The following is a 72089-nucleotide window of genomic DNA, read 5'->3' as shown; positions in this document are numbered from 1 at the left end:
GCGCTGTGCCAATGGCTGCAATAGCGGGGTTGACGTGGCGGGGGAGGTTGGCCCAAAAACGAGTATGGTATTGATGTAACACGTCCCGGATAGGATATATGTTTAAGTCCTCTAGAAGTTGACAATTACGCGTATATCGGTCATGGCCTGTTATGATACGAGCTGCCCTGGTTTGCACACTCTCGACCGTGCGCAAGTGACTGAGTGCCGCATGTTGCCATGCTGGACATGCGTAGGTGATTGTGGACAAAATTACCATTTTAAAGACGTGGAGTCTTGTTTCATGACTTAAGGCACTGCAACGCAGAATAGTATAGAGGGCAGACAATTTTCGAAGGACTCGGTGTTTAATGTCCCTGATATGAAGACCAAAAGTAAGGCCTCGATCTAAGATAACTCCCAAGTATTTAGCATGCAGACGGTGTGGAACTTCAATGTTGTTATGATATAAACGATGGATGGTTCTGCTGCGTCTTTTGCTATAACAGACTCCAACGATTTATCCGCGTTGATTTTTAGGCCCCAGGTGGTAGCCCAACGTTGAAAGACATTGAGTTGCCGCTGCATGTAGTGGTAGGAAAGACGAAGATTGCTGCTGTTCGTGAAGAAAGCAGTGTCATCGGCGTATGTTGCAGGAAAACAGTGTGGCACAATGGGTAAGTCTGCGGTGTATAAGGTGTAAAGCAGAGGCGAAAGAACCGCGCCTTGAGGCACACCAGCTTGAATTGGTTTGGGAGCAGACTTGGTCTGTCCCACATAGACATGGAAAAAGCGATGAAAGAGGTATGAAGTGAGGAGTTTGAGATAAGGTAAAGAGAAACCTTGTAAGTGAAGTTTATAAATGAGGCCTGGTAACCACACTTTATCAAACGCCTTCGAGATATCAAGGTATACGCCTACAACATATTGTCTTCGATTAAAAGAGGTAGTCAGATGGTCGACTACCCTCACTAATTGGCTTGTTGTGCTGTGGTTAGCACGAAAACCAAATTGATGGTGGGGGAGTATATCTAGAGTGGTGACGTGCTCGTGAAGTCGGGCGAGAAGCACTCGTTCGAAGAGTTTGCTCACATGAGATAATAGGCTAATTGGTCTATAGTTGTCTGGGAGAGTCGGATTTTTACCTGGTTTAGGGAGAAGAATGACTTTCGCTTCTTTCCAAGCACGGGGAAAGTAGCAAACCTGAAGGATGCCTGTAAATAAAGCAGCAAGATACAGAAGTAGCTTCCGTGTCCCATGTTTCAGTAGTTCTGGGCGGATCTGATCAACTCCAGGCGCTTTTTTGTTGGGCAAGTGACAAATTTGACGCTCAACTTCCGTTGGTGTTACGACCTCAGGCAGGGGAAGTATTGGTTGAAAATGGAGCATGCGCATAGTGGCCCGAACGTCCTGCCGAATGTGAGGAACGACAGGAGTCGCATTAGGTGTAAACTGGCGCTCTAGAGATGCAGCAAATAGGTCTGCTTGCCCTTGGTCGTCATGTATGACCCCATGCGGACCTTGCAGTATTTGAGTTTGACGAGAAGTCTCTCGGCGCTGGAATAGGCGGGAATACTGCGAGTTTTTAGTGTCATTAAGTGTGACCCCACGAAAAAGTGTCTCCCAGTACTGCTCGGTTTCTCTTCTAGTGATTGTCTTGATTTTGCGGCTTAAGGTGTTCCATAGTGTTTTGTAGAGTGGATGTCTAGTGCGCTGCCAAGTACTTCGAACCCAGCGTTTCAGACGGATATAAAGACGAAGTAATGGAGAGTCACAGTGTGGATCGGACTGCGAGTCAGGAATTATTGATGTGCTGAGGGAGTCAGCCGTACGTAGAGCAAGTGTGAGATGGGCGACCGCCTGATCAATTTCCGCAGGAGAATTTGGGCGAGCGGCTATGTCGAGCAAAGAGTTTAATTCCTGCTTATAGACATCCCAGTTCGTAGTTCGGGAGATATGAGCGGGTTCAGGACGGGAGATATGACGATGCGAAATTTTGAAATGGACTGGATCATGATCTGAGTCCAGTGCTGAGATCACGTAAGGACGTGTAGCTAAGATGGTATCTTTGCTTAGAACTATGTCCAGCACATCCGGTTCTCCACCTGCTTTAGGATGGTGAGTTGGATCAGGTGGCCCATAGGCGATGAATGGAGATGTGTGCAGATACCGGTGTAATATTCGTCCGTTTTCGTTGGAACGTCTGGAGTGCCATTCCCCATGTTTTGCATTGAAGTCCCCTGCCAAGATGATCTTGGGGCCCAAGGTCGAGATGGCGTCGAAATCATTGGGATCTAAGTCATGTGCTGGAGAACGGTAGCCCGTGACCAATATGAGAGGAATCCCAGGGAGGAAGACTTCTATAGCAAGAACTTCTAGTGTGTGTAACGGGTGTAAAAGAGTTGTCTAGCCTTGAAACTTCGTTTCAGGGCAATCAGTAATCCTCCTTGGCGTCCTTGAACTCGATCGAGGCGAAATAATTGGTAGTTGGGCAGTCTCCAGTGTGTAACCTTGGCAGTGAAGTGAGTTTCCTGTATAAGTATGATATCGACCTGATGTTCTGCTAGAAAACGAATTAGGAGACGCTTCTGGTCCGTAAGACCATCCGCATTCCAGGTTACAACAGTTATAGTGTGATGAATGAGTGGTTGGTTAGAAGCAGCCATCAGCAATCATGTCAGCAAATGTCTCTATGACGACAGCAGCCTTGGACGCAAGATCCGTGGCTTCCCGAAGTCTAGTAAATCCTTTCTTGATATGAGAGATAATGCGGCCAAAGTTGAAGGTTTTGATGTAAGTGAGGAGTGAATGGAGATTAAAGTCATTAACGGATGGTGTAGATGCACTATCTGGTGTGCTGGAAGTAGAGGGAGCATCCTGATTTGCTGGTGGATTTCGGTCGATGCGAGGTGCCTTATTGTCCAGTGAAGTTGATACAGTAGGACCGGAGCTGCGGCCAGAAGGAGTTGATTTCTTGAGAGCATCTGAGTATGAGCGAAAGACGGGACAACCGCGATAATTGGCTGGGTGGTCCCCTCCGCAGTTTGCACAGGTTGCTGGCGTAGATGCATCTGGTTTGGCACAGGCTTTAGTAAAATGACTTTGCCCACACTTGACACACTTAGGTTGAGCTTTGCAAGTGTCTTGTTAATGACCAAGACGTTGGCAGCGGTAACACTGCAGAACACTCGGCGGCCGATAAGACTCAAATGAAACTTTATAATGAAGCAATCCTGATATGTTGTAGATCTCCTGTATATTTGGAGTTTTCTCGAGGGAGATGAGAAAAAGTGGCATGAGGACTCTCTTTCCACCAGTGGGGCCCCGACGAGACATTTGATGAATCGTGAGCGGCTTAAAACCTAAAGTGAATAGTGCAGACTGAAGATCAGCGACGTCGGTATCGATGGGTAATTTGCGAACGACAACCTTTACGGGTCGGTCACTTTTGGCGATGCCAGTAGCGTATTCAGTTTTCGTCTGTTCGCAGTAGTTTTTTATAGTTGTGAAATCGTCCCTAGAAGATACCTGAATCACATTACGTTCTTTGTTATGCCGAACCTGAGGTGATTCTCTGAGGGTCTTGGAAAGGCTTTTGGTAAAGTTGTGTTTTTGATGCCGTAAATGTAAATCGGAGGTGGTTTAATCTCTTTGGTGCTTTTGGGACGTGGCTCTATTACAGGAGACTCGTCAGCTGTGAGAGTAGAGAGAGGCTCAAATCGGTTGCTCATCGGTAAAACAGGAAAGTCTGATAAATGTTGTTGGCTCAGTGTGGACTCCAAGGACGAGCGACTTCGCTTGGGTGTAGTAACCAGGGTAAAGTCCATGGCATTGTCGTCCTGCGGTGGAGCAAGGAATGGAAGTTCAGTGTTCGACCGGTTAGTCGAGGATGATCGTGGCTTGACATTAGCGCCGGAGGTGGAAGGCCGCCCCAGCGGAAGGAAGTCCTCAGGCCGGTATTGAGATCGGCTGTCTATCTTCGTTGGGATTTTGGTCTTCTTCTTCGAGATGACTGGCTTGGACGTAGCCATCGTAGAAGCTCAGATGATGAGTGAAGCTGAGATGTCAAATGTATAAGCTACCCTCCGAAGAGGAGAGTAACTTAAGAAATCGTTTAGCCAATAGAAATAGCAAGGTCGTCAACAGATAATATCAATTTGGTGCCTTAACCTCCGTGGAGGTATTAAATATAACTCGACGGTTGTTTCCTCAGCCTCAAAGAGGCAAGTAATCCAACCGTATGTACGAAGTTCGCGACTAAATAAACCAATGGGGATGGAATACCTAAGTGACTTGGTTATTTTTCTCCGCCAGCTACGGATACCCTATTTTTTTTACCTGGTTAGAGATTCCAGGTGGCCAGTTCTTTGTAGTTTTTATTTATTTATTTTTTTTTGCTAGTCGCGGTCGACTAGCTCCCGCCCAAAGGGTACCGCCCTTTATATCGGGAAGTGGAGTAATGGGATCGTGAGGATTTTGAGAGTGTGGATGGGTATTATTATTTTTATTAAACTTTATTCAACATCAGTTTATACACAATCATAAATACAGTAGAGATACATTAATTCATTTGATTAAATAAGCATAGATTAAATAAGCATGGATGTGGGTGCACATTATGGCCTTTAACCATAATCATAAATTAAGGTGGATGGAATGAATGGAAATGAGGTGCACCAAACGTCACAACATCGGGTATAGTTAGCAAAACAGATGCGTGTTATCTTCTGATCCGGGAGCGACTCCGGATCTGATGGAGACAGGGGAAGCCCCGTTAGACAATAGGACTACTGTGCATAAGATGGAATGATGCAAGGTGATGCCGTGGCGGTGATGTAGTCTGTGATGAATAGATGGTCTGGACTGTCGGGGGGAAGGGAGAAGTGGTAGAGGGTAAAGAGGAGGGAAAGCGGGGTATGGCGTAGAAGGATATTGGAAGGATGTAAAGCGAAATGATGCATTGTGGCTAGAAGCATGGGGTGATGAGTTTCAAACCGAGAAGAAATGTAGCGGTGTCGCAATGTTTCGAGATGGTAAAGAATGTGGGGAAATGGAGTGCGGTCATAGAGTTCGTTGGTTGGGCTGGGAAGGCGGATTCGGAAAACTAGTCGGAGGGCATGCCGTTCAAGAATTTGTAGTCGAGTATAAAACGAGGGAGCAGCGGCAATCCAGGCAGTAAAACCGAAGGTAAGAACGGGACGAAGGAAAACTTTGTAAGTGGTTAAAAGTGTTCGGGTGTTTAGGCCCCAAGTTGTACCAGTGATGCGGCGTAAAAGATTGAGACGATTGTAGGCTTTGGCACATATGGATTTCAGATGGGCTGTCCAGAGAAGTTAGCCGGATTGCGATAGACGCGAGTGCGCTTGTTCGGAGGAAGAAATATGATTGTTTGTGTTTGGCCAGCGTTTAATTTCAATCTCCAGCGTCTGCTCCAAGCGAGAAAGGTGTCAATTGCAATCTGCAGTGTATATTGATCTCTTGGACAGTGTTTGCGGTTGCGAGGAAGGCTGTGTCATCGGCAAACTGATATTGCCAGGTAATGGAGGAAAATCGGCTACATATAACAGATATAATAACGGAGATAATGATGAACCTTGAGGAACTCCAGAATGCAGGAAAATGGGGTGTGAGAGGTGGTTGTTGATAGATATATAACTAAGGCGGCAAGAGAGAAAGTGGAAGATGAAACGGATGTAACACAGAGGAAGACGGAAAGAGAGGAGTTTATATATAAGACCAAGATGCCACACCTTATCAAAAGCTTTTTCCAGATCGAATAAGACAAGACAGGAAGGTTTGGATGTATTGAACTGCAGTGTAATATGGGTTGTAAGGCGCATAAGCTGATCATTAATACTATAGGAAGGGCGAAAGCCTGCTTGCGAAAGAGGAAGTAAATTATGAGCGGATAGATGACGGTGCAGACGCGTAACAAGGATACGTTCTAGAATTTTGCTAAACACTAGCGTGAGCTGAATGGGCCGATACGAAGAGACAGCATGTGTAGGCTTGTTTGGTTTGGGAAACATGAGAGTGATCGAGGATTTCCAAGAAGTCGGAATGAAGCCTGTGCGTAAAATAAATGTATAGATAGCAGCCAGTAAATGAAGAAGAATATATGGAGCTTCTTTGACATGTCGGTAAGAAATACGATCAGCGCCTGGAGCCGACTAACGTTTTCTGGCGACTGTGATGCGGATATCTTCAACCGTAATAGGAGCAGTAAAATCACTATTTGCAGGGAGATGGTGGCTGGAATTGGGTTGAAGATCTGGTGTTGAAAGATTGAGATTATCGGCTGGATGGCGGCGTAGAGACGGATCAGGTGAAAGAGGAGTGAAAATTCCTTGAAGGTAATCGGCAAAGGCGTTAGCTTTCGCTGTATCGTCAGCAAGGGGTTGGTCTTCGTCTAAGAGTGGGTAAGGTGTGCGAGATGAACGGACAGTGAGTTGGTGAAAACGCTTCCAGTATTTTGTGAGATGAGTGGTGGTGGAAAGATCATTCCAGGTAGTGATCCAGCGGCGGCGTTTATAAGCAACTATGTAGTTATGGAGAGTGCGTTGATATTGACGGTGGAGGCGGAGAGACTCAAGATTGCCTGTGTGAGTGTAGTCTCTATATTGTGCCCGGGAACGCTCGATAAGCGTTAGATAATGAGGAGGGAGAGCTGGTTTGAAACTATGAGCGGTGCGCATTGGAATGTTTTGGGCAGAGGCTGTGTTGATGGCAGCAGTAATAGTATCGAGCGCATCATAAATATCGTCTTCTGTAGTGGGTGCTTGTACAGTTTCTAGTTGATGTTCGAGTATGGTGCGATAACCATTCCAGTTGGCTTTATCAAACATTGGATAAGAGCGAGGAGGTTCAGAAGTAATACTAGAAGCAGGACGTGGCGTTGTGATGGTAAGAAGTATCGGTACGTGATCACTGCCAAGAGGATCTAGTACATCAAGTCTACAACGAGTTTGGAGATTAATAGAAGTAATAACATCATCTGGCGTTGTGTTACTACTAGGTCGAGTAGGTTTAGGTAACGGATGAAAGTGTCGAGAAGTACGTGTTAGAAGGTAATTGTGAAAATCTTGCTGTTGACGGGGGGTGCGACTGTGAAAATTGAGGTCCGCTAGAATGATGTAAGTGCGATAATTGTCTGAGATATATTAAAGAAACTGATATGGGAGAGGATGTCCAGGGTGAATGTAGATTGTTGCAACCGTGATGTTGAGTTGGTTAAAATACAAGGTAATAACTAAATGTTCAGGTAATGGCTGAAGGGTAAGAGTAGCACGGCGGAAAGGAAGAGTTGGCGAAAATCCAATAGCTACTCCACCACAAGCCCTTCTTGCTGGAGACTGGTTATCGTGTCGCAGCATGGTATAACTTGGTAAGTGTACTTGCTTGCGGGCCGTAAGATGAGTTTCGTTTAAGAGGAAACATGAAATATGTTTTTCAAACAGGAGTTGTTCAAATAAGATCTTATGTTGCGGTAAAGAACTAATGTTCATAAAAAGAAAATTAATATCCATAATAATTAAAAGCAGGATGATGTGTGAGAGAGTGTTAAACATCGGTTTGCAATGGATCTGAGTGGAAGTAAACAGTTTGTCCAGAATAAGTAGCGGTAAAATTGATGTTGAGGATGGTTTTGGCAGCTTGTTGAACTTGACAGAGGATATGGTTGCGCAATAAAGGATGAATATTTTGAAGTGTAACAGTGATAAACGATAAGAACTGTGTAATTGTGATTGGCTCACAGACATCGTGGGGAGCGGAAGCTGTTTGAGTAGCATGTGGTTTCAGTGGTACGGTTAATTCAGGCTTGAATGGATCCGCAGTAGGTTTAGCCTTGCATTTGTAGCTGTAAGTGGCATGTCCAGTTTCGTTACAAGTGGAACATTTAGGAGTTTCTTTGAGATTAGTACAATTGCGGGTGCTATGAGGGCCAGTGCAGAAACCACATTTGAGTTGATTAGGACATGAAGCGGTCGGATGGTCATTATATACCTGGCACTTTTCACAGCGCACAGGAAGAGGTGCAGGAGATCGAGACGGCTCGACACGATGACGTTTGCGATAGATGAAGGCCCCATTTGAAAGAAGAGAATCGATGGTGTCGTGTGAGTTGGTTAGTATACGAACCATGTATGTGTTTCCCTGAGCGTTTTTAATACGAAGACATTTGATGATAGAATGACCATCAAGTTTGAGTTCCTGAGCGATTTCTTCGTCTGTAAACGAGGGGTCAACACCTCGGATGACGACAGACAGAGCAGGTTGTTTGCGTGGTGGCGGCGGTTGTTTGGCTGATGGAGTATTGAGCTTAGAAATAGATGCATTTTTCCCAAAGATTTCGTACGAATAAGTATTACGGATTGTTGAAGCGAATTTATCGTCTGGAGTTTTAATGATGATGCCTTTCTGTGTATAGATGATTTGAGCGATACTTGTCCGTGGGATGTATTTGGTGATACAATGATAAAGCTTCTTCAGATCGAGGTATTGAGGATCGTAGTTGGTGAGCAAAAATGAATAAACAGTAGGTTTGAGAGATGTAACAGCAGAAGTTTCAGCGTCCATGAGATGAGATGAATTTGAGTCAGTTGATGATTCACTGAGAGTGTGATGGCGCTTTGCTTGTGGTGACTGAGGCTGATTATGATGAACTTCGCTACGTGAGGTGCGTTTAGAGCTCTCCCTTCGCTTGTCGGCAGATGCTGACGGAGCGGAGGGGCCCAAGGAAAGATGAGTAGAAGCGTGAGGTCCAGTAGCCATGATGCTGGTGATGATTTCAAAAAACACAAAACAGCTAATAAGGTTTGGTAATCAGGTAGAAGCCACTCATTCGGATAGTGGCTTAGGTGAGGAAATGTCCCAGTCTAAACGTGTCGCAACGAGCTACCCTTGGCTGAGATAAGTCTGATAGCTGTTGCTCAGCGAATATCTGACGAGGAAGTCCGAGGATCGAGGAAAGGATTTTCAAAAAAACAGCTGATTGACGTATGGTACGTCACAGCTTTTAAGTTCGCTTTTTCTAGTTTTTTTAATTGCTAGCCGAAGGCTAGCTCCCTTGCGAGGGTTACGCCCTCTATCCGGGTTGAGAGGTGAAATTATTGGGGCAAAGAGGATATTGGAGCTGGTCTAAGGGATATGTAGGAAGACTGGAGCATCATTTAATATATAACACTTTATTATATTTCATCTTTATTTCATTATATTATACAAGTATGGTATCCACTTGGTCATTATGATCTTGTGATCATAATCATTAGGGGAAAGATGATGATGAGGTGCACTTGACAGGACAAACACAAACAAGTTGTTAAAAACACGAATGCTGGTTATCTTCTTGTCCAGGGGCTACTCTGGACAGTGATGAAGACGAGTGAAGCCCTGTTAGTATGATGAGTTCACAGTGCAACATATGTGGGCGAGACGTGATGGGGAAGATGGTCGGAAGCATAGGCAGAAGTGACAAAATGATCGGGGTGGTCAGGTGGAAGTGAAATTGTTTTCAGATAAAGGGAGAAGAGCAAAGATAGAGGGCAAGTGACTAAATTATATCCCAGATCGTAGTGGCGGTCGATGTCCCTGGTGTCCAGAAGTAAAGGATGTCTTTGCTGAATGGATGTCTTTGCTTTAAGGTAATGAATTTGAGCCTTAACTTTTCTATGTGATGAAGTATGGTAGGAAAAGTTATGCGGTCATACAACTCCTGCGTTGAACTCGGGAGCTTGATTCGATAAGCTAAACGGAAAGCATGGCGTTCGAGTACTTTCAATTTGGCATAGAAAAAAGGCAAAGCACTAACCCAGGCAGGGTGGCCGTACGTCAAGATGGGACGTAAAAATACCTTGTAGGTATTCAGGACTGTATTAGGCTGTAATCCCCAGGTGGTTCCAATAAGACGTTTAAGTAGATTTAGTCGATTGTAGGCCTTGCGAATGATTTCTTTCAAATATGGCCGCCAAGTTAAGTGATGATCTATAGTGAGACCTAGGTAAGTAACCTGTTTGGCGGTTTGAATTCGTGTGCCATCGACTCTGATGTTAAGAAGGGTCGGATTTTTTGTATTCGAGAGCGCTTGCGAGGTGGAATAAAGACAATTGCCTGCGTCTTAGTGGAGTTGATGTGAAGTCGCCACGTATTGCACCATCGAAGGAAGGAGTCAATCGCTATGCTGAGAGAAGAATTAATCTGTTGAATGGTCCGGGCTGTGCAGAGAAAAGCAGTGTCATCAGCATATTGAAAAGTGTGCACATTGAGAGGAAGTGCCGGCATGTCAGCTACAAACAAAAGGTATAGAAGGGGTGAAAGAGCGGAGCCTTGAGGTACACCAGAGTGAATAAAAATAGGATGAGATAGAGAGCTATTGATGGTTACGTAAGAGAGGCGGTTAGAAAGAAAATGAAAGATGAAGCGGAGATAAGAGAGTGGAAGCCGGAAGCGGTGAAGTTTAAACATGAGAGCTAAGTGCCAGACTTTATCAAAAGCTTTTTCGAGATCGAAAAGAATGAGGCAAGACGGACGTGCAGTATTATAATGATTCGTAATGAGATTTACGAGTCTGAGTAATTGGTCGTTGATGCTAAAATTAGGACGGAAACCAGCCTGATTCACAGGTAACAGATTATGGGTAGTGAGATGAAGATGAAGTCTGATGACAATGATGCGTTCTAGGATTTTACTAAATACGGAGGTTAGTTGAATCGGTCGGTAGGATGCAACAGAAGCTGGAGGTTTGTTAGGCTTTAGAAACATGAGGGTAGATGAGGTTTTCCAGTCTGGGGGAAAGTAGCCGGTACGGAGAATGAACGTATATATATAAGAAAGAAGGAGGAGAAGACAGTAAGGTGCTTCTTTGATGTGGCGGTACGTTATCCGATCCAGACCAGGAGCTGTATTCTTTTTGCGAGTTACAACAGATGAGATGTCAGCAGTAGAGATAGGAGCGGTAAGAGGATTATTACCGGGGAGGATAAGCGTTTCACTTGGTTGTAGATATGGTGCTGATAACTTTAAGATGTCAGTAGGATGCCTCCGGGGAAAGTCTGGTGAAAAGGGTGTGAATGTAGTTTGGAGGTGGTCGGCAAAAGCGTTGGCTTTTTCTTCGTCAGTATGTAGCGGACAGTCGGTAATTAGCAATGGATAAGGCGTCCGGGTAAGCTTGCCCGTTAACATATTAAAACGCTTCCAGTACTTAGTTGGGTGGGAAGTTTCTGCTAAGGTGTTGCAAGTCTTTACCCAGTTACGGAGTTTATATGCCTTCACATAATTTCGGACTGTGCGCTGGAGCTTGCGATGATGTCGAAGAGCTTCTAAGTTCCCAGTGCGCTGGAACTCACGGAAGAATTCACGGGAACGGTGTATTAGAGATAAGTAGCTTGGTGGTAAGCGAGGTTGATACCTGGTTAGTGCAGTGGTTGGTATGTGGAGGTCAGAAGCATGACGGATAGAGCTGGTGATGTCGGAGAAACGATTATATAGATCCTCTTCTGTTGTAGGCGGCTCAATATGGGGTAAGTCGGCGGTAATGGTTGAACGATAATCTTCCCAGTTTGCTTGGTCGAAGCGTGGAATACGACGAGGTTCTGCTAATTCTCGAGGAGTAGGAGCCTGTGGTTGATCTATGTGAAGCTTGATGGGAAGATGATCACTACCAATGGAATCTAGTACCTCAAGAGTGCACCGTTGTGAAAGGTTGATAGAGGAAATTACTACGTCTGGTGTGGTTTCAGTGATAGGTCTAGTGGGCTTGGGGATATGAAAAATATTGCCTGTGGTATGAGTAGTGATATAATCAAAGAAACGTTGTTTTTGATTATCCGGACGGCTATGAATGTTGATGTCGGCCATGATGATATAGCATTTAAAGGTATTGGATATATATTGAAAGAATGAATAGGGGATTGGATGTACAGGGCGTACATAGATGGTGGATATGGTAAGGTAAAGAGAGCGAAAGTACAGAGTAATAATGAGATACTCTGGCAGATTAGGCAAGGATGGATGATACTGGCGATGACTGATTGAAGGATAGAAGCCGATGGCCACACCCCCGTTTGCTCGGCGTGCTGCTATCGCAGAGTCGCAACGAAGAAATGTATAGCGAGGTACTTTGAACGACATGGATGGGGTAAGATGAGTTTCGTTGATGAGAAAGGCTTGGATGGTTTCTTCTAAGAGAAGCTGCTCAAAAAGGGTATAGTGAGAGGCTAGTGACCGGATATTAACAAATAATAGAGAAATACCCATAATTACGATGCCGCAGAAGGGTTGGAAGTTTCGGGTGATGCATGTTCTTCAAGTGGGGTAACATGAAAATAAACGTGTGGGCCAGAGTAGGTGGCTTGAAAGGAACACTTAAAGATGAGGCGAGCAGAGTGGATGACCACGCCGAGAATGTGTTGGCGAAGAAAAGGATGGCGATATTTTGCATAGCGATAGTGAAAAATGAAAGTAGTTGTTGGATAGTAATAGCTTCGTCGGCAGTTGGTGGTGGCAGAGCTTGGTGAGTTGGTGGTAAAACAGGTCTTAACGGTACAGTTAGCTCCGGATTTAGAGGCTCAGCTGTAGGCCGTGCTTTGTAGCGATAACTATAAGTCGGGTGCTGCTCCGGACATGTAGAACATTGAGGGGGCTAAGCTAAGTTAGTGCAAGCCTTGGTGTCGTGGGCACCACTACAGTATCCACATTTGCTAGGTTGTGTGCATTTCGAAGTCGGATGAGAATTTTACGCCTGACAGCGTTCACATCTCAGTGGTAAAGGTGGCGGTGATTTGGACGGCTCGACTCTATGCTTCTTTTTATAGATAAGAGCGCCATAAGTTAACAGGTCATCAATGGTGGTTTGTGAGTTAGTTAAAACTCGTACCATGTACGTGGCTCCATGATCGCTTTTAATGCGGATACACTTAAGTATGGAGTGACCCTCGAGAGTGATTTCTTCCTGAATCTCGTCGTCTGTGAGGGAGAGATCAACCCCCCTAATAACAACTGACAGAGCGGGTGGTTTTCGTGGTGGTGGCGTCTGTTTAAATTCCTTGGAGTCGAGTCGCTTCATTTGAGCATTCTTGCCAAAAATTTCAAAGCTGCATTTGTTACGTACAGTGGTTAAGAATGTTGACTCATACGATTTGAAGATTATCCCGTTTCGTGTACGAACAATTTGAGCGACTGAAGCGCGGGATAGATATTTGATGAGCTGTTGGAAAGGCAGCTTGGTGTTTTCAAATTTGGCATCAAAATTAGTTAGTAAGAATGAATGGAGACGAGGTTTGGAGGAATCTTGCTGAGATGGAAATTCATTACCGTCGTCAAGGTTCATGGAAGAGACAGACTGTTCTGATTCACTCACGGTGTGATGACGCTTAGACGGTGGCTGAATTGAGGAAGTGTTATGTTTATCCGGTGTGCGTGATCGGGATCTACCAGTATTTTTGCTGTGAGAAGCAGATGTATGCCTTCGGTCAGTCCCCTGTCCCACTAACGTGGGATTCAGAGACGGTCCTGGAGGTTGCTGTGGTAGTCCCGGATGGCCACCTGACGCCATACAGATGGGCGCAAAAGATTGCGGCGAAGAGGATGAAAGTGACTATGAAATGAGGTTCTAAAGCGTCCTCGATCGAGAGGAAGCCAACTGTGGCTCTCACTTGAGGCAACAATACGTCCTCGCGGAGATGTCGGTCAGTGCAAGCACTGGCCCTCCACAAAAGATATGAGAAAACGAATATGATGATGGTCACGGGCTCCCACTTGAGTCAGCAATACGGACTGCAAGGGGATGTCGGTTGTCTGTAACAGTACAATCCTCCCTAAATGAACAAAAAATGCTAGACAATGCTCGTAGAGCGTTAGCAATCGACCTCAGACCTGTGAATCGATAATTCTGAATTCTGAGTGAGTATGACCTTGTAGTTTTTTTTTGCTAGCCCTTGGGCTAGCTACCCTGTAGAGGGCTACACCCTCTTTAAGGAAAAGGATGGAATCGAAATGAAGGAATTTAGGTTATAATCGGTGGGCTAAGAGATGTTACTTTATTTATTACTTTATATACTGGGTCATTATAGTCTTTGCGACTATAATCATTATATAGGTGAGGTAATTAACAAAATATAGTTACAAATACAATAATGATGATTACAACGATACAAAACATTATTGGGCAAATAATGCAAAATGTATATATATGAATATGAGGTATGAAATGAGGTGCGATGCACGCCACAACACATAGGTCCTGTTAATAAAACAAATGCGGGTTATCTTCTGCGTAGGGGCGACGCTAGGCCAATGGAGACAGAGGAGGCCCTGTTAGATGACAGAGGAATTACTGTGCGTGATATGACAGGTAGATATGCGGTAGATGGACATGAAGGCGGTGATCTTGCACAAGTGGGAAGTCTGGATGATTAGGCGGTAAGGTATAGCAATAGAGTGTGAATAGTAAATTTAGAGGGAGATGGTAATATCGTGGCCGAACAGATGAAAGGGCTAGGTAATGCATGGTTTCAAAAAGTAATGGTTGCTCTTGCTGGAAGCGAATAGTGATGAATTTTCGGCGGAGAGATTCAATGTGATAAAGCAATGTGGGGAAAGTTATGAGAGAATACAAGTATCGAGTCGGACTAGGGAGGGAAATACGATGAGCGATACGAAATGCATGTCGTTCGAAAGTAGCCAGTTTGTAGTAGTATGAAGGTGGAGCTGAGATCCAGGCAGTGAACCCATACGTAAGTACGGGACGAAGAAAAACCTTGTAAGTGTTGAGAACGATGTGTGATGTAAGTCCCCATGTCGTGCCAGACAGACGCTTTAGAAGATTGAGACGGTTATATACTTTAGCCTTAACGTGGTTCAGATGAGGAGTCCAAGTAAGGTGTTGATCAAATATAATGCCGAGATAAGTTACTGTTTTGCTTAGACGAATTGGCGAATTTTGAATGGAGAGAGAGAGAAGTGATGGATTTCTGTGAATTCTGGAGCGTTTGCGTGGTGGTAGAAATACGATGGCCTGTGTTTTTGAAGCATTGATAGTGAGCTTCCATTTTCGACACCACTGAGAGAAACGATCAATTGATTCTTGTAATATTAGGTTGATGTGTCTGATGGTACGACCGAGAGCGAGGAAAGCGGTATCATCGGCGTACTGAAATGTATGGACGTCTGCGGGCAGAATCGGGAAGTCTGAAACAAACAACAAGTAGAGTAAGGGAGATAAAGCTGATCCTTGAGGGACGCCAGAATGGAGAAATATTGGATGAGACAAATTATTGTTAATATGAACATAGGTAATGCGACAGGCCAAAAAGTGATAAATAAAACGGATGTATGGTGTTGGTAATTTAAGTTTGATGAGTTTGAAGATGAGAGCGAGATGCCATACTTTGTCAAATGCTTTCTCTAAGTCAAAAAGCACAAGACAGGATGGGCGCACAGAGTTATAATGATTTGTAATAAGGGTGCTTAGCCGGTGGAGCTGGCCGTTTATAGAGTATGACGGTCGGAAACCGGCTTGGTAAGATGGAATGAGATTGCGTGCACTGACATAAGGATGAAGCCTATTGACGAGAATGCGTTCAAGTATTTTGCTTAAAGTTGAAGTTAGTTGGATAGGGCGATAGGAAGATACAGCGCTGGGTGGTTTATTCGGTTTCAGGAACATGAGCGTTTTAGACATCTTCCATTCAGCGGGAAAAAAGCCTGTTCGAAAAATGAAAGTGAATATCGAGGCTAATAGAAGGAGGAGTGATGGTGGGCTTTCCTTGATATGGCGATAGGTGATTGAATCAAAACCTGGAGCAGAGTTTCGTTTAGTCTGAACAGCAGAAGTTATGTCGACAACAGTGATAGGAGAAGTGAGTTCATTCGGCGGCAGTATATGATTGGCACTAGGTTGGAAGAGAGGAGTTGCTGTGTTGACTTTATCTACTGGGTGAGAAAAAATATGATCGGAGGGCTGAGGGGTAAAGATGTCTTGGAGGTAGTCGGCAAAAGCGTTGGCCTTGTCCTGATCAGTAGCAGCGTGACTGTTGTTGATAATGAGTGGATAAGAGGTTTTAGTATATTTACCACAAAGCGCATTGAATCGTTTCCAGAAACGTGAAGGATGTGCCGTGTCGGCAAAACTATTACAAGTTTTAATCCACTGGCGCTTTTTATACGCTTCAATATAGTTTTTTACAGAACGTTGGAGCTGTTTGTGAGGACGGAGTGCTTCGGGATTTCGTGTCCGGACGTAGTCACGATATGCTTGACGAGAGCGTTTGATCTGAGCTAGGTAGTGCGCAGGTAATTTTGGTTGGTATGGAGTTGAACTTTAAGTTGGGATGAACAATTCAGATGCACGGTTGATTTTAGAAGTGATAGTAGAAACGTGGGCATAGAGCTCGTCGGATGATGTAGGAGGGTGAAGATCTGCGACAGCATGGGTAAGATATGTGCGATATTGATTCCAGTTTGCTTTATCAAAGCGAGGCGTTCGAAGTGGTGGAAGTGCAGTATGTGAATGAGCGGTGCCAAAATGATATGAAAGTTTGACCGGGGCGGGGTCACTACCAAGAAGATAAAGGACTGTAAATGTACTATTAGCAGCGAGTGTATTTGAGGTGATGGCGATGTCGGGAGTGGTATTGGACACAGGTCTAGTAGCAGATGGGAGAGTATGTATTATGCCGGTAGTGTGAGTGGTGATATGGTCTGTAAAGCGTGTGCGTTCATTCGGAGTGCGACTATGAAAGTTTATATCGGCGAGAATGATGAAATGTTTATAGGTATTAGAAATATGACTGAAAAATACAAGTGGGATAGGGTGACCGGGTCGAACATAGATAGTAGCGAAAGTGATGATGATTGACTTGAAGTACAATGTAATGATGATATGCTCAGGGAGATGTGGAACAGGACAAAGGTGATGGCGAGATGGTATGTGATTGCGAAAGCCAATTGCTACTCCCCCATTGGCCCGTAATGCAGGAGCTGTATTGTCATGACGTGTGAGTGTGTAGCGAGGAATATGACAAAATGTAGACTTTGTGAGAAAGGTCTCATTCAGCAAGAATACAGATACGTGTTCTTCGAGTAACAGTGCTTTGAAAAGGGTTTTATTGGTAGGTAAGGAGCGAATATTCATGAAGAGAAAGACTAAATCCATTATGACGGGTAGGTTAAACAGCTGTTTCTTGACGGGATGTGTGAAAATGAAAGTAATTGTTTGTATAGGTGGCGTAGAAATTGACATTGAAGACTGATTTAGCAGCTTTGGTAAGTTGTTGCAGAATATGATTGCGTTGAAAAGGATGAATATTTTGTAGGGTGAGCGTGAGAAATTGAAGAAGCTGCTGGATGGTAACTGGATCAGTGGTTTGGAGATCGGTTTTAGGTGGAGAGTCTGGCATCCGGAGCGGTACGACTAAAGCAGGATGTTGTTGATCAGGTTGAGGTTTATTCTTGCACTTATAACTATAGGCCGGATGTTGTTCGTGGCATGTGGGGCATTCAGGTGGCTGTTGAAGGTTGGTGCAGAGGCGCATAGGATGTGGTCCTGTGCAATGTCCATAGACTGGCTGATTTTTGCAATTTATAGTGTTGTGATCATTGTAGATTTGACAGTTTTCACATCTCACTGGAAGAGGAGCTGGAGAGCGTGAAGGTTCAACCCTGTGGCGACGTTTATAGATGTATGCGCCGGTAGTGAGTAAAGTATCTATTGTATCTTGGGAAGAGGTGAGAATGCGCACCATAAAAGTTGCACCTTGATTGTTCCGTATGCGGATGACCTTATGAATGTTATGTCCCTCATGTTGAAGCTCTTCATGAATTTCTGCGTCGGAATATGTTGGGTCAACCCCCCGGATGACAACTGATAGATATGGTGGACGTTTTGGCGGCGGTGCTTGTTTCTGACGTGTAGAGGAAAGAGATGTAAGAGTGGCATTTTTCCCGAAGATCTCAAACGAGGCCTTGTTTCTGATGGTGATTGCGAACTGCGGATCTATGGACTTTAAGATGTAACCATTACGTGTCTTAATTATTTCTGCTAGTGGAATGCTTGGAAGATATTTCCTCAGTTGTAACATGATGAACTTTTCATTGCTGTATTTCGTGTCATAATTTTGAAGAAGGATGGAATGTAGAATCGGGCGATGAGGAGGCTGATTAGTGGTGTGAGATGATTGAGAATTTGGAATGGTTGTATTGCTATTGTCATCGGCTGCATCCATATCAGAGTTGTCTGAAATATTGTCTCTGTGTTGCTTCTTCGACTGATGTCGAGGCTGCTTAATAGAATCAGAATACAACTGTGTGTTTCGTGGAGACCTAGACCTGGTGGAGACATTCGAAGCTGTTGATACGTTAGAACTGCCGGATATGGTTCGCTGCCGGTTGCCAGTATCCTTCCGCTTGACCACCTTCATGTTCGAAGCGGACGGAGTGACAAATACCAGAGGAAGACCACCGTGCCGTCCATCCACCTTTGGTCCAGAAGCAGCTTGATCTGCCATAACAGAGACCGATAGATTTCTAGAGAGCCGTGAGACCTGAAGATGATGTGTAGTGAGTGATGAATATGATGAAAGTAGGACAACCCGTTTGGATAGTTGCCCAGGAGGAGCGGCTCCTCTGGCTCGATCCCTAGATCCGGACGCCCTTGGCTTGATGAGTCTGACGGACGTTCTCTAGAAAGAAACAGAGAAAGAGGCTCAGGATATGGAAAAGGAAGGTTAATTCAAAAATCGTCACCATATACTAGGTAACGCTTCAGAGCAAGCTCTGGGGAAGTATGCCTTGTAGTTTTTTGTTTTTTGTTTTTTTTTTTTTGCTAGCCGAGGCTAGCGCCCGCCCAAAGGGTTACGCCCTTTATTCGGGATGAGGGAGTGAAGGTACTTGGGGACGTTACATTACAGGTGGTTGGTTAACAGAGGGTCTTATTTATTTATTAATATTTATTTCCATAAATCCAAATCAATAATGGTCATTATGGCCTTTTGGCCATAATCATTAGGAGCGGAAAGTGAGTCAGGATACAATACAAAGTTATATATAATAGATACAAAACAAAATAATATATACAAAACAAAATAATATATACAATAGAAGTTAATAAATTTATGAGCGATATGATAGAAAATGACGATCCTGTGATGAGATGAGAGTGAGGTGCTATTGACGACACAACACGTGGGAAATGTTAATCGGACGAATGCAGGTTATCTTCTTATCCAGGGGCTGCTCTGGATATAATGGAGACATGGGGAGCCCTGTTAGGACGGAAGGATCACTGTGCGACATATGATGGAAGAATGTAAGGTGAGTGCAAGTCTGTGATGTAATCTTCGATGAGAGGTAGAAATGGACTGTTGGGCGGGAGAGTGTAATGGTAAAGAGTGAATAATATAGATAACGGTGTATGGCGGAAGAGAGCAGAGGTCTTGCGGAAAGTAGCATCACGATGCATGGTGTCGAATAGCATAGGATGGTGTGTCTGGAATCGCTTCGTTATATAGCGAAGTCGCAAGTCTTCAAGGTGGTATAGAAGGTTGGCGAAGGGAGTCCGAGCATATAGGTCACGTGTAGGACTGGGAAGCCTTATACGGTAAGCAAGACGTAGGGCATGGCGTTCTAAAATGTGTAAGCGTTTGTAAAAGGAAATTGGTGCATCTACCCAAGCTGTATACCCATACGTCAAGACGGGACGCATGAAGACTTTATATGTGTTTAAGACGGTTGTTGCTTGGAGACCCCAAGTGGTACCTATGAGGCGGCGGAGGAGGTTAAGGCGGTTTGTGGCTTTGGTTGTAATGCGCTTAAGATGAGCATTCCATGTCAGGTGTGAATCGAAGGTTAGGCCGAGATATGTAACTGTTTTACTTGCAGATATAGGTGAATTATCGACTTGGATGTGGAGCCTGGTGGGGTTGCGATGGATACGGGTGCGAGTACGTGGAGGAAGAAAAACAAGTGCCTGAGTTTTAGCTGCATTGATTTTGAGACGCCAGTGTTCACACCAGGAGTAGAAAGAATTTATATCCTGTTGAAGAGTATGATTGATCTGAGAAATGGTGGTACCAGTGGCTAGGAATGCTGTGTCATCAGCGTATTGGAAGAGACTAACATTTGAGGGAAGGCGAGGGAAGTCCGCCACGTATAAGAGATAGAGTAAAGGTGAAAGGGCGGAACCTTGTGGAACACCGGAATTGATGAAGATAGGATGCGAGAGATGATTGTTAATGGAGACATATGTCAAGCGGCAAAACAGGAAGTGAAAGATGAAGCGAATATAGCAATAGGGAAGGCGAAAGAAAGAAAGTTTATGTAGGAGGCCTAGGTGCCAAACTTTGTCGAATGCTTTTTCTAAATCAAAGAGCACAAGACAAGAAGGTTTCGAGAGATTGTAATGATTAGTGATATGTGTAGTGAGACGAAGAAGTTGATCATTAATACTAAAGGATGGTCTAAAGCCTGCTTGATGAATGGGGATGGAGTCATGAGTAGTGAGATGAATATGAAGGCGGGAGACTAGTATCCGTTCAAGGATTTTGCTGAACACTAGAGTAAGTTGTATAGGGCGATAGGATGAAACAGATGATGCAGTCTTACCGGGTTTAAGAAACATTAAGGTTTTAGAAGTCTTCCAGTCGGCAGGAATAAATCCTGTGCGGAGAACAAAAGTGAAAATGAGGGAGAGTAAATAAAGAAGAACATAAGGACCCTCTTTAATATGGCGATAGGTGATAGTATCGATTCCGGGAGCTGTATTGCGTTTACGAGCAATGGTATTCTGAATTTCAACAACTGTGATGGGAACGGTAAGAGGTGAATTGCGTGGGAGAGTGTGATTGAGATTAGGTTGCAAGGCAGGGGCGTGAAGATTAAGATGATCAGCAGGATGGAGACGATTCGGTGCGGCAGGTGGGAGTGGGGTGAAAACATCCTGAAGATAATGTGCAAATGCATCGGCTTTCTCGGTATCAGTATGGATAGGAGTGTTATCCTCAAGTAGCGGATAAGTAGTGCTAGAAGATTTACCAGTTAGTCGGTTAAATCTCTTCCAGAATTTTGTGGGATGCGTGTTTTCTGCTAAGTTATTACAGGTTTTGATCCAGGTTCGTTTCTTGTATGCGACAATGTAATTATGAACAGTTCGTTGGTATTGACGAGATAATCGAAGCGATTCCAGATTACCGGTACGTTTATAGTCCCTATAGAATTGTCGCGAGCGACGAATCAGAGGCAAATATTGAGGCGGTAATGTCGGTTTGTATGGATGAAGAGACGTCTGCGGTATATATTTAGAGGAGGCTTGATGGATGCTTTGGGTGATCGTGTGAAGAGTGTCGTATAGATCTTGTTCAGTGGTGGGAGCAGGGATGTTTTCTAAGTGAGTGGTGAGATAGGATCGATAGTTCGGCCAATCCGCCCTGTCGTAACGAGGTATGAGTCTGGGAGGTATGGCGGAAGGAACTAGATTATGCTGGCCGTGTGGAGTTATGGTAAGTGTTACGGGCACGTGGTCGCTGCCCATGGGATCAAGGACAGCCACTTGTATCTGGGAGAGTAAGCTGGATGAAGTAATAACGATATCAGGTGTAGTGTTACTGGTAGGTCGGGTAGGTTTTGGAAGGTGATGGATAAAGCCAGTAGTATGGGTTTGGATATATGTGCGAAAGTCAGATTTTTGTCTGTCAGAGGGACTGTGGAAATTGATGTCAGCCATGATAACATAGTTGCGAATGGAGTCGGAAATAAACTGGAAGAACTGCAAAGGAATGGGACGTCCAGGTCGGATGTATATGGTGGCCACTGTTACATAACATTGTGGAAAATATAAAGTAGTAATCAGATGTTCAGGCAAAGATTGTATCCCAGAGCTATGGAGTCTATGGGGAATTGAAGGAGGAAATCCGATAGCTACCCCACCGTTGGCGCGACGTGAGGGCAGGAGGCAGTCGTGACGGAGTAGATGGTATGAGGGAATTTTGCAGAGCGAGGCAGTAGTAAGATAGGTTTCATTTAGTAAGAAGCAGTGAATGTGTTCCTCCAAAAGTAGTTGTTCAAACAAGGGTTTATGTTTAGATAATGAGCGAATATTTAGAAATAAGAAATTAATGGCCATAATCAGTGATAAGCAGTGGGTGTAGCAAGATGTTAAACGGCAGTCTCATAAGGAGTTGAATGAAAATGAACATAGTTGCCAGAGTATGTGCCAGTGAAGTTAATGTGGAAGATGCTTTTGGCAGCGAGATGAATTTGTTGAAGGATATGTTGTCTGAGAAACGGATGGATGTTTTGTAAAGATACTGTGAGGAATGTGAGGAATTGATTAATCGTGAGAGGTTGAGAAGCTGAAGCTGGAGCAGGGGTATTGTCTGGTGATTCATGCGGACGAATAGGTACGATGAGTTCGGGTTTAAGAGGTTCTGCTCCCGGTTTCGCCTTACACTTATAGCTGTAAGTGGGATGCTGCGCGTTACAAGTCGAGCATTTAGGAGGGCTTTGGAGATTCGTAGAGGCCTTTGTTGCGTGAGGTCCTGAACAGAAGCCGCACTTCAATTGATTTTTACACTCAGCCGTAGAATGTGAATTATACGACTGACAGCGCTCGCATCGAACAGGCAGAGGTGGCGAGGAGCGAGAAGGTTCAACTCTATGGCGTTTTAAATAGATATAAGCACCGTCGCTAAGAAGATTGTCTATCGTGTCTTGGGAATTTGTAAGAACCCGTACCATATAGGTAGAACCATTTGCGTTCTTAATACGAATGCACTTTATGATTGAATGTACTTCCAGCTGTAATTATTTGGCGATTTCCTCATCGCTGAATTGAGGGTCCACGCCTCGTATAACAACAGAAAGTGCCGGCGGTTTACGAGGAGGTGGAGGTTGCTTTACTTGTTTAGGAGTTAGTTTCTTGAGATCAGCTGTTGGTCCGAAAATTTCATACGAGTAGGTATTACGAATGGTAGAAGCTAGGTTCGGATCTGGTGAGCGGATAATGATACCATTCTTGGTATGGATGAGTTGTTTGATGTTAGATCGAGGTATATATTTCATAATTCGTAGATAAAGTTGACGAAGATCCTGGTATGTAGCGGCATAGTTTGTTAGAAGGAAGTCATAAATAGGCGGTTTAGAAGATGCCTTGAGTGGCGGAAAGTCTGCGTCCATGCGTTCATTAGAAGAACATGATGATTCACTCAATGTATGAGGTCGTTTTGAAGCATGCGTGACGTGGTTCGAATTGATAGGAGCGGATGCATTGGATGGCAAATGTGAAGTTCCTATAGTATTTGAATGGACTTCTTGCCGATCCTTCCGCTTATCCCCTTTCACTGATGGAATTGAGGGGCCCTGAACAACTTGGTGTGGTAATCCGGGATGCCCTGGACCTGGTCCAGGAGCCATTACTCAAGCTTATTAAGCCGCCAGATGTAGTAGGTAAGGTAAGGTAAGGTTATATGAAGACCACCCGTTCGGATAGTGGTCTAGGTGGGCCTGAAGACGCTTGGCAACTGCGTAGGTATCAGCTGAGGTGGGCTTGATGAGTCTCTCAGCGGTTACACACAGTATGAAGCTTCTTCGACCAGGAAGTTGGAAAGGATTCTCAAAAGACAACTGTTCTGACGTTTGGTACGTCACAGTTGATAGGGTCGATATTGCTATCGACCAAGAAGATGCCTTGTAGTTTATACTCATGACACTTAAAATATGAGAGTATATATGAGAACGTATATGCGAAAAAATTTTGTAGACAGAACTTTTTTACTTATTTAAGACTGCTGTGTAGTTACAATAGAGAATTTTGAACCCGATTTTAATTTATTTAGGAATGATCCAATACAATATTATAATTATTTGTGGTGAACATGGTAGCAACACATGATTGCATGAAAATCTGTGGAGCCATCTATTGCATAATATGGAAAACACGATTATGGGTGTACTTGATAGAACTATGCGGTGAAGAATTACATAATTGCAGCATTTGTGACAATAACATAAAATCTTATGAGAACGAGAGATACCATGCAAATGTGAGACTTGCATTATATATTGAGTAGATTTATGTTTTATTAGGATATAGGTGTACATACTACGCGTTAATACAGACACAGAATGAATTATTTTTATTTTGTGCATGAAAGAGAAAACCCCCATATATGTTTTAGCTGTGGAAAAAACAGAAATATGCGTACATCACAACTTTCGCATTAGAATATTAAAGATACATAGTATATAAACCTTAATGGAACTTATACATTTGTTTGTTCGTTTGTTTGTTTATAGCTAGTCATAATGACTTGTACACTTTTAGAGGGTTACGCACTTTTTTAGGGAAGAGTGTTGTATAATTGGAGGATTTAAGGATTGTGTGATGGTTTCATAGAAGTTTTTATTACATTATAATAATTGCTAAGGTCTTAAGGATCTTTCCGAACTTAACATTTGCTAGGAAATTAACGAGGAAATTGCAGTTAGTGTAGTATTGTATAGTACTGGAAGAGTAGAAATATGGAAAGAATAATGAATATGTACTGATAAAGTATATTATACTTGTATATTGTGAATGATGAGCATGAGGGATGAGGCGAGGTGTGCTAGCACATCACAGCACAGAAGTGTTAGGCAGATGAAGTTATTTTTTTGCCTAGGGGCTGCTTAAGGCTTTAATGTAGACAATGGGAACCCTGGTAGTGGTAGATGGATTTAGTGTACAAATAATGGAAATATGAGTGGAAGATGATCATGAACTTGATAATTTGTGAGGCCCTACTGGTCTAAGGGGTCAGGAGGTAGATTGTAGCAATAGAGAGTATAGACTAATGATAGCGCTGGAGGATAATATCGACATGGAGAAGGATGGAGAGTTAAAAGGTGCGTAGAATTTTAACCCATTAGTGCCCAGAATTTCCCACTTATATTTTGAAAAGTTTTTTTCGCCTATTTGGTCTTACTAGTACTCTAAAATATATATTAAAATATTTTTGAAAAATATTTTGTTTTTTCTTGTTTTTTTAGCCCGGCAACTTAAGTTTCCAACAGGCAACATATTCAAGAAAAAGGGAACATTTTGAAAAGTTACAATTTTCAAGGAGAAAATACACTGGAAAATCATAACTATTAAAATCAAATCAATCCTTCCTTTACAGACCCTCAATCTTTCCTTCTGGAGTCTTTCAAATCAATCCAGTTGAGTCTTTCTCTTTAAAACACATTGTACCCAAAAAAACAGTGCTAATCCCGCATCAATATATTATACAAAGAAAATGTAACAATTCTATAACGAAACAGACCCCAAAGTTACTTTACGATTACAACTAGCAATGTCAATCCATGAGTTTTTTGCGCTATGACGAAAAATTGCCATGGCAACTTAAGTTGCCAAGGGGCAGCAATGGGTTAAAGTAATGGGCCATGGGTTATAACGAGAGCATATGTATGCGAGACGTAAAGTTTGAAGATGAAACAGAAGTGTAGGAAACTGAATTTGGTTGTACAAGTTTGCTGTAGGACTACTCAGTTTGACTCGATATGGAATGCGGAAAGCACATTGTTCCAACATTAATAAGATTTTTTTGTAAATTGTGTGGGTGGTCTTAATTCGTGCAGCATTTCCACAAGTTAGCACAGGCCGTAAAAGAGGCCTTATATGTATTTAGAATTGTGTTCGCTTTCAGTACCCAGGACGTTTTGCTGACCCTTTTTTAATAAGTTAACTCTATTGTATGCTTTTTGCGATTGTTCGAAGATGTTTTCAACTGAGATATTTAGCGAATGTGAGCATTAACTAAGTTACACTTGAATGTGCTTGGATGAGAGTTAGGTTTAGTTTTAGTGAAAGGCAGTTAGGATTTTTAGGGATTTTTGATGTTCTTTACGGAGGGTTGAAGATGATAATTTGTGTTTTTGTGGCGTTGATTGTTAGTTCCCATTTGCTGCACCAGTGAAGATAACTGTTAATTACTATCTGTAGGGCAGTGTTGATGGATTTGATACAAGATTCTAACGCAAGAAATGCAGTGTTGGCGGCATATTGAAAGAGGTGTAGTTTATCAGGAAGTGGAGGCATATTGGGAACATAGAGAAGATAGAGATCTGGTGACAGAGCAGATTTTTTGAGGTACTGAACAGTGAAGGAAAATAAGATGGGAGAGGTAGTTATTTATTGAAACATATGACAGGCGGTTGATTTAAAAAAAACTTGTGCGCTGTGTCTTACTCTCTTAAATACTTTTTGAGGTCAATTAATACAAGACATGATGGTTGACCGATTTATAGTGTGTAACCATGGTTGTTAAGAGTAGTAGTTATTGATTATTGATATTATTGATTGAATATCCTGGGCGAAATTTTGCTTGATGTATGGGAAGTATTTAGCGTCTTTTATATATGCATTCAGACGTTTTACTATAATACGTTGTAGGGTTTTACTAAAAGTAAATGTTAATTGAATTGTGAGGTAGGATGATAAGATGGTACGAGGATTCTTTGGTTTTGGAATCATTAACGTCTTAGATGTTTTTCAGGTGACAGGAAAATAGACTGTGTGCAGAATGAAAGTAAAAATTGTGGCTAACAAAGTAAGTAATATAAGAAAGCATAGTTTCATATGATGACAGTTTATTGAATTAAAGACAGATACACTATGCTTTTTGTTACGAACAACTGTACTGATATTTTGAACTGTGATTGGTTCTGTTTGAGGGTCATTTTTGCAGAAGAATATGAAGAATATGAGGTTGTAATGAAGGAGAAGATGAAATGACTGTGTCGGATGGATGTCTATATGAATATGTGCGACTGACTGGTGTGAAGAAGTCTTGAAGGAAATCAGCAAAAGCATCAGCTTTGGAGAAGTCTGTCTATATAGATAAGGCATCATTTATTAATGGATATGGTGTTTTACTGTTTCCTGCAAAGAGCATTGAAATGTTTTCAATACTTGATAGGATGAGTGAGGTCAGAGAGAGTATTATATATTTTAACCCGGCACCGTAGCTTGTAAGCACATGTAATTTTGACCATTGTCTGAAGTTGTTGGTGATGATGAAGTGATTTTGGACTTTTTTTTAATACGTTGATATTTATGATAAAACTGTCGCGAGCGAGTGATAAATGTGAGATATTCTGGTGGCAATGTAGGTGGATAAGTGGTTAATGTAGTTACTGAAATGTAAAGTGAACTAGCTTCTTGGATTGAAGTTGTGATGGTATGAATATTATGATACAGTTTGTTCTTTGATGTATGAGGTTGCAAAGGCTCTATTGCTGCCGATATATATGTTTTGTATTGTTCCCAGGTGAATTTGTCAAAATGGACTTTAATTCTTTGAAATTCTATAGACTGAGACGTATGATGAGTACTAAGCTGTAATTTGATTGGAACATGGTTACGTCACTTCCTAATGGATTGAGAACATTAATATGGATTTGTGAAACGTGATTAGTAGAAGTAATGACAATATCTGGTATGCTTTGTGATACAAACCTATTGGGCTTTGGAAGATTATGAATGATAACAGTCATGTAACTTGTGACAAAGGATTGAAAATTAGATCTGCTTTTTTGATCTAATGTGCATATTGATCTGGCCGTAATTATGAATTTCTTTGATAATTATTGGAAATGTGTTGCACAATTACAGTAGGTACCGGTTTTACATGTTTGATTTAAACTCTAGGAACGGTTATAGCTATATAACGGAAGTATAAAGTAATGATGAGATATTTAGGAAGACCTAGCAGCCTACAAAAATGTCGACGTGATGGATTACGCGGAGAAAAATTTACGAATGTTTGTTTATTTGAGTGTCTTCTAGGAACGGGCTATTTTGCCGAGTTAATGTATATCAAGAAAAAATGACAAATGATGTAGAGAGTGAGAAAAGGTTTTTGTTAAGGATAAACATTGCAAACTCTTTCTTTTACTAACAGCGCTTCCAATAGAACTTCATTTGATGAACGAATTTAATATTGAGAAATATAAAGATTATATCCATGATCAGTAGGTTAGATAGTAGTTTCCAAAGGTGATGTATGAAAATAGACATTTTGACCAGAATAAGTAGTATGAAATGTATCATGGAATATTTCTTTTGTTGCGGGGTGATTTGTTTAAGACATATGAACGATGATTTGGTTGAATATTTTGAAGAGTAAGCGTTAGAAAAACAGCCATATTACGCACTGTTATAGAAGAGTCCACTGATTGTAGAATATTTGCAGAATAGTTGTATATACGTATTGGTGCCACCTACTACGGGTGAACTTTGGTAGGGACAGGTGTTTCCTTATATTTGTAACTATACGTTGGATGATGTTTGTGGCAAGTGTAACAATTTGGGGATTGTTGTAGATGAGGATATGAATGGCTGGAGTGATCACCAGAACAATAGCTGCAGACAGAGGTATTTGGGCATATTGCGGTAGAGTGTTGATTATATGTCCGGCATTTTTCCCCAGTAAAGTGCTAGGGGGGATGTTGATGACTGTGTAGGTTCAACTATGTCTTTTGGTATAAATGTATCCCCCCACTAATCAGAAGAGAATTATTGCTGGTTTGAGAAAGTGTTACTACTTGAACAATGTACGTGGGATATGTAACATTTTAATTCGTATAACCTTCAGGAGTATGTGTTTGCCGTAGGTAAGTTTTTCCTGAATTTCTTCATTGGTATAAGGATCAACATTATGAATCATCACAGAAAGGAGAGGAGGACGGCGAGGTAATGGTATTTGCTTGCGTTGAGACACATTGTATTTAGTAAGTTTACCTTTTTTTGTCGAAGATATTTATAGGTACTTTGTTCCTTATAGTGCTGATCAAGTATGTATTTTCTGATTTGAAAATAAATCCATTCCTAGTTTTGATTATTTCTTTAAGTGAGGCATGAGGAAAGGTGCTTGAGCAGTTGTAGCAACGTGTTTCTCAGTTAAGAAACGCGAACTGAATTGAAATTGATCAAAGAATCGGGTAAATTGATTGAGATAAAGTTTGAGTTAAGTTGTAGCCATAGTAGAATTTTTTTATGTTTATACCGTTGTCCACTTTATTTGGTGTGGTGTGTGCTTTCTTTGCAGTTGGTGAGAATTGCAAGCGGCTAGAATAAGTTTGCATGATTGAAGAGTGGGAAGCCACAGACGTAACAGTGCTTTGAGATGAGCTTCTGATACGATCAGATGTGGTTTGTGACTACATCCTGCGTTTTTTACATCTTAGTGAAGCAACCAGGAAGTTTACGCTAATTATTGCTAGCTTGTAAGGTTACGATTGGTACTTTGATAAATTTTAACAGTTTATAATTAGGAGATAACATCAAGAAACATATGGTAGAGAATTTTTTTATTATCGATAGATGCACCATATTATAGTTATCAATATACATTGATATGTTATGAAATATGGAGAGTTTAATTGACATGCTATGTGTTTTTAGGTTCTGATAAAAATTATTTGACTTATAATAAAGCAGAACAATATTTGATTGATATATTAGTGTTATGCATATGCAATAGATACATCATATCGTATCTAGTATCAATAATTATATTATTTGAAATATGACAAGTCATTCGTAAATTTGTCAATCATCATTTGTCATTCGTAAATTTTTCTCTATGTAATCCATCACGTCGATATTTTTGTAGGCTGCCAGGTCTTTCTAAATATCTCATTACTTTATACTTCCGTTATATAGCTATAACCGTTGCTAGAGTTTAAATCAAACATGTAAAACTGTGTAATTGTACCATAATTTTGCTTAAAATATTTTTCGTATAAACGCAAACTCTGCGTTAGTGCATTATGTGACGTTTATCTGAATTTGTACACTTTGTGTGGTATATGTTTCTCATTGATCGTGCTGCCGCCTGGTGGTGCTAAAAGACAGCGTAAAAGAAGAGGAAAAACAAAGAAATGAGAGGCAATAGTTAGTTTTTCGATTAAGTGTGTGTGTGCAAAGAATGACTCGACAGAAATTCTAGAACAATGTCGAGCCTAGACCCCAATATACTTTTAAAATATATAGATATTAATATACTTTTTAAGAAACATCTATATTCGCAAAACCGCGTAAACAATCAGTAAAAATAGTGTTGTTGATGTGGATGTTTTGGTGATTTTTACGTAAGTCGTTGTCAAAGTAAATCAGCCCCAAGTAATATTTTATAACGACAAGGGGGCGTGATCGAGATTACGAGTGAAACAAAGGACTTCGCAAGTTGCACTTGAAGGTAATGGACTCATGATTACCGACTAAAGTGAAAATGTCGGTATAACATATTTTCTCCAACAGTAGTTGCAACATAATGCTGTTATTACGTCAGCCAGGAAAGACTGTTACGTAAACTATTAATATTGGAAGAAAGGACAATTTCTAAAAGAAGATTATTTCGTATTTGTATTGTGTCTACTAAAATGTGATTACAGTAACAGGCGCCACGACGAACTAAAACTGTTTTTGTGAACGATTTCGAAACCTTTCTACGAACTTGCTACGTAATTGGGGCAATATATCCAAAATAATCAATGTGTTACAGGTATGTTTAACTATTGAATAAATGGCACTCTAATGTTTAGATTTGTTTGTTTTCTCTTTTTCTAGATCGCATGACGAAGTAAGATTATGGTTGTTATGTCACTTGTAATTAATTTATGAAAGTGGGTGATGTTCTCATCTAATTTTCATAACACACCTCAAGTCTTCGCCCGGGTGATTCCGTCCGAATCTGGACCATTACGGTGAGGTGTATCACGCCTTTCTTGAACGATTGTCGTGGGGACAAACTTTCTGAACCCACAAATAAAATAGTGCAAAGCTATATTATTTGAGGGCGAAGAGTAGAGAGTTCTTCACGGTGGCCGGTTAAGGATGGTGTGTACCGGGCAGCGCTATGCTGTACCGTAATAGAATAGCGTTCCCTCTCAGGGACGGATCAATTAATAATAATTCACGTTTTTATTGATTCGTAACGGATGTAACATCTGGGAGAGGACCTAGGTGTTGTAATATTTGACAGGTTCTCTTTCTCATGATATGCTATATGCGCTAACTTGAAGATATTATTAATGTTTATTGTTTTTGTGTATTTGTAACTTGTAGTCATGGCAGAAAGTGAAAATTTAAGTCTGCAAACTTTGCTTGAATCTATTAATAAAATTGACGATGTTGTCAATGACACTAAAGAACAAATGCAATCGCTTAATAGTGCTGTTAACGATACTAAAGAACAAATGCAATCACGTAATGGTAGTGTAAATTATACTAAGCGACAGCTCAATGATGTCATTAACGAGTCGAAAACTGAAACCCAAGCTCAGAAAAATTTTCTAACAACCTTACAGGTAAATTAGAAACGTGAGAACATAGGATTGATGGGCAAATTCAGACGTTGTCGACTGAGTTAGTACAAATAAGAAGTGAAATAGACAGGGTTAGTCGTACTTGTGCGGATAACTTTGAAAAACTGTCAGCAAAGTTTCAGGAGAAATTAAATGTACAAGAAACAAAAGTTGATGAGGTTAAGCTTGCCGTGAAAAATAACGAAGACAAAATACGTTTAGTCAATGCTAAAGCTAATCAGCTAGGAGATCAAGTTAGGGACACCGAGGAACGTATTATAATGATTGGAAATAAAGTTAAGGATTTAAGTTCCGATGTCAATTTAGTAAATGATAAAGTTGAGCAAGCGCAGGAAAAAGTGGGAGAACACGAAAGTAGAATCTTGAAGTTAGATCAAAATGTTCGCGATATTTATGATGTTAGTATTGCAACCCGTGAAATAGCTCATGATGCCCAAACCATGATAGACGATGTTAAGGGTGAAGTAGAAAGTAAGTTCGAGATAGTGAATCAAGAGGTCAGAAACTTGCGCGTAAGTATGATTGAAAGTCAAATTAGATCATCAACTATTGCGGGAAATGTAAAATCCGAGGTGGAAATTAAAGAAGAAAAAGTTGACACCAGTGTACGTAAAAACACCAACCCTTTTCTTGATTACGATGTTAGTTCTCTGTTGAGTGAAAATCATTCTTCGGATTCTAACAGTGATAATAGCAGTAGTAGGCCCCCGCGTACGACCGAATGACTCATCCTCACTCTCTTTTATGACCGGGGTCAAAGTTCAATGACCTTGGCCCAGGGTCAATGACCTAGGGGTACATAGGACAACCCGCTCTAGATTTTGGCTGCGGTACTATGGCCCACCCCCTAAATTTTGGCAGGGGTACATAGGACCACCCCCCTTAAATTTTGGAAATTGCCAAATCTAAAAATTTGGTATGGTAGCGTAGGACCATAGTATGTACCTCTATCAGTATTGGGGGTCTATGTCGTTCCCTTTCAGGGGTAAAAAAATTGCCAAAAATTCAAATTTCGGGGGTTTTGACCTAATTTATCCCCTTTGATGAGGTGTTATACCCTATATAGTTATATGGGTGTATACAGGGGTCTATTGCCTTTCATAAGACATGGGTATATTAATGCACCCCTTGAAAAATTTGGAAGAGGTACCTTGGCCCACCACTTAAGTTTTGGAAATTGACCAATTTAAACATTGGGTATTATAGTATAGGACCCTAATATGTATTATGATAAATTTAGATGGTCCACCTTGTTCCCTTTTAGGGGTACCAAATTGCCAAAATATAAACGTAAGCTATACGTAGTACCACGTGTTTGGTTTTTGGTCGATTTTATCCCCTTTCATGAGGTGTTATTACCTTATATGTTTATATGAGCGTATACAGGAGTCTATTACCTTTCATAAGATATGCGTATATTGGTGCATCCCTTTAAAAATTTGGGAGGGGTACCTTGGCCCACCCCTTCAGTTTTAGAAATTGCCCAATTTCAACATTTGGTATTATAGTATAGAACCCTAGTATGTATCACTATAAATTTTTGTGGTCCACCTCGTTCCCTTTCATGGGTACAAAATTGCCAAAATTTTAGTACAACCACGTGTTTGGTCTTTTGACCTAATTTATCACCTTTGATGAGGTGTTATTATCCTATATCGTTATATGGGCGTATACAGGGGTCCATTATCTATCATAAGACATGGGTATATTAATGCACCCCGGGAGGGGTACTTTGGCCCCACCCTTTAATTTTGGAAAATGCCCAATTTAAACATTTGGTATTATAGTACAGGACCCTAATATATATTATTATAACCTCGTTCCCTTTTAAGGGTACAAAATTGCTAAAATATAAACGTAAGCAATACGTTGTACCACGTGTTTGGTTTTTGGTCCATTTTATCCCCTTTGATGAGATTCTATTACCTTATATGATTACAGGGGTCCATTTCCTATCATAAGACATGGGTACATTTGAGCACCCGGGAGGGGTACTTTGACCCACCCCTTTAATTTTGGAAATTGTCCCTTTTATATGTTTGGTATTATAGTATAGGACCCTAATATAAATTACTATAAATTTTGATGGTTCCCCTCGTTTCCTTTCATGGGTACGAAATTGCCAAATTTTAGTACAACCACGTGTTTGCTTTGGCTCAATTTATCCCCTTGGATAAGGTTCTATTACCTTATATGGTTATATGGTCATGTATATATTGGTCGATTTCCTATTATAAGACATGGGTATCTTGATGCACCCTTTAAATTTTTGGAAGGGGTACCATGGCCAACCCCCTTAAATTTTGGAAATTTTCCAATTTGAGCATTTGGTATCATAGTACATGCCTCAACATGTATCATGATAAATTTGGGTGGTCCATCTTGTTCCCTTTCATGAGTAAAAATTGCTAAAATATAAACATAAGCAATATGTTGTACCATGTGTTTGGTTTTTGGCACAATTTCTCCCCTTTGATGAGGTTCTATTACCTTATATGGTTATATGATCATGTATATGGGTTCATTTCCTATCAAGACATGGGTACATTGACGCACCCTTTAAAAATTTCGGAGGGGTATCTTGGCTCATCCACTCGGTTTTAGAAATTGTTTAATATAAGCATTTGGTATCATAGTACAGGACTTCAATATGTACCACTATAAATTTGGATGGTCCACATCGTTCCCTTTCGTGGGTAAAGAACTACCAAAAATCAAATTTCGGAGGTTATTGACCCCTATTTAGCACGTTATATGGGCATATACAGAGGTTTATTACCTTTATATGTTTATGTTCCCTTTTAAATTTGGGAATTATCAAATCACAAAATTCGGTAAACGTTTTCTAGGACCATTGGTGTTCCTCTTATGACCAAATATTCAAAATTTAAAGGTTATTGACCGGCTTTATTATTTAATAAGTACAGGATTTATTACTTTTTCATAAGACACAGGTGTATTTGTGTACCAATCTTAAATTTTGGGAGGGGGTACATTTATTATTGTCATATCAATAATTGGTAATTGTTCTTAAAATTGGATAGTATCTCATTCATTGGGTAAATCATTGTCAAATATCAGTATGATCACGTGATCAGTTATTAACCTATGATGGGATTAGGAGCCCAGAACATTGGTACATTGAAACTTTGTAGGATAATTTGAGAATTGTCAAATGAAATTGCTTCATTGGTTTTGATTATTTCCGCCAAATATAAACGTAAGCAAGACGTTGTACCACGTGATTGTCCTTGATGAGGTAGTGTACAGGGATTCATTTCCTTCGTTGTGGTACTTCTTAAGTTTGAGTACACACACTTTTAGAAAACAGTTGGTTCTACTCAGGTAAACAATTGACGGACATTATTGACCTTATTGAACATATAATGATATGATTAATTCTAAGACTTAGGTATATCAAGAGAAGTATTCTTTAAATTTGGGAATGGTGATAAACAGAATTTTAACATAAGGCGCGAAATTTGAAACAATACATTGAACTTTAGTCACAGCTCATAGTCTAAGATCATTGGTCTGATAGCTAACCTTATTGAATCTTATGACTCATAGACGAAAGGCAATACATGCTACAACAGTTTGAAATTTAATCATAAGGTGATGTAATCTGACACTAGGAAAGTTATTGTTAATGCAACTTGATTGGCTGATCACTATCTTTCCTGCAATCTGATTGGTTGATCACTATCTTTCGTGCAATCTGATTGGTTGATGATTTTCAAATCTTTGCTGCATTCAGTTTTAAGTTTTGTTTAACATTTAAAAATCTTGGTTTCGTTTAACATTTTACACTCACTGATAAATATGATCAAAACCGTTTATTTGTTAATCGAATAGTTAAAAACCGGATAAAGTTTGACGGTTAACCGTTAAACGTAAATTTTTTTGAAACTTTCTGTTTGAAAATTCTTACTTTCAAATTTTTGTTTGAATTTTTTGTTTCTGAATTTTGTTTGAAATTTTTTTGACAACTTTTGTTTCAAAATTTTCTGTTTAAAAAAATTTCGTTTGAAATTTAAAAAATTTTTTCGTTTCAAAATTTTGTTTAAAAATTTTTGTTTGAAATTTTTTCGTTTCCTAATATTTTGTTGGAATTTTTTTGTTTTAAAATTTTGTTTGAAATTTTTTCGTTTCAAAATTTTGTTTGAATTTTTTTCGTTTGAAATTTTTTTGTTTGAATTTTTTTCGTTTCCAAGTTTCTTTTTCGTTTCAAATTTTTTTTCAAACTTTTGTTTCAAAGATTTTTGTTCGAAATTTTTGTTTGTAAACTTTTTTGTTTGAAATTATTGTTTGGAAAATTTTGGTTTGACATTTTGTAAGTTTGTGCACTCATTAGTAAAGAACCAGAACAGTTTAGAGCAAAAACCTCTAATAAATCCTGTACTTATTCAGTAATAAAGCCGGTCAATAACCTTTAAATTTTGAATATTTGGTCATAAGAGGAACACCAATGGTCCTAGAAAACGTTTACCGAATTTTGTGATTTGATAATTCCCAAATTTAAAAGGGAACATAAACATATAAAGGTAATAAACCTCTGTATATACCCATATAACGTGCTAAATAGGGGTCAATAACCTCCGAAATTTGATTTTTGGTAGTTCTTTACCCATGAAAGGGAACGATGTGGACCATCCAAATTTATAGTGGTACATATTGAAGTCCTGTACTATGATACCAAATGCTTATATTAAACAATTTCTAAAACCGAGTGGATGAGCCAAGATACCCCTCCGAAAGTTTAAAGGGTGCGTCAATGTACCCATGTCTTGATAGGAAATGAACCCTTATATACATGACCATATAACCATATAAGGTAATAGAACCTCATCAAAGGGGAGAAATTGTGCCAAAAACCAAACACATGGTACAACATATTGCTTATGTTTATATTTTAGCAATTTTTACCCATGAAAGGGAACAAGATGGACCACCCAAATTTATCGTGATACATGTTGAGGCATGTACTATGATACCAAATGCTCAAATTGGAAAATTTCCAAAATTTAAGGGGGTTGGCCATGGTACCCCTTCCAAAAATTTAAAGGGTGCATTAATGTACCCATGTCTCATAATAGGAAATGGACCAATATATACATGACCATATAACCATATAAGGTAATATAACCTCATCCAAGGGGATAAATTGAGCCAAAACGAAGCTCGTGGTTGTACTAAAATTTGGCAATTTCGTACCCATGAAAGGAAGCGAGATGAACCACCAAAATTTATAGTAATTTATATTAGGGTCCTATACTATAATACCAAACATATAAAAGGGACAATTTCCAAAATTAAAGGGGTGGGTCAAAGTACCCCTCCCGGGTGCACAAATGTACCCATGTCTTATGATAGGAAATGGACCCCTGTAATCATATAAGGTAATAAAATCTCATCAAAGGGGATAAAATGGACCAAAAACCAAACACGTGGTACAACGTATTGCTTACGTTTATATTTTAGCAATTTTGTACCCTTAAAAGGGAACGAGGTTATAATAATATATATTAGGGTCCTGTACTATAATACCAAATGTTTAAATTGGGCATTTTCCAAAATTAAAGGGTGGGGCCAAAGTACCCCTCCCGGGGTGCATTAACATACCCATGTCTTATGATAGATAATGGACCCCTGTATACGCCCATATAACGATATAGGATAATAACACCTCATCAAAGGTGAAAAATTAGGTCAAAATTGGTTGTACTAAAATTTTGGCAATTTTGTACCCATGAAAGGGAACGAGGTGGACCACAAAAATTTATAGTGATACATACTAGGGTTCTATACTATAATACCAAATGTTGAAATTGGGCAATTTCTAAAATTGAAGGGGTGGGCCAACGTACCCCTCTCAAATTTTTAAAGGGATGCACCAATATACCCATACCTAATGAAAGGTAATAGACTCATGTATACGCTCATATAAACATATAAGGTAATAACACCTCATCAAAGGGGATAAAATCGACCAAAAACCAAACACGTGGTACTACGTATTGCTTACGTTTATATTTTGGCAATTTGGTACCCCTAAAAAGGAACGAGGTGGACCACCCAAATTTATCATAATACATATCAGGGTCCTATACTATAATACCCAATGTTTAAATTGGTCAATTTCCAAAACTTAAGTGGTGGGCCAAGGTACCCCTTCCAAATTTTTCAAGGAGTGCATTAATATACCCATGTCTTATGAAAGGTAATAGACCCCTGTATACACCCATATAACTATATAGGGTAATAACACCTCATCAAAGGGGATAAATTAGGTCAAAACCCTCTAAATTTGAATTTTTGGCAATTTTTTTACCCCTGAAAGGGAACGACATAGACCCCCAATACTGATAGAGGTACATACTATGGTCCTACGCTACCATACCAAATTTTTAGATTTGGCAATTTCCAAAATTTAAGGGGGGTGGTCCTATGTACCCTTGCCAAAATTTAGGGGGTGGGCCATAGTACCGCTGCCAAAATCTAGAGGGGGGGTCCTATGTACCCTTAGGTCATTGACCCTGGGCCAAGGTCATTGAACTTTGACCCCGGTCATAAAAGAGAGTGAGGATGAGTCATTCGGGCGAACGCGGGGGCCTACTGCTATAGCTTTGTTGGGGTAAAAACAATCAAACGGAGGAAAAAGCGAGAAAGAAAAGTAGCTATAAAGTTACGAGATTTAGAATCTCTCGAGAAATTCTCAGGTCACGAAAATGAATTGACTGCCACTGAAATCTTACGTAAGTTTGAAGATCAAGCTTCGCTTATGTCGATCTCTGTTAGTCAGTATTTAGACATTATTAAATTTTTGTTGACTGGTTCTGCGCAAAATTGGTACATAAACAATTGTGTTTTTTTTTCACTTCTTACGATCGTTTTGCCGAATTGTTCAAATTAGAGTTTGAGAATGAACAGGTTCGTGCTAACAAATTAATGGTACTTCAATTCAAACCATATGATGCAAAAGTCGACGGAAGTGTGTACAATTTTGTGTCATATAGATGAAATAAGATTCAAGAAATTAATTCCGACATAAAAGAATCGTTAGCTATCAGTATGATTCTCAATTTGATTCCACCTTACTACCGACGTCAGTTAACAACTTTGTCTACTATGAATTTGTCTTCTGTATTGTCCGTTATACAAAGATTAGAAGCAATCCCCAGGTCTGATAACCGTAACAACAGCAACAATCATAGGTTTTTGAAAGTCAACCAGATGTCTGTTAATAAGAACGGTAAGTGTAAAAGTAATCAGAATAACGTTAATGACTGTGATGAGTCAGATCAAGTAAAATCGAACGAAAATTCAAACAACAGAGGTAATCGGAAAAGAAAAAATTCCTGTCGTAGAAACAAAAAGAAAGTGTGGAATAATAATAGTAGTTCTGATAGGCGCTTATTAGCGTAAAAGTGTGGCAGACTTACTTCTATCTAGCCTCACTCTTGTTGTAACAGTACAAAACAGTGGTAATATATTTATTTCATGTAATTATTATGTTTAAGTGATGTGTAATCTTGTATTTTTGTATAACAATTTTGTTTTCGTAACTTCTTTGTCAGAATAGCGTGAGAAGTGCAAATGTGCTTCGTCATTTATGCAATTTAAGTATAATGTGTGTAGAATAAATTTGTTCATTTCCTTTTGTGGAATATTGAGATATATTATTCAAATAATGTTTGTTTTATCTATTTGTTGAAAAGTTGAGTAATTCGTAATGATTATTTGTTTATGTTCTATAGTTTTTGCTTAATATCGTAAAGTAAGTAATGTGAATATTTTACTTTTAAATAATGCCATGATTTCGTATAATGTTTGTGTTATTTTTAATAATAAGAGCGCATATAGCAATATTGTATATCAAATATTAAAGGTATATCATGAGATATATTTGTATATGAATTGTGATCATGCACATATAAATGTTTAATTTAGTGACAGTGCCGAATGTTAAAAGAATAAAAAAAAGACTTTACATATAAAAGCCCCATAAACTTTTATGTATGCGTATAAATGCCCCACGCGTTCGTCGTTTTTCTACGTTAAATGAAACTTTTTCGTCTGATGAAGTGTAACTCGACGAAAGTTTTTATAAAATTCCTTGTGAACTAGTGTTCATCTTGACTTTGGAACAGTGATGATTCTTGAAGTGAAACTACAGTCAGGGTTCTTGAACGTTTACCATTATTCAATGGTGCAGATACATTCCCTTCGACCGCCAATGTAACTGTACCATAATTTTGCTTAAAATATTTCTCGTATAAACGCAAATTCTGCGTTAGTGCATTATGTGACGTTTATCTGAATTTGTACACTTTGTGTGGTATATGTTTCTCATTGATCGTGCTGCCGCCTGGTGGTGCTAAAAGACAGGGTAGAAGAAGAGGAAAAACAAACAAATGAGAGGCAATAGTTAGTTTTTCGAAGTAAGTGTGTGTGTGCAAAGAATGACTCGACAGAAATTCTAGAACAATGTCGAGCCTAGACCCCAATATACTTTTAAAATATATAGATATTAATATACTTTTTAAGAAACATCTATATTCGCAAAACCGCGTAAACAATCAGTAAAAATAGTGTTGTTGATGTGGATGTTTTGGTGATTTTTACGTAAGTCGTTGTCAAAGTAAATCAGCCCCAAGTAATATTTTATAACGACAAGGGGGCGTGATCGAGATTACGAGTGAAACAAAGGACTTCGCAAGTTGCACTTGAAGGTAATGGACTCATGATTACCGACTAAAGTGAAAATGTCGGTATAACATATTTTCTCCAACAGTAATTGCAACATAATGCTGTTATTACGTCAGCCAGGAAAGACTGTTACGTAAACTCTTAATATTGGAAGAAAGGACAATTTCTAAAAGAAGATTATTTCGTATTTGTATTGTGTCTACTAAAATGTGATTACAGTAACAGGCGCCACGACGAACTAAAACTGTTTTTGTGAACGATTTCGAAACCTTTCTACGAACTTGCTACGTAATTGGGGCAATATATCCAAAATAATCAATGTGTTACAGGTATGTTTAACTATTGAATAAATGGCACTCTAATGTTTAGATTTGTTTGTTTTCTCTTTTTCTAGATCGCATGACGAAGTAAGATTATGGTTGTTATGTCACTTGTAATTAATCTATGAAAGTGGGTGATGTTCTCATCTAATTTTCATAACACACCTCAAGTCTTCGCCCGGGTGATTCCGTCCGAATCTGGACCATTACGGTGAGGTGTATCACGCCTTCCTTGAACGATTGTCGTGGGGACAAACTTTCTGAACCCACAAATAAAATAGTGCAAAGCTATATTATTTGAGGGCGAAGAGTAGAGAGTTCTTCACGGTGGCCAGTTAAGGATGGTGTGTACCGGGCAGCGCTAGGCTGTACCGTAATAACTGGTACCTACTGTAATTGTGCAACACATTTCCAATAATTATCAAAGAAATTCATAATTACGGCCGAGTTCAACATGCACATTAGATCAAAAAAGCAGATCTAACTTTCAAACCTTTGTCACAAGTCACATGACTGTTATCATTCATAATCTTCCAAAGTCCAATAGGTTTGTATCACAAAGCATACCAGATATTGTCATTACTTCTACTAATCACGTTTCACAAATCCATATTAATGTTCTCAGTCCATTATTAAGTGACGTAACCATGTTCCAATCAAATTACAGCTTAGTACTCATCATACGTCTCAGTCTATAGAATTTCAAAGAATTAAAGTCCATTTTGACAAATTCACCTGGGAACAATACAAAACATATATATTTCGCAGCAATAGAGCCTTTGCAACCTCATACATCAAAGAACAAACTGTATCATAATATTCATACCATCACAACTTCAATCCAAGAAGCTAGTTCACTTTACATTTCAGTAACTACATTAACCACTTATCCACCTACATTGCCACCAGAATATCTCACATTTATCACTCGCTCGCGACAGTTTTATCATAAATATCAACGTATTAACAAAATCCAAAATCACTTCATCATCACCAACAACTTCAGACAATGGTCAAAATTACATGTGCTTACAAGCTACGGTGCCGGGTTAAAATATATAATACTCTCTCTGACCTCACTCATCCTATCAAGTATTGAAAACATTTCAATGCTCTTTGCAGGAAACAGTAAAACACCATATCCATTAATAAATGATGCCTTATCTATATAGACAGACTTCTCCAAAGCTGATGCTTTTGCTGATTTCCTTCAAGACTTCTTCACACCAGTCAGTCGCACATATTCATATAGACATCCATCCGACACAGTCATTTCATCTTCTCCTTCATTACAACTTCATATTCTTCATATTCTTCTGCAAAAATGACCCTCAAACAGAACCAATCACAGTTCAAAATATCACTACAGTTGTTCGTAACAAAAAGCATAGTGTATCTGTCTTTAATTCAATAAACTGTCATCATATGAAACTATGCTTTCTTATATTACTTACTTTGTTAGCCACAATTTTTACTTTCATTCTGCACACAGTCTATTTTCCTGTCACCTGGAAAACATCTAAGACGTTAATGATTCCAAAACCAAAGAATCCTCGTACCATCTTATCATCCTACCTCACAATTCAATTAACATTTACTTTTAGTAAAACCCTATAACGTATTATAGTAAAACGTCTGAATGCATATATAAAAGACGCCAAATACTTCCCATACATCAAGCAAAATTTCGCCCAGGATATTCAATCAATAATCAACTACTACTCTTAACAAGCATGGTTACACAACACTATAAATCGGTCAACCATCATGTCTTGTATTATTTGACCTCAAAAAGTATTTAACAGAGTAAGATACAGCGCACTTATATACACATTAATTCATCTTCAATAATATATGTATATATATATATATATATATATATATATATATATATATATATATATATATTGTTATATGATGTTTTGTTCTGAGATTGGCGTAGCAATTGTGTACACTTTCTTTTGTGAAATCGCAATTGAGATCACTTCTTCACTCTCCATCCAGCATTACAAAGTTGGTTCGGAGTCCAACTCCCTTTTAGCCTCGGTCTTGAAAACGTCTTTGGCCTACTGGTTCGAAGATGATGAGAAAGTGCACTAACAGTGGTAGAGCTTGGTACTGGAAATCGAAACCCAGGTAACATATGAAGACTGTGAGCTGAATCTGTATTGGAGGGTTAGCTTGACTAAATTAAAGAGACCATTCCACTTTACGTTTTATTTTAAAAAGAAATAAAAATAAGAATACAGATGAATTTAACAAAATCGGTTACTTGGAATTAGAACTTGGAAGTTTTACTACATCACTTAAGTGGGAGCACAACCCCTATAATACTCAATGGGTGCTAGAAGGTTTTTATGCTAAACCGCGATTTATTGAAGATAGAGAAATTGTGAACTTTGTACATCGCAACTTGCATTGGCCCAAAGGGAAAAGTGTTAATTCTCGAAGAGGGAATTTGATCACGAGTTATAAGAACTTCATATTCGTCACTAAACATTCTCAAGGTGCGACTACAAATCTCCAAGTGCTCGTCCCGAGTTGAAGGGGGAACTTAGAAAAAATAATCACCTACCTGGCGTTATACAGAGCGGCCGTGTCTGGAGAGCACACACACTCGTCGTCGGTCTATTGCAGAATCAACCGGCCCGGCGAATAGGCCTCGCTTATAAAGGCGTTTCGTCCCACGCATTTCTGCCATTTCTGACGTCGCTCGAAAGCGACGTCACGAGCCTCATCGAGCTTGGGAGAAACTTTTTCACGCGCATGCTCAATAGTGGTTAAGACTTCTAGTTTTTCTATGATTTTTCTCTATCACGCCGGGATTGAAATTCCTCTTTTACATTTATTTCTACAGTTTTTATTTTACACCTAGCTCTAACTACATAATAGATTTCATGTATTTATTGCTTTCGTGGTATTCCTTAAATATTGCATCTAGGACCCGGCACTGTGATCTGAGTAAATCAGAGCCAGGGTCATACCACTAATACATGCGTGTGGATTGGTGTCAATGAGGCATCAGGTCGCTAATTCAATCTGAACCTCAACTGACTCCGTTCTCCTTATCTCTCTTTTCCTTGCTGCACACATAATTTGAAAAGCGCGGGCGTCTCGCCCCATAATTTGAGTCCGGCTTAGGACTTCGAGGCACAACTGTGTAACAGTTATCCGCCGACCTCGGTAAAAAAAATAAACAAAAAAATGTCGAAAGTTATCTTTCTGGCATTTATATTCAATTACAGAAACGGTTGTCCAAGGCAAGTTGTTGGTAGTTAAAGTGTTAATATAGAACTGGCCTTACATAAGGCGCTAGGAACCTATAAACAAAATTTTCCTGAGGAATTTGGACGAATACACTGCAAGAGAGCGGGATTGTAAGATTTCATGTGTCTTAACTAACTATAGTACGCTTAAATGTTACTCAAATCCATTAAAAAACTAGTAGATTAAAAATATGTAGGATGAAACCTTACAATCATGGAATCCTTCTAGCTTATAACTATCAAAAGGTTTCGTGTGAACTCACAATAGCATATATTTTTTTTAAACCAATTCCTAATCATATTATTAAGCATGACTTCGAACCGATTATGAGTACAACTTCTAATATTATAAAGAAAATTAAGATTTTGTGAGTCCACTGATTTGCTAATTACAATTTTATTTACTGTACTGAGTACAATTATAGTTATACGTGTTAAATGTGCTTGTCTCAGGCTACTAATTTTATTCAACTATAAATGAAAGAAATTTTAACATTAAATACACTCAAACAAAGTAGCGTGAAGCGCTTTAACGTTTGATTGAGATGGACGATAAAATTACATGAGTAGTTTTCATTGGTTATAGTATAAACCAAATGGGAAAAACATGCAATGATCTAGACTAGTACACTCGATTGCGTTACCTTAATTTTTTTTTAAAATTATTGCGGGGTTGTGCCTTACAGTTTGTGAACAAAATTTCTTATGTTGTTTCAATATACCAGTTATACTTCATAAATCGTAAGCTATACTCTACTTTTCAGAATCAAGTGAATATTTTATGACCTGTAAGGAAAATCTAACTTTGAAAGTATTTGAGTACTCCATTACATAACTGGTAATGTAATTATTTGTAACATAGAAGCGATTGCATACTAAATGATTAAATCGCGTATGTAAAAGAACGTGAATAATTAACAACTAGCGAAAGTGCGTCTATACGCATTTTATATTAAACTCATCTTAATGTTATCGAAAAATGAATCTCACATTATTAGTTATTGCTCTCTACATTGATAATGCAATAAATGTAATATATTACAAACTTACGGTATAGCTCTGTCCTATACAGGGTAATCATAGTATGTACATGTGTTTTTCTAAACTTCTACTCAGCCGGATTGCTATTGCAACCTCGATTTGGTTTCTCTCATCCTGTGTGGTATACATTACACTAGACACATTAATATTTTTCGTATACTGGCAATATTCAGACATTACCAACCAAGTAGTGCACTTTAGCGCACCTAGGGATTTATATACCATTACTTTAGATTTCTTTTTCCATGAGTGGTTCTGTTATCAAGAGGGAGACTGAATGGTTAACATACTGACCCTATAGTTAGTGTGTTAGCTTATGCCCTAATGGCCTGTGGTAGTAACAGATACAAAGTCTAATAATCAAGGATGCAGTTACATTTGCTGTACCAGAGTACATGTTTTTACAGGGGACTACATAACGTTTCTTTATAATAAAGGGGGGAATGTTAGGGGGGGTTTATAGGTTAGTATTGTTAGTATTCCTATTCTTATTATTTTTAATAATAGTATCAACGTATTTTATGTCTTTTTATTTTTAATACACACCGAAATCGAGAGGGGTTTCTTTGCGGTTACAAAGGAAATTTGACGAAGTCAAGTTACATCATGTTTCATCATGTTAGTGGATCTTGTTGATTTATAGAATAGACTTTAAACGCAAAAGTTAACCACAACATAAGCTATGGATGATATGTGTTAAAACACACCGGAAGTATGTTCCGTTCTTTCTTTTAATTCTACTAGCCTTGACGGATAACAGGCCTCGATTTCCGTTGTGGTGAACTTTTCTGTTTTTTAAATCTTAAATACATAGTGTAAGGGATTTAGTTATGCGGAGAATAATTATATATGGAGACGACACGGTGACCTGTTGTTGAGCAACAGTTAACTACAATGTGCAATGGATAATTTAATAAACTACTTCCTTGTCTTTTTCGCTTCGGTATTTGACAAGAGATAGCTATACAGAGGGTTCCAACACTTACGGTCTTTAACATGGTGGAATGAAAATGTGTAAACTCGATTACCATACCCACATATAGGCTTCTTTAAATGTCTGAAACAAACTTGTACTTTTACTAGACCAAACAATAGAAATTGAATTTTTACATTTAGATAATAACTTTCCATGGTTTTTGGTCCGTTAGATCGTGGATATTACAATGAAATTGAGTTGAGCAAGTTTTAAAGTCTCTTGACATTTCTTACAATCTTCTTATGATTTGTCACAACGCTGATTTGAAAAGAGTTTATATTCCTTTTATTTTGAATCTTATTACTTGTCCAATTTTTTTTTTTTTTTTTTTTTTTTTTTTTTTTTTTTTTTGGTGATTGTACTGATAAGAGAAGAGTTTTTCACCTGTAAGCAATGAACTGAGGTAAGTCAATGGGAGTCTGTCCGTAGATAAAAGCGATTTTTTTTTGTCACAGTAGGAGTTTAAAATTCTTAAGGCACAGAGAAAGTTCTGTATCCGGATGGAAGTTTAGATTTTTGATCACTGTTGTCCACTAATAAACAGTGATGGATTGAACCATAATAATAGTCAACTTCCATATCGTCCCTCTGGATCAGCCCTGGATGGGGCCGACAGGCTGCGATCTAGATCCTTGGATACCTCCAGATACCAGGGGGGGCCTTACTCTAGACATCACACTGGGAAGGCAATGGATAGAGATCTGCAATCAAAGAGGCTATTAGACTACATAATCATTAATACGTTACATAATAACCTTGGCTTATTCGAAGTATTTGTTTATATAAGAAGTCCACTGAATCCTTCTTGTAATGGTTCATTATATATATATATATATTTTAACGGGGCTGACCACACATTACTATTAGGATGCCTCTTGGGTTTGAGCTGTGATGGTGCGAAGATAACGATAACATCATGATGGAACAAGTTTTTCACAAGATGATTAATGTACCTAACTCGGTTTGTTTCCACGTGAGTGGAATGATAATGAGGGAGGAAAGTGGATTATTAAATATACTTTTCATTTACTGCAATGATTAATGGGTGATGAGTCATCTGGTGAGTAAATCCAAGGTGCTTTACAAGATGGGCATTACCTTGTTTGTCATGGGTACGTCAGGACGTAATTGCCTTATTGACATACATTTGCAGTATAGTTTGTTCTCAGATATAGTCAGGTTGAGGAATAGAGTGTTAAAAGGAAGTTTGACTTTAGCCAGCATGGCGGAAGTGAGCTAATTATACAACTTGGTGTAATGATAAGTGGCTTGTAAATTATCAGCTCAGCTGACGAATGTTCGGAGAGAGAGGGGACAAGGGGGTTTTGCATCGCAACTGAGAGAATACATCTAGTATACTGTTACAGACGCCGGCTTCAGACCAGGGACATCTTAACATTGTCAGATAAGTATATTTGCATTGTTTTCCTAATTTAGAGGATAGGAGTGGTCAGTCGTTTGTTTGGATTGCTATGCATGAGTACGAAAAGTTTGTTGTATACGGTCTTTTATACCTTGAAATGTTAATATTATTTACCCTTTTTTTTAAATTGAATTTTATCAAGGATAAAGCTTAGCAAGTTGATGCCATACTTTTAAGTTACTTCGTAAACCACAGAACTATTAAACAGAGTTTAGATTCAACAAGATTTAATTAAATTTAACTATACCTTTACAGATATACCAGTTAAGAGGATTAGTTCCAAAGTATCGTCAAAATTTCTGGCAATTAATTGAACTAAAAATTTAAAACAACTCAAGGAAAACTGATATAAATTTTAAACATGCAGAATTTCATAATTGAACTGCATTTCTAGTTTTACACTTTATTACACCTTGTGTACCCATAGTGTTCAAGATAAGACGTATCTCACAATAGGGCAATCTAGCACTTGATAAATGCTCAGTTAATGTGCATATTATTTTTTTTTCACAATTGTAGTGTCTCGCTAAATCTTTGATAATGTGTTGTCTCAATTGTTATAGGTTTCTTGAATTAATATTGTAAGGTTCGGGAGCTTTGTAAAGTTAATTATTGACAAATGAGGCCCTCAAAGGAGGGAGTCTTATCTTGGGCACATTTTGATTTGTTCATTATATTGCATCCCCTTTTATAGGTAGCTTAGTAAGAATAACAAAGGAAAATGTCAAATTCCTTTTTTTTTTTTTGAAATAAATTGATATTCAAGTGATTAAAAAAAATTAACTTTAACCTATAACAAACATAAGAAATGAAAATGAATAGTCAGTTATCTCCAAGTAAATTGATAATCAAATGATTAAAACTTAATAGCTTTTAACAAAAATATAAAAAAGGAACATGAATACTCAGTTATTTCCAATGCGCAGGTCCTTTCAGTTCTTCCCACCTGGGCAGGTTCTGCTGTTAGACTTCTGAAAGGAAAGGCCTGAAACGAAAAATTCTCACACACACACATAGTATTATAGATTGGACGCGGGGACCTGAAGTTGAGTGTAGTGTCCCGGCTACTTAATAGTCGAAATTTAACGAACTTGGTAGTTAAGACATGACGGGATTTAACTAATAGTTACATTTATCTAATTTCTCAAAATTAAGTATGATACTAATTATTGCACTGTGCTAATTATTAAATATGATAACCAACGAGTTTAAATAAGAACTTAACTTTGTGGTTCATATTTTTTCAGCTTGTTGGGATATACGTATCATCCTTTTCTCGAAGAACGCACAGGAAAGAGAAAAAAAAAAGACTTTGTGTTTCCAGAGACAATGAGGGGAGGTTTCCTGTTACGGGGTAAGTACTATCTCCCTGAATTGTTAGTGTATTATTTTTGAGACATGCGTTTTCCATTTCTCACACACACAAATTATCAATTCGTTTTACTAGTGAGTGTTAACATAGTTTAGTGCTGAACTCGAGTGCAACGAAATCGCAGTTCGTATCCTGGGAATATCCCATACAGATTTTGTATTATTACTGAATTAAGTGGAAGCCACAATGAAAGTTAGTGACCAAAGTCATAGTTAATCAGTGATTATAATAAGTGCGTGTTGCATTACTAGTGAATTTAGTGAGTGTTTCCCTAAGGACAAACAAAAACGTTGTTTAGTGTGTGTCACTCATACAAAAAGTGCGTGAGTCGGGACTCGATCTCCGACTTATCTGTTGTCTTCAAAGTTAGATACAATTGCGTAACTGCCAATAATCACTGATAATTGAGATCATTTTTACAACGAAATTAATTTTGACAGGAATACTCCGGGTCTCGAACTCGGGACCCCTAGTGATGATATGTGGTAAACTAAGTGTCTATTGACAGTATTTGATTCTAACCTACTTTCACATAACCAATTCAAAAATAAATTTGCGCTCGTGAGGAGCGCTAATTAAGATATAGAGATAAAAGCAATGATCCTTCGGGGGATCGATCCAGAGGTCGTTAAGAATCAATTGCTTATCTGAGACTAAGGTGTATCCCAATCGTGATGATTTATGGGGCAACATTATTATTATTATTCATTTCATTCTGATGTCATTTCCCTATTTTTACTTTATTTATCTATTTTCCCGTTATAAGTGTTGGTGTGTAGAGAAGCTACACGCAACAACATCCTGAGTCCTTGTTAGCAGCTGGACTCACTTCCGTCACCCGATAAGAGGTGATTTGCTTTTAGTTTTAACGCTGAATGAAAGACGAGTGTTGAGGAAGTATCCGTGAACGTTTTAAGTATTTGCATCAAAGCAAAATGCTATTCGATTAACTTTTTAATTTTTAAAGATTACACTTTGGTTTGTTTATTTTGACATTTTATTTCACTTAAAATTTATAATTACTGTCACGTTTCTTATATCTATATTCCAAAGTTCGTGAAGCAGCGCTTTCCCACCTATTACACAGGGCCGCTTATGGAGAGGGCCACCAAATTTTGAAAGTCTCCTGACTTGTAGTTTTAACATCTTTTGACGGGTATAATCATAAGTTTTATTCTGAATAGAATTTAGTTAGTTTATGCCAGATTCATTAAAAACAAGTTGACAGAGCTCGAGTGTGCTTAATGTGAATCATGTAGAGTATGAAGGATTCTGGTATTCGGGTCTTGATATTCACCACGACCTGATGTACAAGTAATGATTTTCCTTCAGTGTTTTACTATTATTGTTATTATTATTATTATTATTATTATTATTATTATTATTATTATTATTATTGTACAAGTGATAGCGTGATTTAATACCACTCTGCGTTGTATTATCAGCGTTGTGTGCCTTTTAATTCAAACAAAACTAAGATTTTAACTTGTATGAAGGCAGTTACACAGGGATGATTGAAAAACACGAGTATAGTGGTGTAGTGGTAGAACAACATCTGGGAAGTTACTATAGCCCACAATGATGTCAGTTTTGTAACCGTTACTTTACATAATATGGCGATAGTAATATACTCAAGTTAGTTACAATCAGCGGGTTCTAGCCCATTACCCAATGATGGAAGGATATAAAAGAAATGGGAGCCTTAACCTAACCTAAGTTTATCTTGCCACAATGAAATGCTGATACGATACGATACTATCTAGTATTTTGATAAACATCATTAATGTTATTATACTGAAAACATTATTATATAATGAGCATCAGCTTTAATACTTGATCATAATTTAACATGACCGAACATAACTAAAAGGGAATGTAATCTTACTGACTAAATGTAGCAAAGTATAGTACACAAGTAGCTATTTACATTCTTTTAAGAAAATGAATAGCCGATACATATATAGATGTAAATGCGTTATGTATACACGACTCCAAAAGTGCATTACCACCTGCAATTCTCGTTTTCCTGCAATAGCAGGCAACCCAAAAAGCTCGGCGGTTGGGTTGGTTCCGAATTCGAAAGGCGCTGGACCAAACCTTAATTTTGTAACAAATATATCAGTGTGGCAGACTGCAAATGAGGGAATAAAACAAATTGTTAAAAATGACAATAATATTATCATGACGGAGATGGATGGCATCAAAAGTTACAAAATGATCTTACTTAAGCATTTCAAAAAAGATGAATGGCAAAAGACACATATCAGAGGAAAACATTACTCTCCTCACCTCCCAAAAAAAGAATCTCATAAAAAAGAAAAAGTTACATAAAGTTACGTAAGTTTTAATATAAAAGCCCCACTCTATATTGTGAAAGTTGACACCCGAAAGGCAAGAACAACTGAACCAAAGTCAATAAAATTGTGCACAGATATTGTAGACGTAAAAGGAGGGAATACGAGTTTCGTATTTTCCTGGAAAAAACGGTTGGGTGGGGCACGGACCCCTCCAAACCTTTTATCACGAAATATCAAAACTGCTAGTAACAGTATGTCAGAAGTGTGTAAAAGACACGAGTAATTGCAACGGAACATTTTGTATTGAAAATACGCAAAAACTAAAGGAATACGGTCTTTTTAAATTTTCTGCGGAAAAACGGATTTAGGGGCAAAAGCTCCCACCCAAAATTTTGAAACTTGATGTCCGAAAGGCAAGAAGTGAACCGAAGTGAACGAAATTGAGCGCAGATATTGCAAACGTAACATGAGTATACGAGTTTTGTATTTTCCTCGAAAAAACGGTTAGGTGGGGCACGGGACGTGGCACGGAAAATCAAATGTGCTTGTAACAGCATGTCAGATGTGTGTAAAGGACATGAAGAATTTAATCAAACTGCGTCTATGGACAATATGCAAAAAATAAAAGAAAACATTTATTTGAATTTTCTGTAAAAAAACAGTTTTAAGGGAAAAAAGCTCAAACCCAAAAGTTTGAAAGTTGATGCCCGAAAGGCAAAAGGAAGTGAACCGAAGTGAATGAAATTGTGCACAGATATTGTAGATATAAAATGGGGGAATACGGTTTTAGTATTTTTCTGGAAGTAACGGTTCGGTGGGACACTAACCCCTCCAAACCTTTGATCACGAAATATCAAAAGTGCTAGTAACCGTATCTGAGATGTGTGTAAAGGACATGAAGAATTGCAACGAAACTTTATGTGTGGACAAAAAAATAAATGAATATTGTTTTTTTTTTATTTTCCGCGGAAAAACGGTTTTAGAGGGAAAAATTCCCACACAAAATTTTGGAAGTTGACGCCCGAAAGGCAGAAGAAAAAATGAAATCTTTCAGTTTTACGTCTCACAGTTATGCCGGTTAGGCTAAAGGAGACAGACGTTGATGATGAGTAATGAATGAAATGGTGGAATGAAGAAAGTGGGAGGAAACGGAGAACCCCTAGGAAACCCACGCACACGGTGTTTGTCCACCACAAAGTTCACTTCGCGGGGGCTGGGATCGAACCCAGGACCCCAAGCACCAGAGGTGAATGCTCTACCACTGAGCCACGGCGGCCCCTGAAAAGCAGAAGTGAACCGAAGTGAATAAAAATTTTCACAGATACTGAATACGTAAAATGAGGATACGAATGTCGTATTTCCCTGGAAAAAACGGCCGCGTGGGGCAAGGACCCCTCCAAACATTTGACCACGAAAAATAAAAGTTCTTGTAACAATATGTCAAATGTGTGTATAGGACATGAAGAATTGCAACGAAACTTTGTGTATGAACAATAGGCAAAAAATGAAAGAATACGTTTTCTTAATGTTCTGCAGGAAAACGGTTTTAGGGGGGCAAATGAACCCACCCCAAAAGTTTGAAATTTGACGCCGAAAAAGCAAGAAGAAGTGAACCGAAGTGAATGAAATTTTTCACACATATTGTGAAAATAAAATGTGGGAAATCTAGTTCCATATTTCCTGAAAAAACTGTTAGGTGGGGCACGGACCACTCCAAACATTTGCTCAGGAAATATCAAAAGTGCTAGTAACAGTATATCAGATTTGTGTAAAGGACATGAAGAATTCCAATGAAACTTTATGTACGGGCAATACGCAAAAAAAAAAAAAATGGAGAAGGGTTTTTCTGAGGAAAAACGGTTTTAGGGGCAAAAGCTCTCACACAAAATTATGAAAGTTGATGCCGGGAAGGCAAAAAGAAGTAAACCGAAGTGAATCAAATTGTGCACGGACATTGTAGAAGTAAAATGAGGGAATATGGGTTTGCTATTTTCCTGGAAAAAAGGAGTGGGTGCGGCACGGACCCTCCCTAACGTTTGATCACAAAATATCAAAAGTGCTAGTATGTCAGATGTGTGTCAAGGACATGAAAAATTGCAACATAACTTTGTGTATGGACAATACGCAAAAAGTAAACGAATACGGGTTTTTCTAAGTTATGCGGGAAACGGTTTTAGGGGGCAAAAGCTCCCACCCTAAATTTTGAAAGTTGAACTCGAAAGGCAAACAGAAGTGAATCGAAAAAAAATGAAATGAAATCTTTAAATTTTACGTCCCACGGTTATGCCGGTTAGGCTAAAGGAGACCGTGATGATGAGTAATGAATGAAATGGTGGAATGAAGAAAGTGGGAGGAAACGGGAGAACCCCGAGAAAACCCACGCACACGGTGTTTGTCCACCACAAAGTTCACTTGGCGAGGGCTGGGATCGAACCCGGGACCCCAAGCACCAGAGGTGAACGCTGTACCACTGAGCCACCGCGGCCCCAAGAAGTGAATCGAAGTGAGTGCAAATGTGAACATATATTTTAGACATAAAATAAGGATACGGGTTTCATATTTTCCTGGAGAAAATAGTCGTGTGGGGCACGGACCCCTCCAAACCTTTGATCACAAAAAATTAAAATGCTAATAACAGTATGTAGAAAGTGTATAAGGGACATGAAGAATCGCAATGAAACGTTTTGTATGGATAATACGCCAGAAATAAAGAAATACGGGTTCTTTTATGTTCTGTTGAAAAATGGTATTAGGGGGCAAAAGCTCCCACACAAAATTTTGAAAATTGACGCCCGAAAGGCAAAAAGAAGTGAACCGAAGTGAATGAATTTCTACACAGATATTGTAGACGTAAAATGAGGGAATACGGTTTTCTATTTTCCTGGAAAACAGGGTTGGGTGCTGCATGGACCCCTCCAATCCTGTGATCACGAAATATTAAAAGTGCTACCAACAGTATGTCAGATGTGTGCAAACAACTTGAAGAATTCCAACATAACTTTGTGTATTAACAATACGCAGAAAAATGAATACATTTTCTTTGTTCTGCGGAAAAACGGTTTCAGGGGCAAAAGCCACCACCCAAAATTTTGAAAGTTGACGTCCGAAAGGCAAGAAGAAGTGAGCCGAAGTGAATGAAATTGTGCACAGATATTGCAGACGTGAAATGAGGTACGAGTTTCGTACTTTCCTGGGAAAAACAGTAGGGTGGTGCACAGACCCCTCCAAACCTTTGATCCCGAAAAATCAAAAGTAATAATAACAGTATGTCAGATGTGTGTAAAGGAAATAAAGAATTGCAACATAACTTTGTGTATGACAATACACAGAAAGTAAATGAATACGGGTTTTGTTATGTTCTGCGGGAAAACGGTTTTTTGGGGGCAAAACCTCCTAAACAAAATTTTGAATGTTGACTCCCGAAAGGCAAAAAGAAGTGAACCGAAGGGAGTGAATTTGTGCACAGATATTGTAGACATAAAGTGAGTGAATAAAGGTTTCGTATTTTCCTTTAGAAATCGGTTGGGTGGGGCACCGACCCCTCCAAAGCTTTGATCACAAAAAATGAAAAATGCTAGTAACAATATGTTAGATGTGTGTAAAAGACATGAAGAATTGCAACAAAACTTTCTGTGGACAAAAAATAAAGAATAGTTTTTTTTGCGGAAAGACGGTTTTAGTGGCAAAAGAACCCAAAACCAAAATTTTGAAAGTTGACGTCCGAAAGGCAAGAAGAAGTGAACTGAAGTGAATGAAATATGGACAGATATTGTAGACACAAAATTAGGGAATAAATTTCCATATTTTCCTGGAAAAAACGGCCAGGTGGAGCATGGATCCCTCCAAACCCTTCATCACGAAATATCAACATATCTAGTAACAGTATATCAGATGCGTGTAACGGACATGAAGAATTGCTTCAAACTGCGTGTATGGGTTGAGTTGAGTTGATTTTAGTTTAGCGTCCCTTTCAGCAGCGAGGCTATATGAGACGTGGACCTACTGATTAACGTGGAATCCGAACCACATGAGCTCCCGCCGGGAATCGAACCCGCGTCTCCCACGCCAAAGGCGCGTACGCTAACCGCTTAGCCACGGAGGAGCTCTGCGAGTATGGGCAATACGCAAAAAATAAACGAATACATTTTTTAATTTTGGTTAAAAACGGTTTTGGTTGGCAAAAGCCCCCGTCTAAAATTTTGGAATTTGACCCCAAAAGACAACAAGAAGTGGACCGAAGTGAATGAAACGTCCACTAATATTGTAGAGGTAAGGTGAGGGAATACGTGTTTCGTATTTTCCTGAAAGAAAAAAAAATTGTGAGTGAACCGAGGCGTTGAGTCGCGGGACAAGTGGACCGAAGCGAAAGCAATTGTATGTAGATATTGGATATGTAAAATATGGCCTCTCGTGTTTCACAAGTGTCGTGTCTCCATCCGATTTCTTCAAATTTGGCAGATCAAGTAACAGCAAACACAAACAGTATAGCGTATTTTATAGTATTTCAGGAGGCACCTTTAACCCTTGCAATGTTTTTTCAGCATAAAGAAAAACACGTGTCGATTTATTTCCAGTTTGCTATTGGTATGCCAAATTTGAAGCAAAACGGATAGGAACACTTGAGAAACACGAGAGCCCTTATTTTACATATAATGTCTACACACAATTTGATTTGCTTGGGTCCATTCCTTTCTGAGCATTTACGGTAATATTTCCTTTTTTGGGGGGGGATGGGACCTAGGCCCCAACACTGTTTTTCCGCAAAAATTAAAACACGTTTCATATACTGTTTTGCAAATAGTCCCTTTACGAAGTTTCGTTCCAATTCTCCATATTCTTTAGGAACTTTTGCGTATGCTTATTTGCACTTTTGATATTCCGTAATCAACGGTTTAGAAGGTCCGTGCCTCACTCAACCGCTTTTCCCAGGAAAATACGAAACCCAATTATCTCGTTTTTTGTCTACAATATCTGCGCACAATTTCATTTAATTCGGTGCACTTCTTCTTGCATTTTGGGCCTCAAATTTCAAAATTTGGGATGGGGGCTTTTGCCCCCTAAAACCGTTTTTCCGCAGAAAATAAAAGAAAAGCCGTATTCGTTTATTTTTTGCGTATTGTCCCTACACAATGTGTCATTCCAATTCGTCATGTCCTTCAAACACTTCTGTTATTAGCAGTTTTGATATTTCATGATCAAAGTTCTGGAGGTGTGTGTGTCCCACCTAAACGGTTTTCTTTTTTTTCTCAGGAAAATGAGAAAAACGTATTCCCTCATTTTATGTCGACAATATCTGTGCACAATTTCATTCAGTTCGGTTCACTTCCTCTGGCCTTCCGGGCCTTAACTTTCAAAATTTTGGGTGATAGCTTTTGCCCCCTGAAATCGTTTCTCAGCACAAAATAAAAAAAACTGTGTGCCTTTATTTTTTGGTATGTTTTTCATACACAAAGTTTCGTTGCAATTCTTTGTGTCCTTTACACACATTTGTCATATTGCTATTATCACTTTCGATATTTCGTGATGAAAGTTTTGGAGGGATCCGGTCCCTACCTAACCGTTTTTTCCAGGAAAATACGAAACACGTGTTCCCTCATTTTATATCTGCAATATGTGTGTAAAATTTCGTTTACTTCGGTTTCCTTGGTTTTTGCCTTTGGGGCGTCAACTTTCAAAATTGTGGGTGGGGTCTCTTGCTCCTTAAAACCCTTTTCCCCGCAGAAAATAAGAAACACGTATTCGTTTATTTCATGTATAGTATCTACCTTCCAAATTTTATCAAGCTCCGAGTGTTACACTTCAGAAGTGTTGCTTGTTAATAATAATATTTCTCTAAAATTTTATGAACAAATAGAGGGAATTAAAGCGAAAAATTGGGATCAATTGGAACTTCGGCTCCTACCAACATTGAAAGAAATGACAGCACAAGTATTTAGATGCAAGGTAGACATAAAATTTAGAACTGAGATTTAACTATATTTCTGTCATGATTTTAATGCAGACTTCGAAGTTCTTAAATGCTAATTAAGTCAGGATTTCACATCCAAATTAAGTTGCAACATAATAATTCTTGTTAGAAAACCAGAATCGGCAATGCGAATTTAAGATTAGCCGATACTTTAGATAGCATGGGAAAAAGGTGAAGAGTGTAACCTAAGTGTGCTGCCAAGTGAGTCGTGAGGCGGTTTAATAAATTGGATGTCTTCTACAAGGCAGAGTCCACTTCAACCGTTTAATTTTGTTTTAAAACAAAACATTTTTGTCATGAGTTACATTTAGGGATGCGCACGAGACGAATCGAGACAGGGTTTTCCTGACAAAATTCGAGTCGAGACATGGCACTTCCAATAGAGAAATATACATTTTTCGAGTCGAGACATCACTTTTACAGCACATTTTCGAGACGAGACAGCCACAAATCTTGTCTCGTGCGCATCCCTAGTTATATTAGCACACACTACATGAGTGACAATATATATTATGATAGAATATACTATGAGCTTTAATAGAAAAAGTGTAGACACTCGATAATTATTTTATGTAGTAAGATTTCAATAGATTCAGTGCTTGATCGTGCCGTGTATGAAGTTATGAAATATGAATTGGTTTCAACAGGCGCGGATCCAAGAGGAATTTTATAGGGGATAGGGATACAGCCCCCCCCCCCCATGACGCTCAGGTATACACTGGATAGAGTGGGTTTCAATCCTACTTTATTTACACTGGGTAAAGTTGGAAACTATGGTTTAGTCCAGCGTTTCCCAACCTTTTACAACTTGCGGCACACTTCAGGGTAACCTGAATTCTCGCGGCACACATATTATTATTATTATTATTATTATTATTATTATTATTATTATTATTATTTGAAAATATAAAATACTGTAGTACTTTTTTCTGATTACTGACATCCTTCTCACAGAGAAGAAAGCTAGACCACTGTTTTTTCCCCGTGGTAAATCATTATGCTTATTTTTCATTTTAATTTAAAAATAGAAAACAATTACAATCAGATATAGGGCTCAAGTTGTTAAAAATACACTTTTTTTTCGAAAACTGTATCCAACCTTTCGTTAAGAAGGAGGATCACTAAATAACGAACGAACAAACGAATCTCTTTTACTTTTAAAACACAAATATAGGTAATTCGTATGCATGTTTACTTTGCCGGAAGGATTGAATAATATTTTAAAATTTCAAGTTACGAAATAGTCTGCAACAATAAAGAAGCAATAATGATCATAATAATGATAACAAATACTTTTTTTTTCAAAATTAGAAATGTACAGAAAAATCTTCTACAGAAAAGTAACACAGCATGAAACTTTAAATTTTAGATTCATAGTAGTAATTTGAAATACAAATATACCTTTTTCTGTATGTCTTGCAATTTGATTGCTATAGAATTAATATATTTGTTCCGATTTCCTCGCGGCACACCAGCGACCCATTCGCGGCACACCACTGTGCCGCGGCACACCGGTTGGGAAAGGCTGGTTTAGTCCATCCCTTGATCATATTCTGGTTCTGCGGTATTAATATCTGGTCAGAACTTGCTGTTCTAGAAGCCTTAAGTTCATACGCGGTAAAAGAGTATTTCCGCATTATGCACCTTTTTAAACTATTTTCAATATTTGTATGTATCTTCAGATAAACCCTCCGTGAAAAGTTTTATTTATTGGATACTGTATTTCTGACGATGCTTCCATTATCAAATAGTGTATGTAGTTTTATTTAACATAGAATTGCATACGACAAAACAGTAGAAAACATTCTCATTGTTTTAACTTTTCTTGAGTTGATTTTGAACTTAACGTCCCTTTCAGCAGCGAAGCTATATAAAACGTGGACCTACTAATTAACGTCGATCCGAATCACATGAACTACCACCGGGAATCGAACCTGGGTCTTCCATGCGTTAACTTTACTTGAATTTGGACTCGAACGCTCTGCAGCAGATTTAAAACGGTGGACTTGCCACCCCTGAGTTTTTCAATGAATATATTTCTTAGTAATTATTTTAATTTTACTTTTGAAAAGGTGTAAGCATTTTGTTTTTAAAAAAATCCTTGAATTATACGTAGTCAGTGTTGAATACAGGTTTCATTTTTGTACGTAGCAATAGTAACTTCCATGATCCCCTCTCTTCTACCTCTAGACACAGAAATTTTGTTTTTAATAACGCCAAATTACGATTTTTATCAATAAAGAGTGGCTGTCCTACTAACTCTTGTATCGATTTCCTGCTAAGCAAAGATAAAGTGAATCTGAAAAGGTAGGGGAACAGTAGGTAGCGGCATGACATCACGCCGTCCCCATGCCTATCTTTGCCCATTGTAATTTCTTAGCAACTGGGGGAACGCCGTACACATTTTTTGGAGGTGAGGGACGGCGTCCCCTGCATTCCCAAGCACTTTTACCTCTGTTGCTAAGTATTAATTGCTGTAAGGACTAACGAAAAATATTATGTGGTAATTCTACTACTACTACTACTAATAATAATAATAATAATAATAATAATAATAACAATAATAATAAATGATCTGAATGATAAAGATATTATTTAACTTTCTAAAACAATCTCTGTGGGCTTTCGCGAATCTGGATATATTGTTTTTATGAGGAATAAAGAGGCTTCAAACAACGACGATTTGTATAAAAGTCTTATCAGGTGTCTGACAGCTGACCTTGTGTTTGTTTTTTTTAACACAATGTTACAAGGCACAGAAGCGTGCGGGCATTTTGCTTTTTTTTGCCTGAGTGTAGTTTCAGTACTAAAATCAAGACTTTCGTTCTGTCGTTGGCACGTGTCGAAGCAGCTTGTTTGCTGTGCGATATTTTGCCTTCAGGCGATTGACTAGATCGAAGAGTCAAGAAAGAAAGAAATAAACAAAACGATATGCTTGTTCCATGGAGATATGCTTGCTTCTTGGCATTAGTGTTTGAAAATCAAAACTGTTTTGAGTATCCATTTTGTTATGTCCATAATAAGTATAAAGGGAAATGTTAATTCTCATATATAGTAGGGGTAAAACTGAGGGGGAACGCGAGGGTAACGTTATATATATTAGGGATGGCCGGATCCAGATCTGGTCGGATTCGAAGATCCGGATCTCGGATCTGGGTCCAGATCTCGAATCTCGGATCTGGATCCGGATCTGGATTCGAAATTCGGATCTGGGTTCGAAATTCGGATCTCAGATCTTGATTCTTATCCAAACCCACATCCCACCCAAATTGTGATAAACTTGAATATCAAAAATTCGCCGAAAGAAATTTCACGAAGTCCTGACAGTGAAGAAGAAAACAGAAAATTAAGAAGAATACTGGCAAGTCTATTTGTCTCCTTCAATCTACACTAACGATTAAATGCTTGCCTAACAAAAAAAAAATAATCTGATTTGATCCGGATGAGAGTTCGAATGTCGAATCTAAGTCCAGCCGGTTGCAGGACCGAGATGAAATACATACATATTTATATTTGAAACCGGAATACAAAACTCGAATATTTAAAATTCCTCAATACACCTATTTCATTGACAGTTAAGAAAACATAAACAGTTAAGATAAGTATTGACTAGTTTTTACGTATATTTATCTTGCTCAGTCTGCTCAAAATATCAAATGTATAACTTACAATTAGATTTAATAATTATTTAATAAATCACAATATGAGCACCGAGAATAAACTATGAATTTTGGTGCCCCTTATCTAGATTTGAAATTTCGGATTCATACATAGAATCAGGCTAAAAGATAAATATTTGAGATCTGGAAACCGAAACAAGTGCTAGTACCAAGATCGTAGCCGTTTGTACCTAGGTAGTGCGAGCGGAAGGCACTTGCACTAAGTCCGGGTGTACTTTGGGGAACACGAGAAACTAAAAACAGATATATATTCTTTTTCAGGGGCAAGTCGCGCTTTAACATGACTTTTCATGAGTGTTGTGTTTAAATACGAAAACTGTAATGGCGACTTGTTTGAAATAAATGCCATTTTTTAGCAATGGAGTTAGGTACTTTCACATTGAATAAACATTACCAAAGCACATTTCACTGATGAGAGTGCTGGTTCTTATGGAAGCTTTCACACTGAACCGAAGATTTCCTCATGTGGGTATCGGATTGCCACAATTCACCTTTCTGAAAGACGTGGTTTATCAGGAGGTCGGCCAAGATTCTTTTGGACTTAGCGCGTAGACTGCTTCTGGTCTCAATTATTCAAATATAGTAAGACTAACCGTATATAAAGTTGGTTCGAAATGATTTAAAATGAAGGGTGCGATGGCTCCGTGGTAGAGCGTTCACCTCCGGTGATTAGGGTTTCTGGTTCGATTACAGCACGCGCCGTGTGGACTTTGTGGTGGACAAACATCGTGCTTGTGGGTATTCTCGGGGTTCTTCCGTTTCCTCCCACTTCCTTCATTCCACCATTTCACTCATTTCTCATTATCACCGTCTCCTTTAGCCTAACCGGCATAACCGCGGGACGTTAAACTTAAAGATTTCATTTCATTTCATGATTTAAAATATCACTAATTGACCTTAAGGGTATAATTGCGATTTAAATATTCGTAAATTAGAAGAGATGTAAAAATTAAGCGTTAAAATAAATCCGATAATTCCTAATGCAACCTAATAATAGTAATAAAACTCCTTATGTAACATTTTCAAAGCTAAGATTAACAGTTATGTTCTTGAAGAGGGTTTATGGCAACATAGATTATAAATCCAATTATCATAAGTAGTACCTCTGACAGCCCCGCATTTCATATCACCATCGCCCTTCATCCTGACAATTCCGGACATCCGGGCAATTCACTTACCCACAATGACTTTTCAGGCGTTCCAGTGATATCAATATCTCAGTTTGGGTTTGGGTTCATGCTTCGGGGAACCTTGACTATCGCCATCAGCAGCTATTAGAGAATCAGAACTTATTTCTGTATTAGATAATGTGGGTAACTATAGCTTTTCGCCTATAGAAGACTGAAAGCCTGCCTTCGGTGCCCGTGGTCATGGGTTCAATTTCCGGAGAGGCACTCAACAATTTTGATGTTGACCCAGCATCGTGGGGGAGTTATCTTAAGTAAGAGGTAGCGGACTCCAGTCTAGAAAGCCGGCACAAAGACTTCGAGTGTCGATGCGTTGACTACACATCCCCACTTTGAACGTAAGGCCGCTGGTAGGAACCAAAGGACTGTCGTGCCAAGAATTTAGTTTGTTTTAATTATCATAAATGCCTTCTTTATTATTAAATTTTATTTAATATTTTCTTTTCAACTAGTTTGCGAGACTCGGAGCTAGCTACTTGTTTTCTTTTTAATTCATGTTCATAGTTAGAAGAACTAATCTCTAAGGAAAAACAATCTTTCCATTAAAATTCGTCTCGCGTCTTTCGTAGCTCTAAGTTTAGATATTTTTAGTTTTTTTAAGTTGAAGGGCGGTTTATCATTTCCCCTCGCTTTCCCTATTTTTTCTAGTTTTACCTATATTTCTTTGCACGGACATTGCACCTATACCCACGTGCTTAGTGTGTTCGTTTACAAAAGCGGGCCATTTTCCTGCCACTATAGAAAGCAAGAGTGCACTGTATCAGAGAAATATTAATTGACGTATGTAAATGAATATATCTGTGTCGAAGTCATAATTACTCAGTTTTTGCATCGTACATAGTTTCCTCATCCTCATTAATCTCTTTACCCCCACTTCCTGAATTCCAGTTCTAGTATTCTTTCTTGATAGCGGACTGATGTCTCATGTAGACTTATTAACTATAACGTCAGCAATAAATAAAGTACGGTTTAATTTGCACTAATTTTAAAACATTACATTAATTAGATAATAATAATAATAATACGGAGCGAGCTCAGGTTACTTGTTATGATTCTTGCTTCGCAATTGGGTAATACCGGATTCGAATTCGGAGACCAGCCATCCTGACTGAGGATTTTCCAGGGTTGTTTCTCAGTTATACTGGGCAAATGCTAGGCTAGTACCTTGATCTAAGGCTCTGGAGACCTTCCTTCCATTCCTTTTCAATGTTTTCATCTGTTGATTACTACAGTGTAAAGTAGCCTCTGAGGATGTATCTGGTAGCTTATAGTGAAAAAACAATAACGACGTAATATATCTTCACGAAACGTGTGAGTTAATTTAACTACAGCCTTACAGTCCCAATATATAGCTAAAGGTTTAATATCAATTTCCTGACTTTTAAATACTATTTTCATATTGTTTCAGCTTTCAATTTTCTCATGTATGTTTCCACCGAGAATTGAACCTGAGATCACATGAACAAATGCGAATATGTTAAATATTTTTGAACACTTTAATATACAAAACACAAAACGCTTCAATGATACGACGCATGGATATGTTTTGGTTACCTCCTGGAATGTATGTTTAAAGAAACATGGAGGGTGAAGAAAAAATAATAGAAATCTCTTTTATATTTACTCCTTCAACAAACGACCGACCTCAGAAGGGCAAGCCATAAGTTAGGTAATAAAGTCATACAACGAACACAACCATATCGCTCTCCTGAAATTCTCACGCCAACCAGTCTATATTTTTTGTTGTATATACCTTCGAAGTGAAAGATATTCATTATTACATTTGTTGATGGTTGGACTCTAGTGAGTCAGAAACTGCTATTAATAAAGAGTTTGTTTTGTCTAGTATTCCTGCGATTAAAAGGGCCTCATCTAAAAGATATTTCATTTGTATCTGAGAAAAGGAGAAAGTTTGTTTTCTAAGAATAAAATAAATATTATCAATGTGAAGTTAACATTAAGTTTCGAAGAGGAGCTAAACAGAAGAATTTGTTACCATTTACATCAGTTTTCAGACAGTTCACTATACTCTGAAATGGGAAGAAATCAAACTTGGAAACATTTTACTAAAGCGACTTCGACTGAAAGTGCAACATGTAAATATTGCAAGGTTAAAATAAAATAAAGAACAAAGGTAGCACAAACGTGTTACGGAAACATTTAAAAGCACAGCAACCTACTATATCAGTGAATCCGAAAAAAGTTTTAACGAATTTTAGATATTCAATTTTATAAGATCACAATTTCAGATGTAGGTTTGGATACGAATCAAGATCTGAGATTCGAATTTCGGATCCAGATCCGAGATCCGGACCAAGATCGGAGATCCGGATCTGCGATTCGGATCCGAGATCCGGATCTAGGTCCGGATCCGGCAAGATCCGGATCCGGATCTCACTGGATCCGGGATATCCGGATCCGAAAATTTTTGGCCATCCCTAATATATAATAAAATAGCATATTTCTTTCCAAAATTTTATAAAAGCTATTTATTTTATAGAGTTCAAAATTCGGCCAAATGTTTATTAGTATTAATATTGCATGTTCACTTTTACTTTTCTTGCTAAGGTAATATTATAGCGCGCTAATTAAAAATTAATTTTCTTCCATTTAAAAGCTGTTTAAGATATTGGCTGCATTTTGCAACAGTGCAGAACAGCAGATAGGAAACTAACCAGGTAGATTTCTTTCTCTCTCTTCCCTCGCTAGGTCACGTGCGTGAACTTAGGATTGTCCGCGGAGAAAAAGAAACCGATGGAATCTAGATTGACAGCAAATAAGAACAAAGTCTGTTTTCTTTCTCTTCATAGATCGTAAAGATTTCCTTGATTCTATGTAAACATCTCCGCGAATAATTACCTGTACAGGAATATTGCAGCTAACAACGTACGAAAGTTTCAGAAAATCTGTCTATGTTGTTTTCAAGTGTGGGGAGTCTGTTCATCTTATAAAATCAGTTTCGAAATGTAGAGCGTAGAACAAACTCACTTATTTTTTTGCATCAACTGACAAAAGTTTACATACAGATCAAAGAGAAGTCTTAGTGCGTTTGCACATGGTAACGATAATATCGGTGGAAGCATCGATAATGTCGGCGGTGAAATCGACTTCAATGTACTCAAATCGTAGCTTACACATGCCACCGATATTATCGGCCGATCCTCCGACACGCAGATGCTGTCGGCCAAGCCCCAGATAATGTCCTCGGTATCGCCGACATCGATTTTGTCGGTGGCAATGTTTTCTTATGATTGGATGCACATGTGGCCGATAATGTCGGCCGGCCAGTGTGTTAGATGAAGAGAGTGAGTGACAAGGCGCTGTATATTTTTGTTTCGTTTCTTGTCTTTGGAATTTTGTTGTTTCCATTTTTTTTTCTATTATAATTGTATAATAATACTGTATTATTATTATCTTGTCCTATAAACAACTTCGGAACAGCTTATTATTTTTTTACAGTCTCTGTTTTGGAGTAGCTAATTCCCTTTATTAAATAAGTATAAAATGTGGGAAGTTTGAAGAGTACTGGTTTCCCTCTAAATAGCTATTACCAAATAGAATATAAAAAATTTAGATAATCAAGTTCTTGATTATTTTCCACTAATTTTTAATTTTTGTTCTTTCTCTCTCTGTCTCTCTCTCTCTCTCTCACACACACACACTTTGATGGTATATTTTTTAATCTATTAATGCATTTAAATTTCAATACATTCTGGAAATTAATTTAAGCGTAATTTTCAAATTTTGATACACTGTGAACATAAGCATATGGAAAAAATCCTGATTATTATCACTTCCTTTTATTTTCATTAGAATTGTGTGCAGATCACTTTTCCCGGTTCCACTCAATAAGCAGTGATTGAATACAATATTTTTTGAGAAGTCAAAGTAGAATTATTATTTTGAAACGAAACCAACACAATCAAACACTCTTTCCCAAGCTCCAAGGACAGGCTACTCACTTGGCATTTTCTTGATTGTGATCTCAACAATAGGGATGTGACTTCATGCTTCACTTGTTACAGATTTTTTCTCTCAGTTTCAAAACTATCCCAAATCTCCCATTTTAAAAAATAATGTGTAGAATGGCAATTGAAAACAAAGACCAAAGCTATGTATCCAAGTTTTCTCTCTCCCCTTTGTACCGGGATCGACCCTCTGATAGAGGTCTTCATTTTAGCTACAGTGACTGGATCAAAAGGTTGTGTATTATTGCATTCTTACCTTTCTAGTTTTGCTTAGATTTTTAGAGATGGCAGGAATTTTTCCATTCGATATTTTAACCGTTATTGAACTTGTGGAATGTAGACTTTGCATATGGGATAAGATAACAGACTCTTTCAAGGACAGGATTGAAAAGCAAAAAGCACGGCGAGAAATTTATGCAAGCCTTGTCCAGGATTTTGAGTTCATGGACAAAAAGAAACGAGAAACGACAGGTATGTATGCAACAGCGCAGATCTGTCTTCAACATTAGGGGAGGGGGGACGGGTAAGATCGTTCCCATATTATATATATACATATATAGCGATGTTCAAAATATTTCTGTAGCCAAGAAACAATGCTGTAGAGGATCAGGGGAGCAGAATTGTCTTCAACATTGGGAGGCGGGCAGATTTGAGGCTTATTCTGAGTGCACATTAGTTTCATCTCACTTTCCTTTCTAGCGATCGGACACAAATAATCAAATTTCTCTCCCAAAAAACACATTTCAAATCGGATTATTGGGGAGGACAATCTCCCCAGTTCCAAGATTGGAGGGGACATGTCCCCTTCATCCCCCCGGGATTTGCTCCAGTATATGTATGGAGCAATGTAAAACAGAATTACTAATTCGAATTTTATCATTTAATCTACTATGACATTAATGTTAACTACATGGAAAACAAAATAATATATATACATGTGTTTTCATTGGGAAGGCCGATGGGGGCTGAATTTGAACGTAAACACTATCGGGGTTGTCACTATACATCTGAGCAATCCCGATAAATATGGATTCGACACAAATATTGGTCATTTTCTACTACTTTTACATGTCCCGGTAAACGCCCCCTGAGACCCCCTTGTTTCGAATTGTGAAAAAATCGCCTCTAGCCTCTAGCCGATACCGCGAAAACTATGAATGTGACACTAAAATCTGCCATTTTCTACTACTTTTACATATTCCGATAAAAGCCCCTATGATCCTCTGGTTCCAATTTTGAAAAAAACCATGCCTCTGGCCAGCAGCCGATGGGGGCAGTATTTAGAAGTCAACGCCTGTGTGAGTATCACCATTCATCTCAGCGACAGTGAAAACTATTGATTTGAGACTAATATCGGTCATTTTCCATTATTTTTACATGTCTCGCCATTCTCCACCCCGGTGACTCCCGGCCCACATACAATGGTGGCTGAATTAGAAAATCATCGCTAATGAAAGTATCACCATTGATCTCAGCGACCGCGAAAACTATGAAATCGACACTAATATCGGTCATTTTCTACTACTTTTACATGTCTGGGTTAACGCCCTCCTGAGACCCCCCTGGTTCGAATTTAGTCAAAAGCGCTTCACCTTGATCTGGGACCTGAACCAAGGTATCCGTGTCCAAAATTTGGTAACTCTCGGCCAACTTGTCTGGTTCCCAGGCCGGTCCCGGTTGAAAAAAAAACTCTTCGTCTTGATCTGTGGCCTAGACCAAGCTACCCGCGACCAAATTTTAAAAACTTTCGTCCACTCGTCTGGTCCACGGGCCGCACAGAGATAGAGAGACAGACACTCAGGCAAACTCTATTTTATTTATATTAGAAAGGTCAGATCCACCGTTATTGTAATAGAGCGGTGCTTGAGTGATTGATCGTAGAAATTTAAAATCCAATGAGTGATAATTTCATAGCCTTGTTTTATTACAAGTTTAAACTCTTTAGTCAGTAGAGGAGAGGGCATGATTCGTGGGTCAGAGTTGATGACAATGGGTTTCGGTGGGTCTTGGGTCACAGTGTGTGACAGTGGTTCATGGTGGGTGGTGGGACAGAGTGGGTTACGGTGGGTCATGGGTCACGATGGGTGGTGGGTCAGTTGGTCGTGGCTAAAGTTTTCATTGCCCCACACTCTCTCTGAACTACAGTGTTGAAAATTAATCAGTGAAAATCAATTGCAATTGATCAATCAATTGAAAGTAATTGCTGTGGAAATCAAAAATTGCAACTGAATTAATTGCTAATTAATTTCAATTGCAATTACTTTCAGTCGATTGATTAATTGCAATTGATTCTCCTTTATTAATGGGCAACTGCAATTAACAATTAACCATTACTTACTTCCGTTGTCAATTGCAATTAACAATTAAATTTACAGATTAATTGTTAATTGTCAATTCAATTGAAATTTGCCCAACACTGCCACTCTTCTCTTCACTGACCCGATCCGGCCCTTCAAACTTTTTTTTCCTTCTATCGAAGCCAGTACTGCCTATTTGGGAAAAGTCTCAATGTAGAGTGGTAGTGGTAAAAACGATGCATATTCGCCGTTCTGTTGGAAGGGGGGCTGGTGGAACGTGCCGTAAAATTTTACGTTGCCCCCATAGGAAAAATCTAGATTCGACACTACTAATATATATATATATATATATATATATATATATAATTGAGAAACACTATGTTTGTGACTATAACTCTCCCGAACCGCCCCACTGATCTTAATCAAATTTGAAACATGGATGAGTTTTACGGCTATTACGGTTTTAGGCTATTCACTTTGATGGTACAACTTAAGGGGGGAGGGTGTAAAAATAAATAAAATTTAATAATTCCTGAACCACTCGGCCAATCTTGATCAAATTTTCAACATAGATGAGGCTCAGGCCTGGGATCGTGTTATTTAAATTTGACGAAGTAACGTGGGGGCGGAGAAGGAGGATATATATATATATATATAAATCAATTTATATAAGACTGAAAGCCACTATTTTTGTAACTTAATAACTCTTGAACTATATCTTGAATATCCGACCGATCGCAATCAAATTTTCAAGATGTATGAGGTTTGGATCTGGAAACATTTTTGTAATTTTACTTTAACGGTACATCCTAGGGGGGAGGGGGGAACGTATAAATAGAAACTAATAAAACCTAATAACTTTTGAACCACCCAACCAATCTCGATCTAATTTTCAACAAATATGAGGGTCGGGCCTTGGGTGTATTTTTATCATTTCACTTTGACGAGCGGGGGCGCGGTGGCTCAGTGGTAGAGCGTTCACCTCCGGTGCTTGGGGTTCCTGGTTCGATCCCAGCTCGCGCCGTATGGACTTTGTGGTGGACAAACACCGTGCTCGTGGGTTTTTTCGGGGTTCTCCCGTTTCCTCCCACTTTCTTCATTCCACCATTTCACTCATTTCTCATTATCACCGTCTCCTTTAGCCTAACCGGCATAACCGTGGGACGTTAAACTTAAAGATTTCATTTTTCACTTTGACGAGCCAACGTAGGGGAGGGAGAGGGGGCAGATATATGTAAAAAAAAATAAAAATAAAAATGCCTGTCTCTGTGACTTCATCACTCTTGAACCACCCGACCGATCTAAATCAAATTTTCAATATACATGAGTATAGGGGCAGGGATTACTTTAGGCTATTTACTTTGACGAAACAACGTAGGGGAGGGCGAGAGGGAGAGAAATTTAAAAATGATCAAAAATGACCGATATTAATGTTGAATCCATAGTTTTCGGGCCCGATGAGACAAACAGTAACACTTCTGATGCTGTTTCAATCCAAGTTCAGCCCTAATAGTTGGGAAGGTGGAGGGTACAATGGAGGAGAGGGGGATAAACGTTTAAAAATGATCGAAACTGAGTAATATTAGTGTCGAATCAATAGTTTTAGGAGTAGCTGAGATTAACAGTGACAATTCTGATTTCGTGTGCCGCAGCACGGGGGAGGGGGAGCTATATATAATAATAATAATCGAAAATAACCAATATTAGTGCCTAATCCATAGTTTTCGGGATCATTCTGATGAACTGTGACATCTTCGATCCGGTTTAAGTGCAAAATCAGCTCCGCCACTTGCGGGAAGGGGAGAAAGTGATATATAAAATGATCGATAATGGCCACTATCAGTGTCAAATTTATAGTTTTCTGGGTCGCTTAGATGAGCAGTGGTACTTTCGATCATGTTTAAATTCAAATTCAACCCCACAACTTGGGGGAAAGGGAGGAAGAGATATTTAAAGATAATGGAAAATGACCGTAATTAGTGCAGAATCCACATTTGTGGGAGGTCGCTGAGATGAACAGTGACACTTTCGTTGCCATGGCCCGCAACATAGGGGAGGAGGAAATATATATATAAATGACCGAAAATGACCATTATTGGTGTCGAATCCATGATTTTTGGGGTCGTCGAGTTGATCAATGATCTTTCCGATGCTGTTTAAATCGATGCCATTAAAAACGAAAACAGCATATTTCACGGGTACTAAACACATGAAATACGGAGTTGTGCTTTAAAATTTTCATTTTAACTTAGCAAAGCGGGTAATATATGCTAGTAATACTAATAAAGCTCAGGTACTGTCCTTTCTCTATTTCAAAACCACCTATTTTTTAAATCTCTTTGCTATAATATCTATTACTGGAGCTATCAGTATATTTTTGTTTTTCGTCTTTATACAACACCAAGGTTATAAAGGAAGGCCTTTTATATGTAGGTTCGGAACTTGAATCTGATAGGTCGTTCCCAACCATACTATCTCGCCTCCAGAAAAACTGGATTACAGGGCAGAGTCTAAAGCAAGAAATTTCTCTCTCTTTTGCTAAAAAAAACTTTAGTTCGCATACTAGTCATAGCACATGTTTAGAGGTTTTCTGAACGAATCTGTATGAGACGAGACCTGCAAATGACACAATACTGAAAGTTGAGCTTACACCAGGAGTCGAATCTGGTATCATCCTAAAACAAAAAATCCTAATGGCTGACTACTTTAATGCTCATAAATCATTCTAATGTAAAAATTTTTGGTGAGCCCGGCCCCCTAGACTCCCCGTGGATACGAGCCTGTGTGACCCCGCACCCTCGAACACAATTTTCTGGAAGAAAGCCTCTATTCTTCCTTTTGTCTGTCTAGTTTACTGAAAACATGAAAAGCAAACTAGATCACAGAGCATAGAGTTGGAAATAATGGACATGTTGCATTGCAGACATATTTCGTACCGTTGATGATTTTGGGAGGTTTTCCAGGGACAAAATTCACCTCGGAGTTATATCTCCTATGGTGCTCAATATGAGTTGAGTTGATTTTTTCGTCCCTTTCAGCAGCGAGGCTATATAAGACGGGACCTACTGATTAATTGACAAACCCGAACTACATGAGCTCTCACCGGAATCGAACCCGGGTCTCTCACGCCAAAGGCACGTATGCTAACCACTTAGACACGAAGAAGCTCGGAGCTCATATTAGAAAAGAAGAAAGCACATTATGGGAATTTCAGTGCAGACAACTAAGTACGACGACTGTTAAAAGAATATTTTTCATCTTGAATATATTTTAATAATGGTCAATCTTATTCGATAATGTCATTTTTAAAAAAAAAATAGCATTCTTTTTTCTGTAACTTACTACAGTATACAAGTTAAATTTCACACAGTGTGCAAAAGAGGGGAGTGATTACAACGTACGATGGGCTTCGTTCGCTTCCTATCCGATGGACAAAACCTTTCTTGTAAAATTCAGCGTTTCAAAGAACCTTTGTGGTTGCTGATAGCTACACATAAATTGACAGAATTTTAGTACTGTCTGCCTGAAGCAAAGTCTTACTTTTAGCACTGAAGCTGCCTGAGACAAAAAGCAAGCACACCGCAGGCGTGGTGGCTTCTGTGCCTTGTAACATTGTGTTTAAAAAAACAGACACAAGGCCACTTGTCAGTTCTTGCAACTGATAAGGCTTTTTTTCTTTTATACAAATCATATTGTTGTTTGAAGCCTCTTTATTCCTTTCAAAAACAATATAACCAGATTCATGGGAACCCACAGCAACTGTAATAAAAGTTGAAAAAATATCTGTATCATTCAGATACTTTATTATTATTATTATTATTATTATTATTATTATTATTATTATTATTATTATTATTATTATTATTACATAAGATTTTTCGTTAGTCCTCACAGCAATTAATACTTAGCAGCAGGGGTTAAAGTGCGTGGGAACGCGGGGGACCCTATCCCCACCTCCAAAAAACTGTGTACGGCGTCCTCCCACTTCCTAAGCAATTACAATGGGCAAAGATAGGCATGGGGGACGGCGTGACGTCATGCCGCTACCTACCGTACCCCTACCTTTTCAGATGATTCCATCCCATCTAGCCTAATCCCACCTCGCCTAACGATTTATCAGCCACTTATATCTCCAAAATAAGAATGTCTACCATTTTAGGCGAGATGGGAATTTCCATCTTACTTAATCCCATCTCACCTAAAATGGCGGTAGGATGCAAGGAGGGAATTTCTGTAGTGAAGAGGGAATT

The sequence above is a fragment of the Thermobia domestica genome, chromosome 16 (genome assembly GCF_964235325.1).
Source record: "Thermobia domestica chromosome 16, izTheDome1.hap1.1, whole genome shotgun sequence".
In the NCBI taxonomy this organism is placed as follows: domain Eukaryota; kingdom Metazoa; phylum Arthropoda; class Insecta; order Zygentoma; family Lepismatidae; genus Thermobia; species Thermobia domestica.
This window is presented reverse-complemented; position numbering follows the sequence as displayed.